The sequence below is a fragment of the Pezoporus wallicus genome, unplaced genomic scaffold (genome assembly GCF_028554395.1).
Source record: "Pezoporus wallicus isolate ANWC-B61680 ecotype Strahan unplaced genomic scaffold, APGP_CSIRO_Pwel_v1 contig_3820, whole genome shotgun sequence".
NCBI classification, from domain to species: Eukaryota; Metazoa; Chordata; class Aves; order Psittaciformes; family Psittacidae; genus Pezoporus; species Pezoporus wallicus.
In genome coordinates, this window is record NW_026643060.1 from 158,048 (window position 1) to 216,405 (window position 58,358).

Consider the following 58,358-nt stretch of genomic DNA (forward strand, 5'->3'; position numbering starts at 1 on the left):
GGAACTTGCCTTTGACAAAGAGCGTAACAGTCTAGCTAACCAGCTTCTGAACAGAAATGGATTCAACACCAGCCCACAAAACACTTGGATATCTTCCTGCTGAAAGCCTTTAAAAAAATGTCAGCTGTTTATTGTGTGCATTTTGCCCTGTTAATAATGGCATACATTTAATTTGCTGTATATCACCTTATGAATTTTCACAGAAGGCTGATTAGAACCTTAGATCCAGATATCTCTTTTTGAGACAGAAAAACAAATTTCCTCTAAGTCTGACAAAGCAACTGCATTTTCCTATTTTGGTTACAGCAAATTCCAGTCTTTGATCTGCCTATATAATCTAAAACAAATACTCAAGTGCTAGGAAAGCAAACAAGCTGCAAATGTCAATGAACAGAGGTAAACACAATGAACAGCTGCAGGAAAAATGCCAGTCCAACTCTCCAACTTCATTTAACCTCTGCTGCAACAGCAGAGGCTGTCAGCGTGTTTACATACAAAGTTGCAGGGCTTAAACCAAAGATCCAGTTTAAGTTAATGTAATTGAACTAAGGCAAAGGCCTTTCTAGTTGCTGTAACTGGATCTGAACACTACATATAAAATTGTTACTGGACATTGCTTACAAACTGGTTTGTTAAACTGAAATAGATGCTCAGTTAAGGCTCTGTACCACTGCAAAAGTAAGTTTTCTTGGGGAACTTCTTTGGGACAGCTTACAGGTGCAGGGAAGTCTTATAACTTGGTCCAAAGTGCTCATGTGTAGAAAATGAATTATATTCCTTTCCTCCCTGTCCTCCTTCCACCTTCTTCCCTCCAACAGATGAACAGGATGAGTCAACTCCTGACTGCTTCATTTAATATTCCACTATACTCATGTGAAATGAATCAAAATGATGGTTTGCATTACCATGTTGCTGTTCACTACCTGGAGTGAGGGGCTGAAATTTTGCAAAAATCATAGAATCATAGAATAGTTAGGGTTGGAAAGGACAGAAGATAATCAAGTTCCAACCCCCCTGCCGAGGGCAGGGACACCTCACACTAAACCATGTCACCTAAGGCTCTCTACAACCCAGCCTTGAACACTGCCAGGGATGGAGCATTCACAACTTCCCTGGGCAAGCAAAAATGTAAATACAAAATTCAAATGTAATGCAAGTAATGGTACAAATGGAACATAAGAGGAATAAACAATTTCCGCCTTACAGCCATGCAAACTGAGAATATTTATGTTAAACTCAGTCAGGTTTCATCAGTATACAGTAATTCCTTCAGGGTGAGGAAAAAACTTGAGACCCCCTCTTACAGACAGCATAGAGCAAGATGTTTCCATACACAGTATCTTTACTAAATGGTCACTTTTGCATGAAGAAGGAATTCAAAGAGGAAATGGCTAAGGTATAAGGTAGCATCCCTCCTCCACTTTTTTTTTTTTCCTCTTCAGGCTTATCTTTGCTTTTTTTCTGAAATCCTTTTTTTATCTTTCTGACCTTTGAACACCACCAAAAGCATCACCTAGTGACAAGACACCTTGCAACACTTTTTCTCTGATGCTTATATTTGGGTTAATTTGCACTCATCGTGAAATATATCATTATAAATCACTGTTACATCATATCAACTATATCACTGAAACTGCCTAAAAATCTTTCTGTTTGCAGAGGATGTCAAAAAAAAAAAAAAACACAAAAAACACCAAAACCCAAGCCAGCTAAACTCAAAACCCCAAACTAAGTTGGACCTTAACTATAGCTATTAAAGTTAAGATAATGTGCAGTTTACCAGGCAGATGGTATCTTCACTCTATCAGTGAAGAGAGGAATAAAAAATTGAAATTAATTTATTGAATTCCTTTTGTAAGATTGATTTTTATCTAATAAGGGCATTTTAATGACTACATATGCAGAGCCAGGACAGGGATTTCAATTACACTCACCTATACCTTTAAAACTGATTGCTGTCAAAGTTAATTTGCTCATCTGTTGTGTTTTCACTGAATTGGCCTTAAAAATTGTTCTAAGCGCTGTGGTAAACAGACAGCCACTAGATGGCATTTCAAGTTTAGCATTTACAGCTGTGCAATTTCCGTCACTGCTAAATAACAAGGCCTTGTGTTCTCTTAGTCGTAACAACTGTGATCCTATTACAAGTTGAGCTAAGTCTTGCTGGAATAGTTAAAGTCAACTGCTGTTTTTCCTTTAACGTAGCTGGTAGAAGATGGATGACCAAGGTTTCAAGAAACTAAGAATCTAAAGGGCTTCCTTTTATATTTTGCTTCACCAGGGTAAAAATAAATCATGTTCTTTGATTCAAACGGAAAAGAAAACAAACCACCAAAAAAAACCAAACCACACACACACACAAAATACCTCACCCTGTAAATAAGATAAAATTTATTTCTGAAGGAAGGTATAATCCAGTTTCTCCCAGGAACTGAACACCTTGAGAGGATTCAGCATTTAAAGCTCCTTACAGTAGCTAAGCTTTTACAGTAACTTTGGGAGCTAACCATTATACACTTCTCTTATACATGATTAAGCCACCCTTAAAGAAGCTTAAGTACTGTGTTCAAGGTCACAGAATGGACACATTCTGTGGATAAATAAGATCTTTACTTTATTAGACTGCTTGTAGCTGGGAAATAAACAGACAATGTGTTGGTATAAAAACTCTCTTTACCTTTCATGAAAGGGTGAGTGGGCAGAAATCTCCTAATACACCTAGAATGAGAAAATTGAAAATATTGACCAGTGACTTCTCCTGCGAAAGTGTGTACTCATACTAATGCAGCAGTACTCAATTAAGCTATCCATGGTAAATAATATTAGTTACACTTTAATGAGGAAAGTATTTTAATTTACCCCTAATAAAATGTATTTGGACTACCCAATATGTAGATATTCTTTTAAAAGACCTTTTACATTTTACAGTTTGTCTCTTTGTGAGGTTTTAATTTTAACAGGGACATAAAAGTCATTAAAATAATAATCTAACTGACCAGGCAAGAAGTCATAATCTCTTGAGTAAAAGCTTTAAGCTGAAAAAAAAATACCCTGTTTAGTCTCAGAAGATGAGAACACTTGCGATGTAGATGAAAAATAGCTTTTAAACAGAGGTAGACTTTATGGAAATTAAAAAAGCCCTGAAGTTTCGGGCCATAACTTATCTGTCCTTGGATCATTCTACTGTAGCACAATCAAGGTTTCCATGAAACTGAAGGTAAACAATCAAAGCACTTGATCAAAGTTAGATGCACCAGTTGAAGATACCAAACAGCATTTCTGTTAATGAAAGTCTGAGAAAAACAGTGCTGTAAGTGGGGAGAGGTAGGTTTAATCAAAATAAAGAACAGAGATGCACATTCATTTCTTTCATTTGTAAAAGAAATTAAATTGATTTTCTGCAATATCAGTTTGCATTACTAGCAAATTTACATTCATAATAGCTAAACACATTGCATTTTGTAATGATTTTCTATTTCCCTTGCATCTGCTATGTAAGAATCTCACATCTAAAACAATGCTGAATTAGCCCTCACAATATCTTTGTAAGGTAGGTCAATGTTACCCTCCTTTTCACAGAATGATTTAGGTTGGAAACGGCCTTGAGATCATCTACTTCCAACACCCCTGCCATGGGCAGGGACACCTCACCCTAGACCATGTCACCCAAGGCTCTGTCCAGCCTGGCCTTGAACACTGCCAGGGATGGAGCATTTACCACTTCTTTGGGCAACCTGTTCCAGAGCCTCATTACTCTCACAGTAAAGAACTTCTTCGTGATACCTAACCTGAATATCCCCTGTGTATGTTTGAACCCATTCATTAGCCCTTGTCCTGTCACTATAGTCCCTGAGGATGAGTCCATCTCTGCACCTTGTATGTCCCCTTCAGATACTGGAAGGCTGCTATAAGGTCTTTTATGTAAGAGGAAACCGAGGAACAGGATGATTTAAGTCAGTGTACCAGAGAAACTGTAGAAGAGTTAGGTCTAGAATTCTAGTTTTCCATTCCTTGTACTGTGCTTCACATCTAGCGTCTTTCTTTCTTTTTGAGAAAGAGGAACAGCCCACAGTAGCTCTTGCTCTCATCTCTCTCCCTTTCCCCTTGCTTTGCATTGTACATCTTTGATGATTTCTCCATCTAAGCTGATAAGAATTGATAAATATCATCAATTTCTATCTGAACTATACAAATGAAGTAGAACATTTAAAGCTCAAAATTAAAGTGTCTGAAGTTACTGTGGGTAGTAACATTACTGTATTTAGTACACAAGTCTGAATTTGTCTCACAGTTGCAGAAGCAGCAACGTTAACACTTAGCTTTTCTAAAGCAACTTTCTTTCTAAGAGGTAAAAGGATGAAGCCGCATATGTGCAGGGAGTATCCCTGACAGGACAGGCAGCCATAGTGAAGGGGGGATTGTGCAGCAATGTACATTCAGTGCAGTCCTTACAGTAAACAAAATTTCTACTTTTCTAGGGCAGACAGTGAAGGAGGTCATATTGCAGAGCAAATCACATAACTGAGGTAGAATATGAACAACTGAGAACCACAAAACATACCTGAATTGCTAGAGATGTTATTTGAAACAAAACTGACAAGGGCATTATAGATACATATGCTGCATGGCTGAAAGAAGTATCTGAGCAACACTGTGCAATAAAGTGGGCTGCTTTTAAACACAGCATTCATATTATTTTAAATTAGTTGTAAATATATATAATTAAACGTATATGTGGCTTTCATACCAGCAGCTACTTGAGGTGAGTAAAAACCATTTTGCTAGTGCTATTCACGTGCACGCTATAGGTTGACAGACAGCAAGAATACAGTGAAAGCAATCCTGAAATTAAACAGAGCTCAGGAAATGCTAACAATCAGTAAGGAAAACTTCATTGCAATTTGCCCAAGATTGTTGACTATTTCATCATGTATTAAAAGAGACAATTAGAAGTTGTGACCACTGGTACTACATCACTACATAATTTCCCATTTTATATAAAGTGGGATTTGAATTTCACCTTAATTTTTAGAGTTTCAGGTCTTGGAGACATGGTGGTTTGCTCAACTATTCCTTTTATTAAAAATATGCCATTTCTGAAAAGAATGAGCAATTCAAATAAAGTAGAAAGTCAGAAGATTATCCCCCTCCAGGTTGAATGTTCATGGAAATGGTTATCTTGTGTATTCCAGAAGTAATCTGAAGACCAGAGTTCCTGTTTATAGTATCTCAGATGTGGAAGCTCTTGGATATCTCAGTGCCATTATCAGTTTTCTTCAGGCCTTGAAGGAAGCTCGAACTACTCTCCCCTTAAGAGGCTGAGGGGGGCGAAAATTATTGACCATTTGGATCCTCTGGTCTTCCTCACTGGTGAAGAGGAGCATGCGAAATTTCTCCAGCTGTAAATTCAGGCAAAATAATTCACTGCTCAAGAGGGCAATCAGTACTAAAATTCTGGGGTTTGGACAAAAGGAAAGTATTCAGTACATTTTGATCTATTAATAGAACAGGTTCAAGCAAAGATCCTATAGAGTATTAACAAAAATCAAAAGCTCTGATTATTAAGCAGCCTGATTATTCACAAGTTAATGGTCTTTCAACTTAGCCCCACTGCAAATCTAATCACTCACTGCCTGTTTATCCAGCCTTGACTCATACAAGAGCTAGGGGAGTATCAGAAATTTACCTGTTTCTCAGAAATGCTGATTGCTTCTTTCAGCACTATCCATGTTACACTCTCATTAAGGGGTGGTGTTGTCAAAGAACCAAGGTATGTCCAATAATCTAGATTCAATGGCAGGAGACATTTAGGGTTGAAGCTACTAAATTGAGCTTTTGTTCCCTGGGGGAAAAAAAAACAAAACCAAAACACACAAAAAAAAAACCAAACTTGAAATTTATCTTTTTACTCTTAAGTACAGAATAAATTTAATTATTTATTTTAAAATAAGAAATGCTACAGCAGCATTAAAAGCTAGCAGAAAGGAAAAGTCTACAAAGCTTTGGTTGCCTTATAACAAGTTTTACAGGAGTAACATGGCAAGTCTGATTCCTGCTCCTGGCTTACTGGACTTTGAGTTCTTGCCCCATTGCCCCTACCAAAGTTCAGCTCTTGTCACAGAAGGTCTAAAAACAATGCAGGAAGCGTATTCAACATATAGTGTTCAGTGTGAGCTCTAGATAATATCATAACAGAATTCCTTGTCTCATTACCTGCTATTTTCTGTTCTTCCACATCTATTTTTGTGGAGAATATTCACTATGGAAGACTTGCCCTCAGTCATGTCTGCTAGGACAAATATGTGCTTTAAAAATCAAATGTTGAAGTCTAAAATTAGAGGTAGGTTGCTGAACCTAAAGACCTGTAGAAACATGAGTTTTTCCCTGAAGTCATGATTGCCTTAACTACCATAGTCTAGGGCAAGATTTTTCAGCTTGTAGGAGTATCTGAAAGGTACTTCATCACACAAAAAGCACTGTCCAATTGTCTGTAAAATCACTTATAAGGAGCAGAATATGCAGCTTATTCCCAGTGACAAACCTGCAGAACTTCCACCACTACAGCTGAGGGATAACTATTTCTTTCCTACAAATGGAAAAAATCACTTAAACATCAAAGTATCATTAGTGTGTTTGCAGCCTACACACTGCTATGTTCTTGTCCTTCACAGGCATTATATGGAGGAGCAAGAAATAATATGCCCACCCAAGCATTAGATATCATTTTGCATAATACAACATATGCATGTTATAGAATGCATTAGCCTCACGTAAATCCAGAAAGGATAACATTTGTAGTGGTCTAATCAGTCTGCACTTGAGAAAGCACAGCAGGTATCAATCTTTGAAGCTCTCAGATACATGTGGTTAAAGACCACATTTACATATCACTACAAGACTAGACTGCTCTGTCCTAGGTTCAGAAGCAGCAGTCGTTTTTTCTCCTCGTTAGTAGCTGGTGCAGTGCTGTGTTTTTGACTTTCAGCCTGGGAGCAACGCTGATAACACTGATGTTTTTAGTTGCTGCTCAGTAACGTTTACTCTGACCTAGGACTTTCTGAGTCTCATGCTCTGCCAGGGAGGAGGGGAAGCTGTGAGGAAGCAGAGACAGGACACCTGACCCAAAATAACCAAAGGGGTATTCCATACCACAGCACATCATGCCCACTATATAAACTGGGGGCAGTTACCCGGAAGGGTTAGATCACTGCTTGGTCAGGTTGGGTATCGGTTGGCAGGTGGTGAGTGGCTGTATTCTCTTCCCTTGTTATTTCCCTTATCTTTATTATTACTGGTGGTAGCAGCAGTGGTTTGTGTTAAATCTTAGTGGGCTGTTCTTACGTCAACTCATGGGAGTGACATTCTTTCAATTCTTCTCCCCATCCTTCCAAGAGCAGGGGCAGTGAGTAAGCAGCTGCATGGTTCCGAGTTACTGGCTGAGCTTAAACCCTGACAACCCCAACAGAGCTTTGCAGCAGAAGACAGACAGCCAACTTCAACTTGTTCAAGGTGAGGCTCAATGGAAAAGGATTATTTGGCCAAGTCTAAAAGCTGAGCCTGAAGGGTCATGGAGCTTTTGATTTTTAGATGCTCTGGGAAAGGTACAACCTCTGAATGACCAGTGTGGCCAGCACAGATTTGTGAAGCACCTGAGATTAGGCAAGTGAGATGAACTTTGCAGGGGAAAAGGAGAATATAACTACAGTGATATTCTAATGATGGGAAATTTGTGGTGGGTGTTTTTCCATTTTTGTCTCAAACATGTACATGAGCCTGATTTTTAAAGGCTATCCCAAAAACAAATATAAAGAGCTTAAGACTTACTTTAAATTTTACCATGTAAAAAGCATCAGTGAGTCTGTTCATACTGGCATGTTCTTGCCCAATCTAAAATAATGGAATAGACAAATTAAATAAGAATGACTATAATTATGCTTCGAATAGGTGTTGTTTTCTTATCTGAATCTCAACATTCCTACTAATGTAAGTTTAACAGCAATTTGCAATGAGTTACTGCCTCCAATAAGTCATCTGTTTTCCTTAAGCACTTCTTAAATATGCAGCTTGGTTCTCAAACACTTGACAGCATAATGCTTTTCATCATCTAAACATGCTATTTTTGCAGTTCTTACCTCCAAGAAAACAGCAACTACTGCCAAGCCATCTGGAGCTGCTGCTGCTTCTCCAAATGTTGCATATTTTCTGGCATTCCAGTGAACTAAGTGGAGCTTTAAAGAAAAATAACAAACAGGAATTAAACAAATTAGTAATAGAAGTTGCTAAAATAGTTTGTCTCATGCGAACAGGCACTAATATAACAGACATTTATAACATAATGTTGTTTTTACTCCAAAGGCATCTTTGGAAGGATTAACAAGTTCAAACTTTTGGACCAGTCCATCAACAGGGACAGACACTGGACAAAGTTACTGTATATACACCTATATTGGGCTTGCATGGCACAGTCTTTGTAGCAGGTGGGCTACAGGGGTGCCGCCTGTGAGAAGCTACTGGAAGCTCTGCCTATATGCAATAGAGCCAATGCCAGCCAACTCCAAGACAGACTCCACCACCGGCCAAGGCTGAGGCATCAGTGATGGTAGCACCTCTGGGACAACGTATTTAAGGGGAAAAAAACCCACACAGCTTCAGCTGGAGAGAGGAGTGAGAATATGTTAGAGGAACAGCTCTGCAGACACCAAGGTCAGTGCAGGAGGCAAGGAGGCGTTCCAGGCACTGGAGCAGAGATTCTCCTGCAGCCTATGGTGGGGCAGGCTGTTCCCCTGCAACCCATGGAGGTCCATGGTGGAACAGATATCCACCTGCAGCCCAGAGAGGAACCCACACCAGAGCAGGGGGATGTCCAAAGGCAGCTGTGACCCTGAGGGAAGCCCAGGCTGGAGCAGGTTTGCTGCAGGACTAGTGACCCCATGGGGGACCCATGCTGGAGCAATCTGTGCCTGAAGGACTGCACCCCGTGGAGGGGACCCACGCTGGAGCCGTTCATGAAGAACTGCAGCCCGTGCGAAGGGCTCATGTTGTAGAAGTTCATGGAGGACTGTCTTCCATGGGAGAGACCCCACACTGAAGCAGGGGAAGAGCATAAGAGACCTCCCCTGAGGAGGAAGGAGCAGAAGAGAACTTGTAAGGTTGTGACCACAACCCTTATTCCCCATACCTCTGTGCCAGGGGTGGAAGGAGGCAGAGAAAAATCAGTAAATTTAAGCCTGGGAGGAAGGTGTTTATCAAAGATTTGGTTTTATTTCTCATTATCCTATCAATTTGTTTGGTAATGAATTAAACAGATTTTCCTCAAGTCAAGTTCTGTTTTGCCCATGACTAATTGGTAAGTGATCACTTCCTGTCCTGATCCTGATCACCTTCTTTCACCTGCCCAGCTAAGGAGGGGAATGATAGAGCAGCTTGGCTGGACACCAGGTGCCAAGACTCACCCCACCACACAGCTTTAATTGAAACAAATCAGGCATTAACCTGTGACCTATCCCATGAAGCACTATGCTCTGCTGCTCACTGGTAGACTCCAGGATGCCATGCTGCCATATTTGGGATAGACTGAGCTGGGAAGGGTCTGTGCCTTGTCCTTGCTTTGCAGAACTTCTTCAAGAGCCCCCAAACAAAGACATTTCTAAGCTATGTATAGCACCAGCTCATTAAAGTCTGTGCTGACCTAACCATGGTGAGTAAGCAATCAGAATCCTAAAGGACATTCAGTCCCCACTGCAGACAAAGTCATTTGTCAACAGTATTTGCATGAATTAATCCAACTGTAAAAAATACATTGTTACCTCACAGGGAAAAGGCTTGCCATCAATTGTGTGCTCCGATCCCTGGCTGGGATTTGTCCCCCAGTGAAAGTGAAACTGCTTTAGCCGAAATGGATTCTCAAGGGGACCACTGCTGATAGCTAGGCAAAAAAAAAAAAAAAAACAAACAAACAAAAAAGGAAAAAGCTTAAGCATTCTGCCTTTTTAGCTCCTGTTAGTAAAGACTAACTGTTGTTGGCACAATAGTGGGGAAAAAAAAAAAAGAGTAACATTCCCTAATTGCCACATTAAAAAGATGCATCATCCGGACATTTAGAAGGGTTGCATTCCTTCCTGGAAAGCACCTGAATTCATGTAAAATTTTAAATTAAAAAGATTGAGTGGCTATTTGTACAGAATTTTGTGGCTTTTTTTCAAAGGTGATATGTGAACATGTGACAGCCATAGTTATGGTTATGCCTTGCCTGTTAAACATAATAAATACAAGTTGAAAATTAAAAAAAAACAAAAAAAAAACAAACCCAAACCAAAAAAAAGCAATTTGAAATTTTTGTAGCTAAAGTATTTTTGACAGAGCTACTTGGGAGTTTGTGCAAAAGACTGTAGATACCTTCACATCAGGTAGGCAATTCAGCTAAGACTTTCCTTTTTAGAGTATCTTTACTTCCAGTGGAGGTTATCTATATTCTGTTTCCTTTAAAAACCTGATCCCATAAAAGAGGTAATATAATAGGCTGTACTTCACACAACACCATTCAGAATCTCAAATTGCCTTGTAAAAGGGAGGAAATGTTACAGAGAAACTTCATACATCATTTAGAAATAACACTTAAGAACTGATGAATGTTTAAGATGCCACCTATAGAAGATACTTTACCAACAGCATCAGTTTTCCTCCTGTAATTTTATATGGCACTAAATCAAATGAATTTTGCTCAACACACATGAAAACCTGATCAAAGTCTTATTTCAAGAAAATTAGAAGGACATTTAGTTTCTATAAACCACTCATCTTTGGTGTAGTCAGTAATATTTCATTTAAAAAATTAAATCTGCGGCTTGCACAGAGCTGCCACATGTTAATAGTTCCAGCTGGCCTTTATGCAGGAAACTGGTGTTGTCAAATCAAAGGATTTAGTATTAATTAGGAATCTAAGTCTCTCCTTGTACATTTTTCTGAACTTAGTAATAAAATGTATCACCTGTCTTAAATATTATTTTAAGAAATCTAGCTATGATGGCTTACTGTCAAAATGCTGTTGTGCCATTTATACAGAGCTGTGAGTCACCAGATCTATTTCAACACAACTAAAACCACTTTAAATCATGTCTTCCACTCCTAGCAGCCTTCTTCCTTAAAAGCATTATTGAAACAAGGCATGGGCTTAGCGTAGCAAGGGCAGAGGTCTTAATTCCCACGTGCTCTGAGTCTGTATCATTTAATCCAGCTTAATAGATGTTCTCAAGCTGCATAAAGTTCACTGTTATGTAGATAAAGTTCAGGTTTGAATTGCATTAATGTAGTTAGCAAGCTAAGATAATACTTCCACACATATTTTACAAATTCTCTTTCATAGGGTGGCATGCTTAATGGATCTGTGTAGTAAGATTTTTGGGAAAAATCGACATCCAGTCTTCTTTTCAAAGTCAGTAATGACGCTTGAAAACCTGATCATTTGACTGGGTGGATTCATTCATGATGAGAAATTTTAAACCAGAATGGCTGGAATTTTAACCCCCAGCCCTTATTTCAAAGGGTTACCAGCACAGACAAGTCACTTAAAGCACGTTACTTTCTGTTATCTAGGGTATCCTACTTAGCTAGAATCACTAAACATGCCCAAATGAAATCAGCTTATAGGTTTAAAAGTTATCATCTCCACTTGAATGCCCCTCTTCTACACCACAGATGCAAAACCAAGTTCTACCATGGAAGCAGGATTAACAGAAGCAATCAATCACTTAAGCATTTATAATCTCTGGCAAGAGCTAAGGGACAAGAATAATACACAACTGCAGATAGTCCAACATCCACAAGCTGCTGCCAACTCAGAATTGGCTGAAGGTTTTATAATTTCTGAAGAAATTGAATTGCTATGAGGCAGGGAAGAAAGAAGAAAACAAACACAAGGTAACAGTGATTGGTCCAGATACAACTTGGTGTAGTGACTATGATTATAATGACCCCATCTCTGCTAATGCTTTTCTCTTCCCTACCCCTGTCAATGGAAACTGGGCAGACAGCCAGACAGGACTGGCATGTCTGTTAGCATCTTTGATTTGGATGATCATGGAAGGATGATAGTGAGGAGCTTAGATATTGCTCTGCATGCTGATGTGGTCTAGGAGCAATGGAAAGATGCATGGATTCCTTGCCTAGCAAACTGACAACCCCCATTTAAAAGGTAAGTGCTGCAAACAATCTTCTGATTTCCCGGGTGCAAGAGCTTTTCCAAAGACAGAGTTCTGATGTGCGATATTGCATTGCTAGCATCTCAAGTGAAGGCAAGAAACATGGGGCTCAAGAAGCCAAAATATAAAGGGTTCTGGTCATATGCCCTGTTCTAAATTAAAACTATGTATCATAAATACACCACATAGAATGTACTTACTTGTTTCCCTTCACTAAGTCACAAAACAGTATTCCAAGTTAGTTGGCTGTGTATTAGTCTCACCTGTCTTGTCATCGGTATCTTCAAACTCAACCATAACTGAATGGCCATTGTTGGAGATGTTAAGAGATGTACACGATTCATAGGAGAAAATGAGTGGCTTCAGATTAGGGTCATAAACTGCTCTTGCAGAAACTATATCAATAGGTGACTGGCGGTTTCCTTGGGCAATAGGATAAGATCTGTGCCACTCTGAAGGTCCTTCAAAAAGGAAAGAAAGGAAAACACCATTATTTTCTTCCTACTATACACAAAATAAGGATTACCGATTTTCATGAGGTTTGAAGTAAAGCTTGGTGAGCAGGAGTGACTCAAAAGTTTGGTCTCTAAGGAGTTAATTTGAATTTTAAGCTGGTGTGTTTTTATTAGCACAAACAGGCTGCAGCAAGACGGGGGATTCAACTCTCTTGTACAAAACACACTAAGGGAGTCAGAACATCCACAGACTGCTGCATCTTCAGTTACTTGTGCCACTCATTCTCTGTGGAGTTTGTAATTACATTGCTGAGGTATCTGAAGACCATCCAAGGCAGTGCAAGTGTAAACTCACTTGCACACACACATGCACTCCTCAAAGAAATAGCATTTAATTCTTCCTGGGAAAGATAGTGTAAAAGCTTCGGTGATTCAAATTAGATGCAGATGACTCAATCTCTTAGCTACTGACTATGCAGTTATTTTTAAAGTAATTTTATGACTGCAGTAAATCTTTGAGGCAGCTTCATTCTTTACTCATGCCCATTATGGTATCTCTCTACCCTGAGTGAAGGGTACAGTGTGATAATTAACATTTTTGGACTTCCTGACCTCAATAGAGTTGTGAGAAGGACCAATTTAATAACAGCTCTCTGCCACCAGAGCTGGAACATTCTTATGCTGTTTGAGATAATAAAAACCTTATCTGTATCAAAGAATTAGTTATGATTTTTTCTACTTCAGTATGGTAATGCAGGAAGCAATTGAGATCTTCTACTGCTATGTTCATAAAGTATTAAGAGTAATAACTGTAAGACTCCCACATACCTTCATGAGCAGAAACTTTTTTAAGAAAAGCACATGTATGTACCCTCCTTGAGTTTACATAACAAAACAAGTAATCTACTATGCTTTTATTTGTCTTCAGCATTTTCCAAAAAGCTAAGCTTATAAAATAGCATCTTTTCTCAGCCTGACTATACAGCAGATTCAGATTTAAATGCTGTTACACAAGCTTAGGCAATATAATTTGTCTCTTATAAGCTTTGTAAGACTGGCTTTGTCACTATAACCTACATGCCCAAACACATAGAACTGTCTAATAGCTCTAACCAGCTTCACTTAGCATTCAAACTTGCTTTTGGACCCACAGAAACTAAAATAATGGCTGTTAAGAGAGACTGGTTCCTGAACGTTATGCAAAAGACTGCCTTACTGGACATCAGCCACTCATCCATCCTTCTCTGTAAAGGACACAGGTGCTATAAAACACTGCTGTAGGAATCGCTCAGTAGCTTCATGTATCCTCTCACCGTGACATACGTTCTTGGAGGTGGGAAGCAAAGGAGGATGACTAAATTAAAAGCTGTCAAATCAGAAAGTATAAACTGTTCTGTAGAGATCTCTGAAACTCATCTGTTCAATTTACTCATGTTCTAGAAATATAACACGTACCTTACTTTGTTCACATCTGTGGAAGCATAGATACCACATTGCAACTGCTGTACTTGATCAGCAGATCTATTACTGCTCTACTAAATCTTCTTTAGTTAAAAGAGTTGCTTTTAGAGACATAGACACAGTTAATCCTTTCCCTAACAGCTTTTTGGAAAGGTACCCATCTGTAATAACTGCAGCCTGAAAAAAACCCACTCAGCACTGCTTCCCTCAGTTTAGGGACATTGATTCCAACAACGAAAGGCAGCAGTCACACATTTGTGCCTCTTTCGGGGCCACTTTCTGGGTGCTATTTATTATCGAGAAAGTAATTAATTACCTCCTGTACATACTTGGTGCTTGCAGACATCAAAATGCAGAGGAGCTCTGCAGGGCTTAGGCAACAGCTCTAGAAAGAAAACGAATGGGGGAAGAGAGAGAGATGCAGCACGGAAATGCTAAGACCTACCGTCATCCTTCCCATATCCCCAAATGCGGTGGCCAGTCATTATAGAGGAGCTGCGCCCCGCTCTGCTGCCAGCTCTCTGCTCGGGGCACCGCTTCTCTACCTGCCCTTATAACAGCTCACCGTGGGATAGGGTCAGCCCCTTAAAGGTACAGAGCACCAAAGCAGCTCCTGCCCGATGGGGGAAGCACCTGCGCTCCTCCTGCTCACTCTGGTAACTCAGCACAGGAGAAGGACAACGTAAAACTGAGGTAACTGAAGTCTCAGGACGTAGAGAAGGAGACTGTCCAGCTGGCATTTAGGGAAAAGTGGTAGTATTTTCCCATTCTGCAAAACGTGAGAGCAAGAGCCATAACCTGCTCTGAGCATGAGGGCACAGTAATGTGCTTTTATGTTCTGCAAGGAGAAACATCGCTGCCTCTCTTTTCTTCAACACTCCTTCCAGCTGCAAAAAAAACTAACGATGCTTCCACCTGATTTGTAATTAAAACTTCAGAATCGGTGCTTAGGTGAAAAGAATATTCTCATCTCAGAAAGATTACTTGTGATACTTTTAAACAAGGTAAATCACACCCATTAAGGACAAATCTGCAAATTATTTTTTTCCTTGTAACTAAAGAAACTTTTCAAAAAGACAAAAATAAAACCAGTTACATTAGAGAACAGAACACAGCAGACTCTAGGATAAGGAGCTGATCTGTGAAACCTCAGTTATCTGTATGACCCAGTAGCTGCCTGCGTCCTGCTAAACCCATGAAGAGGCTACAATGCAATACTCAATCTGTAGCTATAAAATGTCTTAAGACATCTTTGTGGCAAGAAAACATCTCCTTGGTAGGGATTTTGTTAGATCTGAGGAAAAGCTGCCAGTTAAGGTTAGGTTTTATAAACATATTGATTTTCATAAAAACAGCAGTGCAGAGAAATAAGGATCCTTCCATTATGCAATCAATGAAATAGAAGGAGGAAAAAAAAAAATCGATGAAAGCATTTTATGCAACTTTTACATTGTGGTACCGCATTGTAAGAATTAACTTCCTTTTCCATAGAAGCTTTCCATAGGAGTCAGCTATAAAACTTTTGAGATTTACTAATGTAAGCTAAATCACTCAGAGATGTAAACAGCTGTAAAAGTGTACACAGGATAATTCTAGAGTGACTCATTGAGGTCAACTTCTTCATTTACTTCTGTTTAACTCCTGTGATCGACTCAGGTCCCTGTGGGCCTGGCACATGCACCAGGCACTGACACTGCAGGTATGCCTGTGGCTAAATAGTCTGCACACGCCTCAGGGTGACTCAGGAATAGGAAGGAGTACAGCAGTACTGCCATCAGGTTACCTTGCTGCTCAGCAGGACAAATGAGCTGGGAGAAGCTTTGGCTCTTACTCTTGTGTGGCTCTGTGATTGTAGACAGGGAAGCATGATGTAGACAGAGCCAGCCAGATGCAAATAGTCAAGAAAGCTGTTCTAGATCATGGGAAAAGATCAACTTGCCAGTGAAAAGATGAAATGGAAGGGGAATTTTGTAAGGAAAAAAACCCAAAGTATACTTTGGGAAAAAACATACGCAAGATAGAGAATACTGAGCAACTGTTTTCAAGACAAACTTGAAAACTGAGGCGCAGCTCTGGCTCACAGGGCACAGTTCCACTGAAGAGGCCCTACATGCATTTGATACCATACACCACTTCAGCTAAACATTCAAAACCATACAGATGCCTACATATGACATACTATATGCTAAGGCAGACCATAGGAAGAACTCTAAGACAAGGGAAAACATGCTGAATATATGGCAGAAAGTAGACTTCACAAAATAGATGTTTGATTGGTTTGATTTAGAAAAGTGAAAAAGGGGGAATGACAATACTGGAGAGGGAAAAAATAGCTTGAACAGAATTTTAGCCACGTAGCCACGAATGATAGCCAGTGTATACATGACAGTTTAATGTACTCCCCCACCCACTCACCCTTCTTTGTTTTTAAGGAAAATATTAAGTTTTCCTTAAAGTGAGAGTAAAATGTCTGCTTATACAAGTATCTCATTATTTTGTAACCCTGACGCCTCTTGACAGTGACTGCCTCTAAGAAAGGATTTTCACTGATTCTGTCCTCAAACTGTCATTTATCACTTGTGGTAGCAACCTAATTCTGATTTCAGTTTTATTAGCTTGAATCAAGGATAATTACATCACATTCATGTTCTTCTGGAAGTGAGAAGAATAGAGTGGTAAGTGCTTAAAGGCTGGATTTCTCCAGTGCTGAGCTAAAAGTGAAGTACTCCCGATATCCACAGATTTCTCACAGGCTTTGACTACACCTCGAAAGTGTCTGCTTGGCAGTGAATCACAGGAAGATGTAATTCCACCCATTACAGTGTAGTGTTTCAATCCATCTTAAAGAATAATTCTGTCTTCCCCCATCTTCATAATTACAGTTTAATTCCTCTTTGACAGTAATAATGAGTGGAGAGAACAGCAGCCTAGGACAAATACCTAGGTTCTTCTGGACCTGTCACAGTGTTATGATATGAACTAACAACAAATGCTCCAGTTCTCCCATCCCTATATATGGAATACTTTTATGATTTAATTTGGGCTCTCTTTATTAAAAATGTTGTATAGAAGTGAGCATTTTAGTGACACAGCTCCAAGTAAGATTGGAATGCGTAACAGAAGTTGAACGTATTAATAAGCTTCGCAGGTTTCAGGAAATTGGATTTTTGAATTTTTAAGGTAAGTTATCTCTATAATGCAGATCTGGAGTCATTGAGAGGCATTCACACAAAGACATGATGTCTCTTGAGGACAATGCTGTTGGTATGTAATTGCATCACTATAGAGGGGCAGAGCATTTTAGGAGATGCAAACTGAAGGAATAGTTGTTTGGTTTCAAGGTGAATGGCTAAATTGCTTTCAAAGTGTATTTGCTTAGGTAACTTGGTAATTATCTTTGATGAGCATTTGTATGTAACGGCAACATACATTTGAAAGAGGTGTCATGTGCCTTCTTTAATGCATATGAGTGTGTCTGATCTGTCATTGCCTATTAACAAAAATATGGCAGAAACACCATCAGTACCATCAGGCTGCTCACTCTGGAGCCTTTGAAGTACAGTAAGTAGGAGCAGATTAAATGTTAAAACATTCATCACTCCAGAGCTTGCCTACACCTGGGGTTCTTGAAAGAGTATCTTGTTTATCCAGGCAGCTTGTCTCTCTCCTTACATCGCTGTTATGAGTGCTGGCAGTTTCCAACTGGGAGTTACAGTAAGGTGACATCTTTCTTTATGTTTGTGTTAAAATAACATCTAAAAAACCCACAAATGGCACAAAAAAATACTGCACAAGGTAAATACAAACAGGAGGATGAACTGCCAACGTGGAACAGTAAAAAGCCGTATTGTTCCAGGTTTTTCTTATAACTTTTTTAGTATTTAAAAAGTGACTGCCTACATTTAGTGATTGATAATAGAAATTTCCACGTTATAGTCTTGTTTTTCTTTCCAAACACAAAACCACCAGAAATGGGGACTTATATTCTGGAACTAAGTCTGAAATACTAATTCTTACAATTTATGGCTTATCCATTTGAAACTGTAATTGTAGCAGATAGTGAGGACTGAATGAGACAACTTTTGACTTAGGTAAACAGAACATTCCCACAAATATTGCACGAGGGGCTGAGATTTCAAGAGAAGGAAGGATTTACTATGAGAAAAAGGAACGTTGGAGAAGATATCGTGTATGGGAAAGCAGAAGAGGAAGTGCTCTTTTTGTATTACAATGTCATCTGCAAATTAGATTGCAATTCGGTGCAATCTGCACTGAATTGCACTGTTTTGTAAAGTTGGGGCTGTTCAGCCTGGAGAAGAGAAGGCTGCGTGGAGACCTCATGGCAGCCTTCCAGTATCTGAAGTGGGGCTATAGGGATGCTGGGGATCATTAGGGACTGTAGTGATAGGACAAGGGGTAATGGGTTCAAAATTAAACAGGGGAAGTTTAGATTGAATAGAAGGAAGTTCTTTACTGTGAGGTTGGTGAGGCACTGGAACGGGTTGCCCAAGGAAGCCGTGAATGCTCCATCCCTGGCAGTATTCAAGGCCAGGCTGGACAGAGCTTTGGGCGACATGGTTTAGTGTAAGGTGTCCCTGCCCATGGCAGAGGAGTTAGAACTGGATGATCTTAAGGTCCTTTCCAACCCTAACTATTCTATGATTCTGTTATTATATATATAACAAATCAAATCTATACTAAAGAGAAGCAGATTACAAAGATGATTGAACATCATCTCCCAGGCTGGAACCATAACCATGCACATATTTCTCCTTTGCTGTTGCAACTTTGTGCTAGAGAGATTGGTTGTGATTTTTAACGGCATGATTTCTCTGTTTTTTTTGTTTTAGTTGTTTTTTTTTTGTACACTTTGATAGGACAACCTGCATTGATCCTGTACGGGAAGCACACACCATCTGCGACACGCATCTAAGCCGATGTATCTGAGCACAGGTATCTGCAGGGCTTCTGTGAAATGGTTGAAAACTCCGCACCAGCGATGTGAAGCGTACAGGGATGTGAAGCGAAACGCCACCCGAACACGAACTCTCGGAGCGGCACACGCTTCAGAAGCACCCTCCTGAAGGGCACGGCATCCCGCACCCACAGCCCCCGGGCCCGCCTGCTCAGCACCGGGCCTTTCTGCCGCCTTCCAAGCCGCCGTCTCACATCGCAGCAGCACGATAGCGGCAGCTCCCGCCCCGTCCCAGTCCCGACCGGTGCTGGCGCCAGATCCGTGCCAGCACCGAGCTCCGCACCGCAGGAGCCACAGCGCCCGGACCCGCCGCGACACCGCACGCCAGCTATCAGGCGCCTCCGCGCATGCGTCGTCCCTCTCGCGCATGAGCAGCGCGTACGGTGAAGAGCGTGCGGCAATGGCGGAGCCTGGCAAGGCCAGCATGAAGGAGCAGCGGTACGACCGGCAGCTGAGGTAGTACCATGGGTCGCGACCTGCTGCGGATTGCCCGGGCTTTGCGGGGCTGCCGACGGGGCGGCCAGCGGGCTGCTGTGGTGGCGGGGTCCGTGTCTCGCCGCAGGCCGGGCCGCTACTGCCGGCTCTGGGTGCTGGTTCTAGCACGGGCCTCTTCTGAGCCCGGTTGAGAGGAGAGGTGCCGCGCCCCGCTGCGCGGGCAGGGCCGCTGAGCCTCCGCGACGGCGGCTGTGTCCCAGGCGGGCCGGGCCCTCTCGGGTTCGCCGAGCGGCTCTGTGAATGGCTGTGCTGTCAGAGGGGAGAAAGGCAGAAAGGAGACAAGTTAAATGGGAGAAGGGCTGCAGTGGAGAGCCCGGTGTGCCGAGTAAATCTCATAGGCTTGTATACGTGTGAAAGTCTTGGTAGTGGTCATGCTTTTTTGCATATTCAGTAACTTTCTTTTCTGCAGCTGAAGAGACTAAAGTTGCTGTCCGTATGAAATTAGTGGGGTGTTTGTGACAGAGTACTGTCAAGTCCTGATTTCAGCCTGAATATTATGTTATAGGTGTCTTCAACACATTGCCAAACTCATCGAGACTGATTTCCATCTGCTTGTGCTGTTCGGTGTCTCATAATACAAATTATATAAAACCAAAAATTGTTTGCAGTAAAACTCACGAAAAAGAAAGCATTCAGTTTCCATGCCACAATTTGTGTAAGGAATGTTTTGATCCATGCTGGTTTTGAAGAAGTTAAATGTTAAAACAAAAAAAAGGCGTGAATGTTCACAGGATGTAACAGTGGGAAAATGAAATGACCGATATATTGGGCTGCTCTTTAGAAAGCTTCAGGTTTGTCACAGTGAGTTTTCTTAAGGAAAGCTTATTCTAGTTACTGTGTTTAGCTTCTGTCATCAGTGAATGGAACGTAGTATGCTAGCCTCCATTGGTGGCTGTTGTCTTTTATTTCTTTATGTTGGCTTTACAATCAGAAATGAAATCATTTCATCGTGTTTTGGTTTCCATCCCAATATAGGCTGTGGGGTGACCATGGACAAGAAGCATTAGAATCTGCGCATGTTTGTGTGATAAATGCAACAGCAACAGGGACTGAAATACTCAAAAACTTGGTGCTACCAGGTAACTAGATAGCTTTTCTGTATCTTCTTTGTAATGCCTCTAGTAGCTTCATCATACCTAAATATTAATGATAGTTATTTTTCCCCCCCCCCAAGGTATTGGTTCTTTTACAATTGTCGATGGGAATCGGGTCTCTGGAGAAGATGTTGGAAATAAGTAAGTTTGTTACTGATTTCTATTACAAGTAGAAAAGTAACAGGCTTTCATAAGTAGTTGCATCTCTATACTTGTTAATCCTATAAAATTATTTTAAAAGCCTCTATATTTCTCCAAGTCTTATGTGGTTTTAGATGTTGGTGACATACGAAGCCTGCACAGTTGCTTTGCTATTGTTAGCTGCTGAATTTGACATATATTTTTAGTTGCTGGTTTTATACTTTACAGGTCTATTTGCTTCACTCAAAAATATTTTTAAAAAACATGCTCGCTGCAGTCTTGAGAGGTGACAGTGCAAGATTTGCTTGTTTCAGCATGGCTAAATGTATTCTCTTTTATTTTGGTGATGAAGATAACTTACTCTTCTTTAGTTTACCATTGTGAAACTGTGACTGAAAGCCATTTATTGACTTTCATAGCTTTGAGAGAGTGTGTGCAGCAGGGGGAAGGATGAGAAGCTCTTTAGACATCCTGTAAAAATAATTTGTTTACTAAGTCTAGATCACTTTCTGTTATGGCTCAGGTAGATACCTACAAAAGTATCTGTGGTTACAGGGGTTGTATGAGATGGAAGAATATTCCATTACATGATGAAATTAGTACTTACAAGTCTGCAGTATGATTCTGGCTTTCAGAGGAGTTTGGCAGGCCTTATTTGCCAGATTTGTGGCTTGGGTACCAAAAAGTTTTCTTAAGGAGATTTTCTTAGGAAAATATAACAGTGGTGGGGAGCAGAAAAGAAGATTTAAGGAACAGCTTGGTTTGTTGTGTATGAGTTGACAACATGTTCTGCGCTACAAAATGTAGCTTTAATGTTGTTGATGTGCAGAATAAAAATTCACATATAACTCTTTTTTTCCTTTTCAGTTTCTTTCTACAAAAAAAACATGTTGGTAAGGTAAGGAGATAATAGATGTCACTTCAGGTGTATTGAAAGCACAGAAGTATTGAGTAAATACTCAAATGTAGTATTATGAGTAGTGCTTAAAAACATGTATGTGTAGGTTAAAGTCTACTTGTTTTTTTGACAAAATTCCCCATGCTTACTTTTTAGTTGCTTATAAGTGAAAAGATAAATTTAGTTATGGCTAGACTGAATGGAAAAAATAACTGGGTATGGTTAAGAAAGTCTTTGTAAGGATAAGGTGGAAGAGCATTGTGGTTTAAAGAGTGAAGCTAAGAGACATAAATGTGGGGAAAAAAATCACAGAAACTGTAGGGTACAAGAAACAAATTTTGGGGTTTTTTTTTAGTTGTTTTGGTTTTTTTTAGCATGTAACATAGGTATTACTGATGTACTGGATAAATCACATTTGAAGAGGCTAAACATTGTTTTTATTCTTGTGAAACAGAATCGTGGCCAGAGTGCCACTGAGCTCTTGCAAGAATTGAATAATGATGTTTCTGGAAACTATGTCGAAGAGGTTTGTTTTCCTAAATTAGTTGCATGTATCGTTGTTACACAATGTGATAAAAGTATGAAATAATAGCTGTATATTGTCTTTGTAACATTGCAGTTTAAGTAGCTTCATGATAAAACATCATTTGAGGAAGAACATCTTAATTTATTTGCAAAAAGTCAATATATTTATTTTAAACATTATTTTGTAACTTCATCATCATTTTGTAACTTTAACTTTTTATATTCACTGTTGAACAGACTTGCTATGTATTCAGAAATTCTCACAGTGGCATACTTTTTCTCTATTTTCTTCCTGGCATATTTTTTCTCTATTTTTTAGAGTCCAGAAGTACTTTTAGACAATAACCCTTCCTTTTTCAATTGTTTTAACTTGGTGGTTGCAACACAACTCTCAGAAAGGTATGTTTGTTTTCCTTCAGTTGTAAAAGCAGGTTTTAACTGTAGGCAAATTCTTGCAGGAAAACTGATGCAAAACAGAACTGTGCCATTGTGAAGGAATGTTGCAGTAAATGATGGCATTTCCCATGGGCTTTTTTACAGTTTAAAATCCTCTTCAGATGCTGACTACTAGATGCTGTCTCCAGGTGTATTTTCCTATGTCAAGTACTCCTCTGAAGTGAAAGATATTTCTGGTTTAAAATTACTATAACAAGTAGTATTCTTATGTAAAACCTAACAGATCATAGGGTCTGTGATACCTTTAGATTTTTGCAAATGCATTTTATCGTTTGTATAAGCCTTTCCAGTTTACCCAAGAATGTAATTATATGTCCCGTATATATGTCTCTGTTAATTCCAGAAGTTATTTTATTTTTTGTGTTTTTTTCTTTAACTGGCTAACCATGCTGAGAGGCCTTTTGCATGCTGCCTTCTGGTAGAAGGTGCAAATAGAAAATGACAGCTCTCAGGGAGAGAAGAGCATGTATCTCTTTCAGTAGTCCAGCTGCCTCCACACAGGCAAGAGGCTGCTAGATAAATGAATAGTTAGAACTTGCTCTGTAAGGAAGTGGCCGTTGTTCGTACTTTATAAATTTTCTCCTTCCACCTACTTACAGAGGAGTTAGAAGTACTCTCTCTTATAGCAATAAGAGCCAACTTGACTTTCTGAAGAGGTGATTCCCTAGTGAATAGCATGAATTTCTTATGTGCTATTCAGAAGCCTCTGATAAGAGCTGCCTCTGCTGGAACTTACCTTTGGGCAACACATGGATCTAATTCTTCTCTTTCTTTCACAATTCATTGAAGGTTTTAGTTAGATATATGAAGCATTTGGGAGGGTGGAGTGAAATCTGAGTAAGCTAATGGATAAACATATTCCTAACCTAGTAAATTTACATATAAAATTACCTTATATGTGTTTAGAATCATAATATTAGAGTTCTCTGAGGAGACCTTTCTTAACTAACCTGTGTAAGAGTTGATTTTATAGGTAATTATTGTCCTGAAAAAAACCCAAATCAAAAAATGTTTTTCTTTACAGTATGTTGCTGCGCTTGGCTGAACTTCTCTGGAATTCTAACATTCCTCTGCTGGTCTGCAGGACTTATGGGCTGGTTGGTTATATGAGAATTGTTATTAAAGAACATACAGGTTAGAGGATCTTCTGAGATAAACTTTTCTAAAATGTTTAAAGCTTCAATGTGTAAATGTCCCTTTGATTGTTTTTTATCTTGTTTGTTTTTTTTTTTTTTGTCTTGTGATGTATTTAGTATTTGTTAAGTTTTATGTAGTTTGCATTTCATCACCAGGACCATTCTTTGAGAAATGTATAGAAATTACGGACTGCAACAAATAGTAAAATTAGAGATTATCCTGACATAAAACATAACTTACAGAAAACACTCATATTGAGAATCAAGTAGTTGAACCAGCAGATAATGCACTGTATTTGATGTATAGCTCTGTTCTGAAGCTGGACATAAAACTGAAGTGTTGTGTAATTTATTTTTTTTTTCACAGTTGTGGAATCTCATCCTGACAATAAGTTAGAAGATCTGAGACTGGACAAACAGTTTCCGGAGCTGAGGGAACACATTCAGTCTTACGACTTGGATCATATGGACAGAAAGGTTGATATGTGGTTTGCACTATGTTTTTGAGGACAGAACAGGGATTCTGTGAAAATGACTCTTGGCAGATGACTTTTTTTGGTGCCTGAACATAGGCAACTGTAGAATCACTTGTGAAGTACTGTTTTTGGCCTGTGCCTGAAGTGTTACAGTCTGCATTTAAATCTTAAGCAAATGGGGGTCTTGGGAAGTAAGGAACGTTCTTGAACAACTTGATTTTTTAAGATTGATTCCCCTTAAATCCCCTATCTTTTTTGTTTGGTTGGTTGTTTTTTTTCCTTTTAATTTTTATGATTACCTACTGCTGCCGAACTTTGCAGTGTGGATATTTGTGCATAGCAGAAGTTCCACTCCAAAGAAAAATACTGGGGAGCTTGGTGCAGACACCCTTATTTGAAGTAAAGGAATAGTAATTTGATGAGAACATTATTTCTGAATTGAACCTGGAACATGTCCTGTGTCTTTAGAGTAGTGGAAGGGATGTTAGTTTACATTTCAAATAGGTTTTTAATTTGTTTCTTTTTTTTTATCTTTTCTCTTGACAAAGATTTCTCTGCTGTTCAATTACAGGACCATAGCCACACTCCATGGATTGTGATTATAGCCAAGTATCTAACAAAATGGCTCAATGAGGTATATTGCAAAATTGGATAAGTCATCAGTCTTATCTTTATTGTTATTATTATTACTTTAGATATGTCTTTCCTAAAGTAGGTTGTTGTTTTGGCAAATACAGAAAATAAGGTGGAATCATTAAAAAAACGTTACTAATTGAAATACAAGTGAATGTATATGAACAGTGGCGGACTTCTAGAGTTCATCAGCCTGGATGCTCATGAGGCCAGAAGTAGATATTTTAAAGACAAAATCTGTTTAGTGTGGTTTTCTTTTTTTTTTTTTTTTTTAATTTAGAAAAATGAACAGTTTCCTAAGAGTTACAAAGAAAAAGAAGCCTTCAGACAACTGATTCGGCAAGGTAAATATATGTCCTAGAATTCACTTACTCATACTGGCAGAAATGTGTAAGGCAGTATGTGGAAATAATCAGAAATTCTGTCAGGGTTAAGTTATTAAAATTCTGATGGCATATGCAAAATGACTGATCCACTAAATTACTGTTTTATACAGGTGGGTCTTAAGATCTGAGACTAGCTTGTAAATGCAGTTTGGCAGTGTTTCATACTGCTTGCTTTTTAACATCAAGAGTATGTTTTCATTCGGGTGGGCAGGCATTAAGAGCAAATCTTGTGGAAAATGTTGATGTTTAATATGGAAAATGTGATAGAGAGGAAAGCAGATGGCTTTTGACACTGTAATTGTTAACAGCTGCAGGTAGATGATTGGTCAGTTGACAAGAAGACATGCTGATTGTTGCATCTCAAAATGACCAGTTCAGAGGGAGAGAAGGATGGTGTAGCTATTGAAATAGACTGTAATCAGTATGTGAACAGACATAATTTTTGCAGATGCTTCAATCTAATTCCTTTTGGGGGTGCTAAAATTAGTGAGGCATTTTTAAGATCTAGAAATACATTAAGTGATCGTAGAATAAAAACATGAACTGAAAGTTTGGTATTTGCTCTCTTAATGCTGGCCTTTGTGCAAATTGCCAAGAATTCATCTCCAGGTTGGACTAGGGAACTCACCCTAGCTGTAGTAATTACCTCTGGTTAGATTAGGTTTTTAGTGGAGTCCGCTTCTTGGTCTGGCTTGCTGTGTGGTTTCATATGTGTTTGCCAAAATTGAGCAAAAAACCCCAACAAAACACAAGTAGGGATGGGAAAGAAACTTGAATTACCTCTTTACCCCCATCTATGCTAATTTAGTGATTATTAAGCTTTTTCTCACGCAAACTGGTATTTTTACGGTAAGTAGCTTCTATTTAACATCATAGAAAAATTAATCATATGCAGAATGTACATGTAGGTAGTTTTATCAGTACATCTTATCGGTAATTCAGTTCTATGCTGATTAGCTGTTATGCCACAAATACATTCAAAGCCAGTCTGCTCTGTTGGTAAGACCTAAAGAAGGTGTAAGTCAGGGGATTGCGTATTTTTAATTATATTTTTTTCAATAAGGTATCTTAAAGAATGAAAATGGGGCCCCAGAAAATGAGGAAAACTTTGAAGAAGCTATAAAAAATGTGAACACAGCATTAAATACTACAGAGGTAACAAACATATGATAAGATAGAACTGCTTTTGTGTTTTTTCAGGACATACTATGCACATATAGGGCAGGAATTCCATTTGCAACATTTGTATTTAGGTAAAACAGGATTAGTGCAATTTTTAGAATTGAAATAATGTAAACCAGCTCTAGACTAGGTGGCACTGTAGTTTATGGAAATTCTTCTGTTTCCTTCTCATGCAGGGAAGCTACGTTTCCTTCCTGAAGGCTTGAATTCAAGTATAGAACGAGTCAATAACCAGAGTCCATTAGTAGTGTGTTCCTGTTGTAGACTTTTACAGCTTACTTCTTAAAAGACCTGTGAAGTGCTTGGTACAATTGTGAAGAATTACCAGTCACTGGTGTGGGTGATGTCTGATGTAAATACGTGGCTAGGAAAGAGACTTGAAAAGCATTTGTTGAAATTGTGCTATGTTGAAGCAGGTTGCTATAGTATTTACTCTGTGTAGAAATGAAGGGCTTTAAGGGATGTCTGACTCAGCAAACTCAGTACCTTCCTCTTGAAGAAACATGTTATGAAATTCCTTCCTAAACTGATCAAGCTTAGAAACATTCAAAGTGAAGTCTTCATTGTTTTTCATTAATCCTGAAGTAGTAACTCATGGTTTAGAATTGTGCTCTGATTTTTGTAATCTCTCAGCCATGGTAAATTGCTAAAGCTACATGGAATAAAAGCATGTTACGTGGTTCTTTTTAATTTACATTCCGTTTTTATTTGAACTGTGCTGATCCTTGCTTGGACAGTCATGTTAAGTCTCCCAAGAAAGCAGCAGGTAAAGCTTAGTGCTGTCACCTGGGCCACTACAAACCGTGTCCCAGGATATTAATGGTTTATTTCAATTTATGTGGCAGACTGAACTGCAGCAGTTAAGGAGTCAAAACATTCTTACTTTTACAGCCTCTTTTTACTTCTCCAGCCTTTTTGCTGCTCTGTCTCTAACAAGTAGGATGGCAGCTGGCACTGGTACTACCTTTTGCTGATGCTGCTACTGTTTTTTTTTTTAAATCTTCCCAATAAAAGGTAGAAATAAGGTGAGATTTTGTTTGTGGTAATCTTGATCAGAAGTATGTGCCTTCTTCTCAGGCACTGCTACTATTTAAAATATTAAAAGCAGTGACTATGTAAGATCCATAGGAAATTTTGGTATGAAACTGAAGTCATTTAGAGTTGGTTCACCTATATAATGAGTGTTGAGATAATTCAAGAAATCAGAAGTGAAGTACATATAACCTCTCTTTTTTGTAATTCTTCATAGATTCCAAAAGGCATTGAAGAGATTTTTAATGATGATTGCTGCATAAAACTCACAGAGCAGGTAATGAGTAGCTAAGGGTAAACAGTAGGACTTAAATACAGACAAAGCATCATAAGTAACATCTCTGTACATGATTGTCTCTTGCGCATTTGCAGTCACCTTCCTTCTGGATATTGGCTCGAGCTATAAAGGAATTTGTGGCAAATGAGGGGCAAGGAAGCTTGCCTGTCCGGGGCAGTATTCCTGATATGATAGCAGACTCCAGTAAATTTATCGAATTGCAAAATGTGTAAGTATACTGTTTTCTTTTTAATAGTTACTAGTGATAATAAATGGTGATGACTTCAGACCTCACAAAATGTGTGAATTGCTGTATTTGAAATAAGAATGTATGTGGGCCTGGGGTGAGGAGGGGTGTGGGAAGCATGACAGCCTGGAACTATGCTCCCTGTATAGATTGTCTGCTGTTTGGAACGAGGACAGAAGTCTTCAGTGTATCCTTGTTTCCTAAGGTTGTGTAGCAAGTGACCAATTCCCTTACTTACAGATCTAGTAAAGACCTTGCTGTAGGTAGTAGATACCATAGCCCAGCTACTGCTGTCCAAAGCAAACTGTTGCTTAAACACAGCCTTTGTTTTTTGTCTTCAATGTGTATATTTACCTGGCTGCAGAAATTCTGTTTTCCTCAATACTGATTCAGAGAAAACTCCAGGAACTTGCCAACAAAGTTTTAAGTTGACAAGCAGTTATTCTTTATTGCGGCGCCAGGAGACACGGGTGATAGCTCCTCCAAGCGTGTCTCTCTCAGGCATCAACCAGGCTGTGATTATGTTGTCCTTAAACATACCTATTCATTAGATCATATACATTACATCGTACTTCTTAGACAATGCCTCCTGTATGCATACAAGGATGTGGTAGTGGGCTTTCGGACCCCCGGTGGTTATTTCTTCATCACTTTGTTTTAGGATCATTGTCATATCAGTAACCACCAGGTGGTTCTGGCAAAGTTTATCTTAGTAATTTTCATTTTCTCTATAGTTGCTAGCAAAGCCCAAGGTTCTTGAGGTTACTTATTTACGAACCTTCAATAAACCCCATTCTTCAATCCACCCTATTCTTCAATCAACCCCACTCTTCAATACTTAATTCTAAATACTAATGAATGCCCTTTGAAGGGACTGCCAGGTAGATCAGGAAGGGCAGAGACTTTGTGGAAGAACATTAACTACGAATTCTAAACAGCATCAGTGTGGATCAATATTTTAGGAAGGTCATCTTTGAACGCAGGTATCCTCAACATGAACTTAGGATTCCTGTGCATCCTGGACATGATGCAAATAGTTGGGCCTAAAAGTGTTTTTTACAGTATTACCACATTTTCTTGGCAGCTTCTTCCTCCTTTTTTTTTAATCTCTAAAATGAAGCAGTATTGTGCAGAAGACTTACATTTACTGTCTGTGCAATTGTGCTGTTGAGTTATTAAGACTTCTTTATTATTAACAGATACCGTGAAAAAGCAAAGAAGGATATTGCGGCTGTGGGTAACCATGCTGCTAAATTGCTACAGTCCCTAGGCAAGGTAATTACAAATGCGTGGCTGTTCACACAGGATACAAATATTTTTTCCCTGACATTCTGTAGATAAATAAGTCACAGGAGACAGAGATGAGAAGGCTAAATTACATCATTCTCTTTAAAAGGCTTAAGTAAGTTGTAATGAAATTTAGTATTTTTGGCCTGTTTTCCCACTTTTGGTTTGGTCATGTAAAAAGCATACAGTGATAGATTATTTACAATGTAAAAAGTCCTTTTTTTACAAGAATTAGTTATTTTACAATAAACATATTAGTAACTTTGAAAACATAAATTCTCTCGTCATTGTATGTACTGCAATTAAACATATGCTCTCTTTTAGGCACCTGAATCCATTTCAGAGAGAGAATTAAAATTGCTCTGTGAGTATACTTGAATTCTGTTGCTGTGTTTATGCAAATAATAAAATAATTAGAAAATTTTGAATGATCCTGTAGCTATTAATCAGTAATTTAATATCTGAATTTTTCAAATAAGTTCTTAGCACTTGCATCCATCATCTTGAAGTAGCGAATGTTCAGCACCTTTCAGTAGTGAGTCTGTAAAGGTTAGCTTTTAATGATACTTTTTCAGGTCTAAACAAGAGGTAGCAGGTATCCTCTGCTTTCTGTGATTAGTACCCAATCACTATTGCCCATTCTGTGTTACTGACTTTGGAGTGTGGGCCTTGTAAAGTGGTAGTCTGAAAAGGTAAAACAGTGATGCAGTGAGTAGTCCTGTTGGTGGCATTTTAGGTTATGTCTGTTCTGGGTGTGTGTACATGTCTGAAGTGCAGCCTGGCTAAGTCTACTTGCAACTGGAAAACTTCTCTATAAGCATATAGAGAAGAGCATGTTGCCCCTGTGTTCATAGATCATTTGCTGGGGGTTTGAGAACCTTGCTGTTCATCTTTTTTGAGCGGTAAGGCAGTGGCTGCACTTCAGGTTGTTTCACAGCCATGACACTGGAGAAGAGCGTTTTCTTGCTCAAAGCTGCGCTGTTAGAATATTCATTGAGAGTATGTGAGGCAGCAGTAGGTATTTCAGGAGATCAAAAGAACCCGTGTTCAGTTGCAGCATGGAAGGGGAAAACGTGAAGTTGCTGGCTGTGGCTAATGAATTGCTGTAGAAGAGCTACGCACTTTGTGAGCTGTTACATTAATGTGGCAGATATGTGTAGATTCTAGACCTAAATCAGCACAACGTATTTCACTAACATATTTGTGATCATAGACCTAAATGTAGCTTAACAGATTTTATTACTGCAAGCTACTGGAAGAAACAGAAAAGTGTTAAATAGAATTATCATGAGTTTGCCTTTCATGTTTAGCATATCAGAGATACAGAGTTAAAAAGAGCTAGTAATTGGTGATGCTTTCAAGTGGGTAAAATTCTCCTTTCTGCACTCTGCTTAGGCACTAATGCTGCTTTCCTCCGGGTAGTGCGATGTAGATCTCTGGCTGAGGAATACAGCTTAAACACTTTTAATAAGGATGAAATCAGTAAGTACACCTTTTTGGTGCATACTTTTAATTGAATTTTCAACTTGAAATGCTTTTGTGATCAGAAAGACTTGTATGTTAAACTTTATTTCATCATGCCGTTTCAGAACTTGGCATCAACTAGAAGTATGGGGTTTTTAAGTCTAGAGTGTTGAATTCAATTTGATTTTGAAAGACTTTATTTTTGATAGAATATGAGTAAAACATTGCTTTCTGCAAACTTTTCTGTACCTCAGTTATTTCTGACAGAGCTGGAAAGGTGTTTTCACCTGACTGAAGATATGAGAATAATTCTCTTGCCCACTCTCAGCTTACCTTTTCAGTATGTGAACTAGCAAACTAGTTACTTAATGCTACATTTTATTTTTTAACCGTCATAAATTAATAAATAATACTAATAAAGCTGGAAATACTTTTAATCAAAGTTTAAATTAAGCATATATAAGTTCCCTGAATATTTTGGACAAAATGCATATGCAGAGTGTATACATTTTGTGCTTACATACCTTTTAGAATATTTATAATTTAAAGTGAAAGCTTCTTGAATAAGTTGTTAATACACAATGTGATTTAAGTAATAGTGTTCAGAAAGACTACTGAGCTATATGTATGTTAAGGGAGTTAAGACCTTCTTTGTAGTTATAGTCATTGCAGTTAAATGTATGAAAGATGCATTTCAAATCCCCAAATTATGACTAAGCATTATCCTATTTAATTTTATAGCAGCTGTCAGAGTTGAAACATGCGTATCTTCAAAGAACAGTATGTCAGATACATACAGTATGGTTTGTCCTATGCTATGGAGTCAAAATCATGTATCTGAGAGTTGACATACTGAGATTCTTAGTTGCAGGGTTTTTTTTCATTAAAACTTCTTTTTACTGTGGCTGTCACAGTTTAAGCATATGGGAAATACTTGATTTAAAGTAATTAAAATAGTTTTCTTTTTCCCCTTCCGTTTTGTCTGTACCAGCTAATCCATTCTCTTGCTGTTTTCAGTTTCCCATATGGATAACCCAGACAGTGAAATAGTTCTGTACTTGATGCTGCGAGCTGTAGATAGATTTTATAAGCAGTATGGCAGATACCCAGGTATGTAAATACCAGAGTTACTTAACATCATCAAAAGAAATATAAACATCAAATGCTTACTGTAATACTAGTTATAAACTATATTATTAGCTGAGGGTTTGTTTATATATTAACGTAACTTTAAGAATGTGAAAATTAAAGTGAGAATTTTGTGTCAGGGAATTTAAAGGATGTATCTGAATTGATACTACTGAAATGGGTTGCATGGATTATGAATTGGTTCAGCTGTGCAGTGATTTGTCATTGTCATGAGTCACATCAACAGAATATCCAATTATTATTAGTCTCATATTAATATATTAATTGGCTAAGAAACTTTTCAGAAAAATACTGTGGTGCCATTTAAATCCATTAACTTTGAATATGGCATTGCAATTGTGTTGAACCAGTTAACTTATTGTTGTGAACCAGTTAACTTATTTTCTAGGTGTCTGCAACTATCAGGTAGAAGATGATACTGGAAAACTGAAATCATGCCTTGCTGGTTTCTTGCAAGAACATGGGCTGTCTGTAGTGGTGAAAGATGACTATTTTCAAGAGTTGTAAGTATTCTATCTGAAGTGTCACTTTGTTGGTAAAACTGACCCCAAAATACTAACTGTTACTTTGCTATCCAGTTGTCGCTATGGAGCTGCTGAGCCACATGCTATTGCTGCCCTTGTGGGAGGTAAGAATGCCATGGTATTTCTAAGGTACATAGAAACAAACCAGCCTGTTGCAGTACATGCTTGAGTCCAAATCTTCACTGTTTTAATTACTTTGTAACTGTTATAATCACAGACTGTTGTCAAGATAATATTTTACAGCAAAATGCTCCCTCTGGGTTCTCAGGATGTGACCTCCTTTGATATACAGAAAAAGTGGAAACAGTGAAGGTTTAAAGTCACCAAAATAAACCAAATAAATAATCTTAGTATAGCAATTCTAGTAACTTAAAACTGTCTTTAAAAATAAAATGTTTGAAAAAGCCTTTGAGTTAATACTACTGGAGTTATTACTTTAACAGAGTACACATTTTTCTTTAACATAATACACTTATTTAAGTGTCTGTTAAATGTAAATAGACTTGGTTGCTTACCTGCAGGTATTATCAAAACAAAATGTTTAAATTCATGCTCAAAATTGATATATCTTAGCGTCTTTATTTCATTTCATGTGGTGCTGAAGATAATTATATGTTAAATACTCAGTGGATGTAGGTAGGATTCTTCTGATAAAGTGAACTTGGTATTTGCAGTGCTTTAGAAAACATGTAAAGATAACTTCTGAAGAAATTGCAGAGTATTTCATGCTACAGGAGAACACAGATCACAATTTATTTTACAGTTTCAAGTGTACATGTTTTTTTGATTGAACCTCTTAATTTGATGTAGCGAGGTCACAACTCACACATTTGTACTCTGTGTGTATGCACATGGAGAGAAAGTATATACAGCAAAGTATATGTAAAGCTGACTTCTGAAGTGAATTGTCTGAGCCTCTTCTATATGGGAAGTACTGAAAGGCATTTCCACCCCCCCCAGGAGTTGTGTCAGGTGCTGCTGAAATAATTCCAGTGTAGCAAGTTGTAGATAACATCCTTTTACTGGCTTTTAAACGTAAAGTGCTAACCACCTTTTATCTGTTTTTCTTGTTTTCCTTTCGTTTCTTTTACAGGAGCTGCTGCACAGGAGGTTATCAAAGTCATTACAGGGCAGTTTGTAATTTTTAATAACACTTACATTTACAGTGGTGTGTCACAGACTTCAGCGACTTTCCAGCTGTAAGATGAGGATGCTCCACTCTTTGCCACCAAGCAATGCTGCTGCAATGTTCTGTAAATACTGTGGTGTACTACCACTGACTGTTCCATATTACCCACCAATCAAAGGTCCTTTATTTGTAACGATTCCCCCCCCCCCAGCTCCCCTGGGGACAAAAAAAAAAATCATACCAAAACCTAATTTAATAATGTTTTTGTCTTTAATCTGGACTTTTCAGATCCACCTTTGAAAGAAAACAGCAGAAGCTGTTCTCTGTTATGGTACATGGATTTACAAATTGGCTGACCTGATTTGCAGCAGGGCTGCTTTTTACAGGTTAATTTTCTTCTTGTAAAAGCTGTTCTTCAGGTTGAGGGGAGAGGACTCCCAAAAGGTTGAAAAATGCCACTGTAACTATTACAGAGTGAGGATCCAGCTGTGAGAAGAGCTAGGGAAAGGTGCACCACCTTTTACAGAGTCCAGGGAGGCTGTGGAGAGGGACTGCATTCCAGACAGCTTGGTTTGCAGCTCTGTTCACCTGCTAAAAGGTTCTTTGTCCTACGCCATTGGTGTCCGGCAAATGTCAGATGATGGCTCACTGCGGTTTGCGGTGTTGCTGTAGTTTCCAACACTGCACTGAACCCTGCACGGAAACCGAGTGATTGCGCCCCGGCCTGGGCCTGAAGCCGCGCTCCAGTTCGGGTGGCGGAAGAGGAGCCTGGAAGGGGCCGCGGTGCCCGCGAGGAGCCGCCCGACCGCACCCCGGCTCAGAGCGCTCCTGAGGGGCCGCGCGGCGGGGCGGGAAAGGCGCGCGGGCGGGTGGTCTCCTCAGGGGGGCGGCGGGAACGGCCCGGAGCGCCTTGGTGTGTGAGCAGAGTCGCTGCTATTGCGGATCGACAGGTAGATGTGCCCTGTTTCACATCCTCGTGATACTCCCCACGCTTCCCGAAAGCTGGCAGAAAAATGATTCCTCTGTAGACAGTTGGCTCTTCTTTTGAAAAAAAAGTTAAATATTTTTTCCTTTTTGTATTTGGGGTGATCTGGAGTACTTGTTAAGACTTCAGCGTGGAGCTCTGATAGTGAGTTCTGAATTGTGTAAGGGGATGGGGGTGGAAACATTGCTAAAATAGCAGTGGAGGACTTCAGAGGTCTGCCGTGCTGAGGCGTTTCACCAAAGGTAGCAGCGCAGCCTCAGCTGCTGGCATACTTTTGGGTTTCAGCGGGACACCAACTATCCCGACTTCCTTCACTGCAGTGACTTTGACCATAGGATTTTAAAAGGAAAAGTCCCCCTGAGACTGGGTGTTCTTAGCCTGGTGTGGCTGTGCAGGGGCTTGAATTTATCTGTGCTGCTATAAGAGTGGAATTTTTTTAGTTCTCATGGGATGGTATGGGTTATTTTTCGTAATTGATAGGTAATTATTTTCTTTTACACACAGCATTTACCAGAAGTCTGCTGCAGCAGATTGTGTTACTTATATTTTCATCTTTGGCCTGTGATGCAACAACAGATATTAGCTATTTGTATTTTAGTGTAGACTGGCTTATACTTTATGTACCTTCCATATGTTGCAAAAGATCCAGCTGAGGTCAAGACATCTTTCTATAGTGTTTAAAAAACTATTTGTTTTTCTCATATTAAAGGCTCTTTAATTGTATGCATGTGTATTTAATTAAATTTTGTGGAAATGAAATTAGCTGCAAAGTGAGCTTGGTTTTGCAGCCTTTCTTTTGTTGAGGAGTATGTGAATAGTTTTTGTTTTAGGCCAGCAGTAGGGGCAAAAGAGGTGAGGAAGACTTGCAAGCTTTCTGCTGTTGTGGCAGGGTTAGATTTGCAAGAAAATTAAATTATGTGTATTATCACTTCTGAAAGGGCAAAGAAAGATGAACTCTAAACATTCCCTCTCAAAACACACACTTCATCAATGCCATTGTAAGGATGAATGCAGAGTATTTGAACTAATGGAAGCAGGAAAAGAATGGGAACAATCTGACTAAAGCAGACCTCTCTGTCTTCATTAAGATGGCAGTGATATTTTCTTATGGCCTTTGCTTTACTTGGAGAAGGATAACCAGTCCATTACTAAGCTGGATTTATCACTCATACAAAGTTTCTAACTGGAGATAGATAATTTTTGAGAGATTGAAATAGGTTACTGTGGTGCTTGCATCAATCTTTTGTGTCTGGGTCCTGGGGGATGCTTAAGGGACCATCTTTCTGTTCCCAGACCTCAGTTTCACTCTGCTGTTCAAGTCTTTCAGATGCTGGCATGTTAGGTTTATGTAGAATCCCTGTTGGGTTTTCTGGTTTGCATACTTAATGTAATGTGATAATTTCTTTGGTGAATTAAAATAAATCTTTAGTTTAAGAAATAACAGTTCATGTTTCTTGTCTTTGGTTTTGATCAGTACTGTTGAAACAACACAATTATGGTTTAGTGGCTCACTGAGTAGCAGTAGGAGGCTGCAGGTTCTGTAGTGGATATCGAACACAACTGACTGTCTCCATAACATTACTTGGTGGTCTTACTGCTAGTTGTTGGCTGATGACAAAGTTGGCAACCTATTGCAAGGAAAATTGGATCACACTTATTGTGGTAATGACATAGAACTAGGTATATTTTTAATGACAGGGACATATTTGGTGCCCACATGGAATCAACTTGATCTCTGCAAAATGCTGACTTTCAAAAGATAGTAACGTGATAGTTACAAATGCAGTGTTACTGTAAAATACTGTATTTCCAAAGGAAATCTTTGCCATGCAAAAGCATATTAAACTGTGTGTCAGATGACCGAGTAAAACCATAAAACTGGAAAGAGTGTATTGAAGAAAAAAAATTTTGTTTATACTGCATATGGTGTTACAAATGGTGCTAATCTGAACAGAAAACACTTTTTCCTTGCTGTTGTAGAGCAAGAACAGAGATACAACCAAAAATGGAAACTCAAAAGAGGCAGAAAAAACAGTGTGGTAAGATGCTCAACATAATTTGTCGTTTATTACCTGCATCAATTTTACAAAGGTTTACTGGGCTGTGATAGATTTGTCATGGGTGATGAGGTATTGGGGAAATTTTTTTTTTCCGTGTCAAATTTTGTGTTGGAAAATGTAATGACAAACTTGCAGATAGTAGACAATACCACAACAGTCACTTCTTGTTTTCCTAATAATAACCTACATTTTTATTGTATTTAAACTTCTTTAAGAAACCCCAAGTCTTAAAAAGGTTTACAAATCTGTGGTTGCTATCACAAATAAGTATCAAATAAGTCTTTTTATTATACCCATACAACTAAGAAACAGATTCTCAAAAGTGTCTACCTACCTAGGCTTGTGTGTAGTTGCCCAGAAAATGTTTTGTCTTCACTTACTAATATAACAATTTAAGATTCTAGCTGCTGTGGTAAGGGATTAAGTTTTCTGTAAGTAAATACCATATAGTGAGCCTTGCTTTGTTGGATTCCTGCAATTCTATTTTCACTCTGAATATTTTCATGGTTCTGTTTTACTCATTTAAATACCCTTAATGCACCTTGCTGTTGCATCTCATTTACTAAGACTGTTACTAGTAATTAAAGGCCAGAAATATGAAAAGGGGGCTGTAACTTTAGCAAAGGACACCTGTTGCAGAATGGCTCCAACAGCAAGGCCATGGATCCTTAGAGGCCTTGTGCAAGCAAAGCAAGGTGTAGGCCTCACAGGTAACCGGATACCAGATGTGGGAGGAGAATGTGAAGGAAGCTGTGTAGAACTAACCAATACTGTTCTGACTAGTAGGTGTGCTAAACACCATGCGGATATAAGCGAAGTGCGCCACAAATAAAGTAGAAGTTTGCTTATCACCCATATTGGGTTGGCGTGTCTTGCTTCTCGCCGCTTACAGACACCATGCTTGAATAACAAACTACGGAAAGGAATATTTTCATATGTATGTTTGTTACTTGTGGATAGAGAGAAATGGTGTAGGTCCATATTTGCTCACATTTTTTTACTTCAAAAACACATACTACGTTTTTGGGCAGGTTTATTGTAATACTAGTAAAGATCATAAAGAAGAGCTGACAATTTTCATGAAGTTTTTTGTGTTTGCTCATAGATGTGAAAACAGATCTGAACTTATTGCTTGAATGCCTTAAATACCAGATGGACTGCCCTCTATCTCAGAAAGACACTTTGATCACTATTTACTCAATTTGTCAACAAAACAGTAAGAAGAGTTTTTCCTTAGAAAAAATACAGTCATTATGTTAATATATGTTAAGTTGATTGTCACTGTAAAAAAAAAAAACCACAAAACCTAAAGGATCTTGAAAGGTTTTAATTTTAAAGAGAAATAAAAGCAAAACTTTAATTTTGTTCTTTTTTTTAATGTTATAGGTGAAGCAAGTGAATATTTTCGAGAAATTGGTGGTTTGATGTTTGTAAATGATCTTGCAAAGTCAAGTATTCATGGCATAGTAAAGGAAGCAGCTTTGTTTACATTAGGAATTACAATGGAGAGTAATGGTAATAAGTAATATTATTTGTATTTCTGGGTAACCATTACCTCTGCTGTGCTTAGTTTCTGTTACATTTTTGTCGCAGAAAATCTCATAATAAGATTCTCAGATCAAGCAAGGGGGAGTAGGAATGCCACTGTGTCACAGTCTATCCCCAGATTTGGAGTAATACCTTGCTGAATTGTGTAGGCAGCATGCCTTGATGATACCAGACGGCTGTGCTACTTATCTTCCTTAGCAGCAAGTGTTAAATGACTTGTGAATTGTTCCAGAGTTTGCCTAGGTCCTGGCTGGTTTAGCACTGACTACAGGAGAAGCCCTCAGCCACCTTGTTGTCCTGGTTTGTCTCCACTCATCACATAATGGGATGCAACTGAGACTCTAGTAAATATATTACAAATATAAGTTAGGTTTATGAATGGCTTGTTTTAGGACTTAATGATTTTTATTTTTGGTTTCAGTTTATTGTCAACAAACTTTGTGTACTGCTGCATTGTTTGAAGACCTCATTTCATTTTTAATTAATAAGAATTCTGGTGTGAACTTGAAAAGAATGTCTGTTTATGTCATCTTAGCACTGGTTTCCAATAATAGTAAGTTCATTTTATTTTGTTTTTTTTTTTTCTGTGTTACACCATTTTTTTTTTCTATTTGACAATCTGCAATACAGAAACTTGAAACTTTCAATAAGTAATGTTTTGGTAAAGTTAATTTCTAAAGATGAATGATTGCAGGTAACTGAACCTGAATTGTGTAAATAGATCATCATTCACTGGGATTTCCTTAAATAGCAGAAAGTGGTTTAGTACTAAAAATGAAATTATAGTTAAAAAATAATGCAAACCAGTCGTTACTGACAATATATAATAAAAAACAGACACAGAAATTGAACATTTTTGCCAATGCATTGGCATTTGTTGTGATTTCGGTTTTTTTTTTTTTTTGGGGGTGGGATATATGCTTAGGAAATGGGAAAAGAATGTATATATGTAAATTAAACTTGACATTAAGATTTTGTCTCAAGTTGCATATGTCTTAGGAGTCTTGCATGTGTTCTTTTTTAGTAAGTGGGCAAACCTATGTCAGAGATACAGGCTGCATTGGCCTACTGCTACAGTTATTCAGGTGGGCAGTTGCAATTTAAACATAAAATGATAGACTATTCAACAGTTAGGTTTGCTTGACTATTTGGGACTTGTTTGCATTGTTCTTAACAGAACAACGCTTTCCGCATCTGAGATCAATCTGTCAGATGAAGATACTAATCAGTGCTATCAGCTGTGGTCCTCAGTCTGCAGTACTCTCTGTGCCTGTGTTAACAATCCCCAGAATGGTAAGAATGTTGCTGTTAAAATTGTGACAAAAGTTTAAAGTATTTCTCCAAAGTGGTAACAGTTTGTTTTAGTTTTTGTCAATGATTGTTGGGTTTAATTTTTTAATATTCAACTGAAATTTAATAATACATTTTGATTGGGAATTATTTGTTTTCACTTTTCTAGAATATAATCAAAACATTTGCTCTTCAGTTTTCCCATATGCCAAAGAGTGGCTGGAAAGTTGCACAAAGCCTGAGATAGTTCGTCCTATTTGTTCATTTGTTGGTCTCACAGTTGCAAATAACTGTAAGTGCAGCTCGAGCTCTAAATAATTTTTTGTTTTTGGAAAAATAAGTTTAATTAGATAGTTAAATGTTTGATTTTTTTGTTGTTGTTGTTGTTGCTGTTCTTCCAACTTTAACTGTGAAAACTGTATTCCACCATCTTCATTTACAGTGTATTCATTGTGCTTAAGTCCACAAATAGCTACAAACTGACTACATTTAGTGAGGTTAGTAAAGAAATTTTGGAAGCTGTTTTGATTAAAAGTATTTTACAAATACAAGATGTTACATCTCTGAAAACAGTGACGTTGGTAGAACTTGGGCATAAGGTTTGCTATTTGCATGCAAGCATTAAGGCCATGTGTTCCTTGTAACTATTTTGTATGACAATTACTACATTCCTTGAGACTAGCATATATTTAACTTCAGTTACATGGGTGGAAATGTAATGGTTAATACAGTCACAGAAAAAATTGTGATGAGCCTAATTGCTAAAATGCTAAAACAGTTTGCAACACGTATTATTTAAGACATTTTCACTTTGTTTCTTGTTTTTTTTTTTTTACTCAGCATATGTGCAGAAATATTTTGTTTCTGTTGGGGGACTGGATACATTAGCTAGAGTTCTCACCAGGCTTACGCATGATTCCAATATGAGTCACTCCAGCATTAAACTTGCAATAGCAGTAACAAAGACTCTGGATGCCTGCGTTGCTAATGACTGTGAGTGAAAAGAGCATTACCATTTTTTATATATGCTAATTTTAAAATGAAATTTTTCAGGTCTGTTTTTCATTGAAAAGTGATAAGAATGGATGCTGGAGGGCATTAAATCACATACATTGATATTGCAGATTTTTTTTTAAATTCAAACAAGTATATGGGGAGCAGTTCAGTTCATCTGAGGTGGGTTACTTTCCCATTATTGCTGAAATAATGTAATTTAAACAAGACTGAAAATTAAAAATAAGATGCTAGTTTTGTGTAAGTAAAGCTGAGAACTGTGTGTGTGGCAGTCAGCTTGGATCCTGAAGTTAGAGATCTGTTTCTATAGACCTGTGCCTAAACTAATAACCTTTGTAAGCTTTGGGAGGCTTTAGTAACTCAGGTGTGGAACTGAACAGATGTGGCATTTTTGCATAACACATCTTCACTTTGATCTACTGTCTGGAGAGTGCTATCCTAATGAGGTCTTTGCGTATTGCATCAGATTTTGAGAACCCTGTGAGCCTGATCAATCTGTGCTGTTGGCCGTGGCTATTAAATTTGACACTTGTGCTCTTAAATGCTTGTGAATGGAAGTTAAAAAAAAGTTTAAAAGCATATACCTGCACTAGTTTTGAGCTTATTTCAGAGAAGTTTATCTGGGACAGGATTAGGTGTCAGCATGTATGTACTAGCAGTGGTGTTCCTGGTTTCAGGAAGAGGTTGCCCTGTATCAGAAACATTCTTAGCATTTTTCTGGCAGATAATCCATGTGTCAAACCTTATTCTACTCTTTTGCTGTATTCTGGAGCTGATAAAAGATGTGGACTGAGCAGAGGTCTACAAAACCTGCACATTGCAAAGCCCTTGTTAGTCAGGTATTTTGCCACATCTCTATACCACACAATCTGGGAGAAAGTGCTGCGTCGGCTATGGGGCAGAACTGCTGCTCCAGGAGGGATGTGATGACTTAAAGTATTAAAATGAAAGAGAAGGACTGTGCAGACCCAAGGCTTTTAGAGGGCTGCAGAGTTCCCTTGAAAAACAGCATTTTATGTTTGGATGATGCCTATATCCTTATTATTGTGTTTATTTTTCTTCATATTATTTTTTACATAATAGCTACCATAGGTATTGTCTTGACAAAGTACCACACTGTGTCAGAGCTACTAAAGCTGCTGTCCAATGACACTCTGGATACAAGAGAAAAAATTAGTATTATTCTAACCATTGGACACTGTACTGAAGTTTGTGGTAAGATACATTTTTTTTCTTTCTATCAGTCTCAATTGAATTGTTACAAACTAACAACTTCAATGGTATCATTTATCAAGACTGGAAAATGAAGGGAAATTCTTTTAAATAATGTAATATTAATATATAGAAAAAGCAAACTATTATGCAGGAATTCAGAGCTGGTCTTAGGTATTACAGGATAAAATTCATCCAGACATGAAAGCTACTACAAGACATCACGCCACACAAGTCTTTTTGAGCTTTGTTTTAATGGTCCTTGATACATACAGCTTCTGTCCACTGCTTACATAGCTGTTAATTTCTTTTAAAAGCTATGTAAAGGTATTAGTGTTGAAGTAATGTAAGCACTAGGTAATCCTGAAGTATTTTTGCCAGGCTCCTCAGGGCTTTCCCAAGGATGGAAACTTTTAACACTTCAGTTGGTATTTTATGGCAGTAAAAGCAACAGAATGGGAACTTGTGAAATACTGATCATTATTTATACTACTGTTTTTTCACGTGTATTTCAGAGATGCAAGAAAAAAGGATTATGTTCAAAATCCTCATTGATTATCATCCTTTGTCAATAACAAGTCCAATAGTAAGCTCAGTAGGTCATAAATCAGATTTAAAGATGCTTTTTCATGAAGAATTAACTAAAATAGCTTAATGGAAAATGTCTTTCAAATAGAAATATGATAAAACCAACAGAATGAAAGTTTCTCTTAAAATGTCACCAGTAACAAAATAACCATATTTCATTTGTTTTTCTTATTCCCTTGTTTTATTTAGACAACAAAGAATTAGTTTTTAGGAAGTTGGCAGGTGTATGAATATATACAACAAATGACATCACAGTAAAAAATATAGCTAATTACATAGTTAATGAGGAGGAACAGATTAGCTAGATTGGGGTTAAACTACTAATTTTATTTGACTTTTGCCAGTTACAAACTTCTGATATTTCTGCATCTCAAGATCTACATAAATATAGTGTATATACTTTAGGAGTATATACCAGAGGAAAAGAAATACAGAAGCCAGAATTCAGATTTTTTAGGCAACAGTTAAATGAGTTTGTATCTCTATCACAATTCATCTCAGTCCTCCTTCAATTTTCTTACAATAGCTTTGAGCTATGGTCAAATTATCCTGTGTGATTGAAAGTGCTTTTGCTGCAACCCAGGTAAGAGGTCATTACAGCATGCTTGGATCCACAATGAAACTGTGTATGAAACTAAAAACAATCTATTTTCCTTTACAATATCCTGTTTTAGAAGAAAACCAGTGTGAGCTGCTCCAGAATAATGGTCTTCCACTTATGATTCAGTTATTAACTGAGTCTCAGGATGAGGAACTAAACAAAGTGGCTACTTTTGTGCTTAAAAACTGCAAACAAATGAGTAAGCTTTCTGTTACTGCTTTAAAAAATACAGATATTATTTCTGTTTTTAAGTTCTGTTGACTTTCTAAGTGATTTTCACTGTAGCAACTTTGTAATTCTCTGTACTTCAAGTGATGTTCGTTTTCTGCAGAAAAGTTGCACGTTTACTACCATGGACTGATAACAGCATTTAGGCACAAGAAAGAAAAGTAAAAATTCCAACAGTGTTGCAATGGTGCATTTGTGAAATCTATGTATGTAGGGCCAGTTCTTGAAAGCTTTCCCATCTATAAATTCTGTGCAAATATTAGCATTGTCATCTAACACACAGTTGGTACTCTATTCCTTGGTACGTACCCTTATTTATAAAGGCTAAGCTGGTCGATAATCAAGCCCAAAATCACCATGACTACAGTTATTTCGCAACATGAAAAAAATACTTTGTTGTTGTTTTTTTTTAAATAAGGTGTATTTTGAAGTATCCTTTTAAATGTTTTTTTATGCTTTTTTTTTGTTTTTAATTAGCTGTAGAATACAGAAAGACATGTCCTTTAATCTCTAAAGCGTGGAAGTATTATGCAGTTGATAATTAGTAAAAAAGCATGTATCTACATTTTTGTGCTACAAACATAACTAAGAGTTTTGTATAAGATTGAGGGGGTGTAGTGATTTTCAGTGCCCATTAATATGGAGCTGTTTCTTAAAAAAAGCAGAGACATATATAGGTAACAGACCTATAGAATGAGGATTAAGTCCATGACAAGAGTTTCTTAAAGCAGAGCATTATTGTGTAAAAAGCTTATAGCAACTATAATTGCAACCTCACCTCTTGTAACTGCACTTTATATTTTAATTTTATTAACATTTACATGTACATTCAATTATATTAAAATTATTATTCAGGGTTATATTTTGCATTAAATTATTGGGGCTGTCCCTCAGCATACTAAAATATAATGCTTATTGAAATGTTCATTTAAAAAAGCTTGTAATATTAATAGTTTTATTTTTTATGATTTATAAAGCTAAACAATTGTTCCTGAAAATAAATTATAATTCATTAAATGCAACCAATACAGAGGAGTTGGACATGCAAGTCAGAAAAAGAAGTCTAGAAGACTACTGGAAGGAAGCAAAAGAAATTTTATACAGAACAAACTTGCTTGAAAAAGAGTGTAATGAGGTTGGCCCATTTACCAAAGTAGATAAAACTAAGCAATTTTTTCCAGGGTTTGGGTTAAATAAAATGTAAACACTTAAGGTTATTTCAGTGTCAGCTAGAAAAGTAGGGAAAACATGGGATGTGTGTGAAAATGCAACCTGCAACTTCTACCATTATATCATACAGATTTAGAAGCATGCAGGGCAATTGGAGAATATAGGCATCTGTGTTTTTATGAAGCATTTCAATTTATTGTAAAACCAGATTTTCTACAAATTTGAAATCATTTAGATTGGAGAAAAAAGAGTTGGATTTATTTTTAATTGCCAAATATTTGAAGCAATAATTTTAATATTTGCAACCATGACATGCCCATGGTTGTACAGCTGTGAGATAGATGATAATGGAAAATGAGGGCATAAACTAAAATAAAGTTGTTGCATATTTTCCTTGTGCTATATAACTGCATGTTATCTCTGGGTGTGGAACTGCAAGTTTTTTAGTTATTCAGCTGGATCTTAAATACTTTCATTTCTAGAAGTGCCTCATATTAGTAGCAAATCCAGTGCTTCAGCCTGGAATTACCACTTAGTAACTACCCTTTCAACACCTTCAGCAGCACTGTCTTGTGGGCTCTTAACTCAGGGGTTTCTGAAGCTTCTCTGAAATTTCTGTTACCTCCAGAGTTAGACTTGTCTATCTTACTTAATCTTGTTAATAGAATTATTTAATATTTTTATGGAGCTTCTATAGTCACTGACTAGTGTTTTTCAATACAGGAAAGTGCGAAAGGAGGAGTATTTGTAGAAAGATCCTCAGAAGCCAGTGCTGAAGCATCCAAATACTGTGAGGTGAATCCTGCTGATCCAGAAACTTACATACCAAGAACACATAAAGAAATACATTGTCCACAGTCAGATGATCAGGTTCTTTCTCCATCTGTAAATTCTTCTGCACTGAAAAATGAAATAGTTAACCCTATGAATCTAGTAAATGCTTCTGTGAGACAAAGTGAACAGAGGAATAGTCTGTGTTCAGTTAATGAACTGCAAACAGATAGTGTACTACAAAGTCATAGTATAAATGAAAGAACTACTTGTGTAAAAAATCAATCTATTCAAGTAAGGTAAGTGTCTTAAACCTAAGCAGAAATACTAACTTGTTTTTCTTTAATAATTTTTAAATTGAATGTTAGCCTTTTACATTAGCTTTTACTAAGTAGTTTTTTTTTTTTTTCTGCTAGTGGAAAGGCATAGGCTTTTGGTGGCTCATTAGAGAGTATTTTGTGGAAGTGTTTTTGAAGTCACAGATTGAAGATGATAGGCATGGTAGTAATAAAGTACCATCTTTTTCTCTAAATAATAGCTTCTGACATTGTAGAGGAAGCCAGTACAGGCCTAATGTCTTCAACATATTGATGAAAAATCATCCATTGTTTTTGCCTCAAAATTCTCGCTGATTTAGTAGATCAAAATTTCAACCATTGATTTGGATGAAGCCACAAAGAATTCTTTTATGTGCATTTCCTAGGAAAACAGGAGTTACAGATCTGCTCTGCAAAAAAAATGGAGTGCTTACGAGCTACAGAAAAAAGCCTTCACTCCCTGCTTTTCTCCCCTCATATTCAATTGCTTCCCTCCATGGGAAGAGAAAGATAGAGCCTTGTTTAGTCATTCATTGTTCTCTTGCTCGTTACTCTCACACAAATGTGGCTGGCTGAACCCTGCTCATGTGCAGCTTCCTTGCATGCATTATATTGTACCTTTGCAACAACCACCGAAATTACTTTCCCTGGTACATTCAGATAAATTTTGCTTTGCTACTGATTAGCATAATTTGACACAGATTATTTGTTCTTCTGGACTCTGAAGCACAAAACTATTAAGACTTTTTTTGGGAGGAGGGGGGAGGAGGAAAGCTTTCTCCTTGCATGTGTATTTGTGACACAAAAGGAGTTAACCAAGGATAACCATGGATCAGGCTCCCTGCTCCTGCAGCATTTGGAGGTAGTCAATGACATAGAAAAATGTATGATCACCATATCACAGGAGTACATAGGTAGCATAGGAGTTAGTCAGTGTAAGAAAAAATATCAATTGCCTTTTAGAGCAATTGCTACCTCTATTGAAGGCTACAGTATTTGGAAGAGATTGTGAAAGTTTTGTGTGCACTAAGCAATCCTTACGTTAATCAGGATTGCAAATGAGTCAGCTTCCCTTGAAAGCACTGCACTCCCAGTGCTAAACAGCACTGCAAGGAGTGTTTATCACAGGGCTCTGGTAAACCGAGTTCCAACACACAGTGATTACATCCTGGATACTACAACCCCAGTAACATGGAATAATTAGAATTTTTTAAGTTTAATCTTTTATATGTTTAATATGTGTTTTGTTTTGCCTTTGGAATGTATGTATTGATTTACAAGTAAATATATGTTTGAAAATGTGATATTTTATTTTTCCCACTGTTTACATTCTGATCTTCCCAGTGAACAATTATTTAAGAAACCAGCAGAGATCATTAAAAACGTGAAACAGACATGCACATCAGGTATAAATAGACATATTCCTTTCTTAAATAATCTTGTTCTTGATGAGATTTTATTAGGTGTGTGTGTTTTTATCACTTTTTTTTAATCAAAATTTATGTATCGTTAGATGATGGAGTACATTGTGTAATGTATCACTTAACTGTTTGCATAGTTTGGGAATTTTATAGTGTGTGCAATTTTACTAGGAGAATATTTATTTTCCTTTTCTTCTAATACATATTTTAGCTTCTTTTTTTTTTTTAGTTGATTTTAACTATTCACATAAATGTATCACAGATAAATGTTTTCATTTTAGTCTGAATGCAGTCTATACTGAACAATGAAAGCCAGTAATAGAAAATGTGTAAGGCTCTGTCATTGTAAGACCGGGGATAGAACCTGCCTGTGAGCATGACTTGCTTAAAGCTTTTCCTACATGTTGAAGATGTGCTTAAGATAGATGTTTTTCAGATTTGTATTGATCTTTTTAGTCTGATACATTTATTTCAAAACTGGGACGTGTTTGATCAAATCTTTATTCATAATTTAGTTTCCTGTTAATTTATAGAATTTATAATTATTCATTAGATTAGTATTTGCCAGAATGGTAGCTTTACAAGCCACCAAGGTTATCTCCAGGTTATACCTATTAAAATTGAGAATAAGTATTATTCCAGCACATCACATTTTTCAGCATCTGATTCCATATAGAAATAAAGTTTATAGAGCTTAGTTAAGCAATGTAAGTTTGCAGGATTGTTTTGCTCTGTTCAAGTACAAGCAATATGCTTTGGGAGAATGATGAAAAAAGCACTGAATTAAATGTAATTATTCTGGATTTGCAAAAACATAAATGTGATCCATTTAAATTGAGGAATTTCATTTGGAGTTTTTGCTGTTATGTAAATTAAACTTTAATAACCTAGAGATAGTAAATACAGTTGAATATAGGTGTGCTGATGCATGATTGCCATGGGAAAAGATCAGTTGCGTTTTCTTGGTGTTTTTTTTTCCTTCCTAATTTAGATCAACACTCGGAGATAACCAAAGGAGAAAAAAGTACTTCAGCTACATCTACATCCCAGAAAATGGCAGATTTCAGGTGTTCAGGTAAATACTATCCTAGGTCTTTCTTTCTTGAGTTCATAAAAGGAGGCTTACAGAGATTTTAACACATCTACAGGATTATCCATTATGCAATTCTTAACAGCTTCCTTTCCTTTTCCTGTCCCACTAATAAAAACTAAATATTGAAATAAAGCTTACATATGCCAGTTTCAGTCTAGTTACCTTTTAATGTGGGTTTACTAACATAGTATACAACAGCTTAAAAGATGACATGCTATTACAAGAGCACTTACGAGTGCGTGCTTTCCTCCTTTCTCTGATTGGAAAGAGCGAGGAAAATCTTGGAGCCCTGCTCAGTTCCCTCATGTATTCCTCTTCTAAGCCTCCTAAATACTCTGCAGCCCTTCTGTTTTCTCTGCGTTACTGCTATTAAGTACAGTCTGTCAGTTTTACAGTAATCCCTGATTGCAGCCTTCAGTTATCCCATCTTCTAATTCCTAAACACAGTTTATCAGTATGTTCTAAGAATGCTGCTGGCACTCAGGGTTTGTAAGTGTATTTTGTAATTAAGCCTGTGTATCTTGATTTAAAAAGAAAAAAAAAAGGGGGGGGGGGGGAGTGTGAAGCACCGTAAGCCACCTTTGAACGTCATGTAGGCATACAGCTGTCAAACTAAATTCAACTTGATCTTTAGCACTGCTTTATTTTAGGCTAGAATATTGTAGTTATGTTCCAGTGATGTTCTTGTAACTCCACACAGTGCAGAAGTTCACCTTCAGCTGATGTAACTAACTATGAGAACATCCAAGAATAACTAAACCATACATTACCCTAGGAATGTCCCCAAAACCAAACAGGAAGGCTTCCTGTGAGGAAATTTGTAAGATAGACATTGTTTATTCAGGTTAATACAGGTAACTGTTATAACACAGAAAGTTTAAAAAAATAGCAAAGACATCTTTTATATTTTGGCTCCTGGATAAATCTGCAAAGGGAACTGAAGCACCTTTCTTCCAGTCCCACTAATATTTTCACTTCCCTAGAGGATCCATGCCTCATTTAGTCCTTCTGGAGTTGAAGTGCAGTGTAAAAGAGCAAGTACAAAACAAGAAGGCACACAAAAGTATTATGTCTTTTGAGATGTGTATATGGAAAATGGAGGTTAAGTTATAGATCATGGTGTCAAAATAACACTGGATTTTGTGATGGCTTCTATAGCATTCATGCTTGCTGTTTCTACAATATCCTGGTGTTTTTCCAGGTTGTAAAGCAGGAGAACTGTCCTTCAATAGTAAAACCTTTACCAAGGTGTTGCAAAGTTGTCCATACCAGTGTGACCATCACAAAGTCATTCTGGAAGCAGAAGAAAGACGTAAAAAGGAGCTTCTCAAATTGACTGTTTGTAACAATAGGAGATATGCAGCTTCTGAGAGTAATTATGATTGTATTTTTTAGTAATTGTAACTATTGTTGTAAATAGTATTTAAAATACTGAACTTATTTTAGTTTGATTCTGATTGTCCTGCTCCTGTAAACTCACTCATTTAATTTGATTTACCAATGATTTGTACTATGCAAGATGAGAACTAGGAACTTCTGTTTGAGGATCTTGTGTCTTTCTTATATTATATTGTTATATCTTATATTGTTATATAATATATGTTATGTTATAACAAAGTGATTTCATTCTAATATTACATATTTATGCATGTGAGAGGCTTATAATTCTTAATAAAATAAAAGTGCATCCTGTATTTATTTGGTTTAAAAGAGGCATTTTGAAAATTAAACAGTTATTAATGGTATTTGTACTGGTGTCCATCTTATATTTTGCAGAAATACTGCTGACCCCTGAGAAGAAACAAAGACTGCATACAGAAACACCAACTTTTAGGAGCAGACTGGATAGTTCTCAAAGTAAGGGCTTATTCGGGTACTAATAAAGAGAATATATTAAGTTGAAGTAAGTGTGAATGAATGTATGACATTATAACAAGGTAATTTCATTCTAATATTATATATTTATGGACATGAGAGGCTTATAGTTCTTAATGAATGAAATTAAAGCGTATCCTGTATTTTTTTTTGTTGTTGTTGTTTAAAGGAGCACTTTGAAAATTAAACAGTTATTACTTACTGGCATTTTTACTGGTATCCATCTTATATTTTGCAGAAATACTACTGACCCCAAAGAAGAAAAAAAGAGTACATGCAGAAATACCAACTTTTAGGAGTGAAATGGATGATTTTCAAAGTAAGGGCTTGGTTTAGAAATTAATGCAAAAAGCCTTTACCAAATAATTCTTTTGCAGAAGTTTAGCATGAGAAGCTGTGGATAGGAAATTATGTTGTGGGTTTTTCTGTAGATTCTGTGAAAAAATCTGTATATCTACAGGCCAGAAAAATGCGATTTTGTAATCCTGATATTGCGTTATGCACATTAGTTCAGAACGAATTTGGCACTTTGAAGATACTTCTTCAAATCCTGCCAGGGCTGCTTCCTTGCCATCTGCTATTCTTCAGCTTTGTGGCATTAGTTTTTTTTTTATTTTAATTTTAAATTGAGAGGTATAGTCAGGACCAGAGCACAGTACAGTTCCTGTTTCTGGATTCAGCATCACTCTATTATACATTTATAGCCATGTTATCCTGTCATACCTGTTTCTGTTCCAGCTTGGAGCTCTGATAAGGACTTGGGCCTCTGTGTCCTGAATAGCTAAAAGGGTAAACCTTAACATATACATCAACACTAGAGCAAGTAACTGAAAACAACCTGTCAGAAAATTAAGTACTGGAGTTACATTTACCTGTCCTGTATTATGAGGTGTTGAATAAGATACTACTAACAAGGTAGAGTTGTGAATATCATTATTTTACTTAATTAATTTCTGGTAAAAGCGAGTAGATTTTTTTCCCCTCCAGATTCAGAAATTAATTAATTAAATTAAACTTGGCTAGGGATGTGAAAGATAACAGGAAGGGATTCTATAGGTACATTGCAAATGAAAGACAGACTAGAGACAATGTGGGCCCTCTCTGGAAGCCATCAGGAGAACTGGCTAAACTGGATTTGGAGAAGGCTCAGGTTCTTAATGACTTATTTGTCTTCACTGGCAAATGCTCTGACCACACCACCGAAGTCCTGGAATGCAGATGCAGGGACTGTGAGAATGACGACCTTGGGCCCACTGTAGGGGAGAGGATCTGGTTCGAGACCATCTTAAGAACCTGAATGTACACAAGTCCATGGAACGTGATGAAATCCATCCGTGGGTCGTGAAGGAGCTGGCGAATGAAGTTGCTAAGCCACTGTCCATCATATTTGAAAAATCATGGCAGTCAGGTGAAGTTCCCGACAACTGGAAAAAGGGAAATATAACCCCCATTTTCAAGAAGGGGAAAATGGATGACCTGGGGAATTACAGACCAGTCAGTCTCACCTCTGTGTCTGGCAAAATCTTGGAGCAGATTCTCCTGGAAGGAATGCTAAGGCACATGAAAAACAACAAGGTGCTTGCTGACAGCCAGCATGGCTTCACTAAGGGGAAATCCTGCCTGACCAATCTGGTGGCCTTCTATGATGGGGCTACAGAACTGATGGACAGGGGCAGAGCAGTTGATGTCATCTACCTGGACTTGTGCAGTGTTCAACACTGTCCCACACGACATCCTTGTCTCTAAATTGGAGAGACATCAATTTGATGGATGGACCACTCGGTGGATGAAGAACTGGCTGGATGGCTGCACACAAACAGCTGTGGTCAATGGCTCGATGTCTGGCTGGAGACCAGTATCGAGTGGTGTCTCTCAGGGATCAGCGTTGGGACTGGTCTTGTTCAACATCTTTGTTGGTGACATGGACAGTGGGATTGAGTGCGCCCTCAGCAAGTTTGCCGACGACACCAAGCTGTGTGGTTCGGTTGATACGCTGGAGGGAAGGAATGCCATCCAGAGGGACCTTGACACGCTTGTGAGGTGGGCTGATGCCAACCTTATGAAGTTTAAGCATGAGAAGTGCAAGGTCCTACACCTGGGTCAGAGCAATCCCAGGCACAGCTGCAGGTTGGGCAGAGAAGAGATTCAGAGCAGCCCTGTGGAGAAAGACTTGGGGGTGTTGGTCAATGAGAAACTTAACATGAGCCGGCTTCAGTGTGCGCTCACAGCAGAAAGCCAACCATATGCTGGGCTGCATCAAAAACAGCGTGACCAGCAGGTTGAAGGAGGTGATCATACCCTTCTACTCTGCTCTCGTGAGACCTCACTTGGAGTATTGTGTAGAGTTCTGGTGTCCTCAACATAAAAAGGACATGGAACTGTTGGAACAAGTCCAGAAGAGGGCCACAAGGATGATCAGGGGACTGGAGCACCTCCTATATGAAGATAGGCTGAGAAAGTTGGTGCTGTTCAGCCTGGAGAAGAGAAGGCTGCGTGGAGACCTCAGAGCAGCCTTCCAGTATCTGAAAGGGGCTTGTAAGGATGCTGGGGAGGGACTCTTCATTAGGGAGGGTAGTGATAGGACAAGGGGTAATGGGTTCAAACTTAAAGAGGGGAAGTTTAGATTGGATATGAGGAAGAAGTTCTTTACTGTAAGTGTGGTGAGGCACTGGAATGGGTTGTCCAGGGAAGTTGTGAATGCTCCATCCCTGGTGGTGTTCAAGGCCAGGTTGGACAGAGCCTTCGGTGTCATGGTTTAGTGTGAGGTGTCCCTGTCCATGACAGTGGGTTTGGATCTAGATGATCTTAAGGTCCTTTCCAACCCTAACTATTCTATGATTCTATGATAGCTATGGAGGTCTGTTAAAAGAAATAAATAAATTCTAACTGTATTCAATTTCAAGAGCCTAATACGCTAATATGTTATCTTTAGCAAGTAAATATTTTCTGAAGTAAACTGATTTTTCCAGTCTCTCTTCAAAGACCAGATAGCAGTTTGGCTCAGAAAAATGGTTCTCGTACATTTTAATTCCTACAACACTACCCATGTTTTGGGGTTTTTTTTCTTTTTTTTTAAGAAAGATGCATGTTGTGTTTTAAACTCAGTCAGGATGTTGGGATGACGGTTGGAGGGAAGTCAGGGCCAGTCGCTGGTGACCTGAAGACATCTAGTTGGTGGGCTATAAAAGTGCTACATAGCACACAACAGCATACAATTGAGTTCATTGGCTGTTTTCCCCTAAAATCAAATCCCCTTGAGGTCCCATATGGAGAACAAGTCTAGATAGGTTTTCCATCCCACTTTGTCATGTCTTCTCCATGATCCTGCAGGTAAAACCACAGGGTGGCCTGTGGCGTATACCTTCTGTGTCTTCTCTCTCAAGCAGCAGACGCCTTTTGTTAATAGCATAGATGTGTGTTGGTACACGTGGGGAGCTGAATAGATCTGATAGATTGTCTCTCAATTGTTTGAACTCCTGGGACAGTTTTTCCACAGCTGAGATGATGGAAGGGGTGAGATTGTCTTTAAACTCTCAGAGTTTATGAATCATGTCATCCACTGTTAGCGGTACTATGTTATTCCAGATTACTGTTGCCAATGAATGGGCATATGATGATGGTGCATTCTGTGTAAATTTCTGCCACATGGGTTGTGTACATTTGACTTCATCTGGATCTATGAGTACATCCCCGTTATTTGGCATCCCCGTTATGAGGGATCTATGCCAATCTATGAGTACATCCCTGTTATGATCTATATGATAGATCATCTCTACAATGGCTGATTCCCTCCGAGATTGGATGCCTTTCTCTAGAGTAATCCACTTGGCCAAACGACTCATAACATCGTCCTTGTATGGAAACCTTTCACAGCTGCCAAGAGCCACCTCCAAAGGCTGAGGGACTTTTTCTCTCTTGCAATTGCTTTGTCAATTCCTCCTTCCCTAGCAAGTGATCCCAGCTGCTTGGCTTCCCTACCTTCTAGTTCGCAACTGTTGGCCCCATTGTCCCAGCATTGGAGCAGCCAGGTGATGATGTGCTCCTCTGGTTTACGGGTAAAATCTTTTCGCATATTCTGTAGCTTGGTTGAGGTCCAGGGTTGAGACATCACCTATTCTTCCTCTTATTCACATACTAATAAACTCCTGGTCAGATGCTGTCCCGGGTGGTGAGGACATTGTTTCTTCATCTTGCTTCATCTTTCTTGCCTCTTTTTGACTTTTCCTCTTGTGTACAGGGGCAAACAATGTTGGCACGAATTGATCCTATGGTATAGCTGCTGTACTTGGAGTTGGATTAGCTGCGCTGTTTGTTGTTGTCGAAGTTTGGGTAGCTACTGTACTTGTTGCTGGGGCTGGTAAGCTGGTGTGCTTGGAGCTGGAGTAGCAGCACTGTCTGTTTCAGTCAGGGTTTGAGTAGCTGCTGTACTTATCACTGGGGCTGGTGTAGCTGCTGTGCTTGGAGCTGGAGTAGCTGCGCTGTCTGTTGCTTTGCCCTCAGATCTAGGGACATTTTTTTCCTTTTGAAGGTGCTGGATAGTGTTGAACAGGGCTCTGTAAGCATAGGCCAAGCCCCAGCACGTTGCCATGATTTGTCCCTCTCTGGTATGAACAGAATGACAACACCAGAATAGCCCAAGGCCCCCAGCCAATAAACACTAAAACAGCAAATACCGGCTCTAAGTAAGGTACAACATGCTGAAATTGTGAGATCAAGAGCAACAACTCTGAGAGCCAATAAATCAGCATTGTGACGAGTGACTATTAATCCGAAACAATGAATGCTTATCACACATGCAATTAGACACACTCTGGTCAGATCTGTCGTTATCTCAACCCTTCGTGCCCTACGCTGGACGCCAAAAAGAACTGTCATGGTTTAAACTCAGTCAGCCGCGCAGTCTTTCTCTCACTCCCCCCTTTTTGTCCCCCCAGCTCTCGGAGGGATAAGGAGAAGAATCAAAAGAATGTAACTCCCACGGGTTGAGATAAGAACAGTCCAGTAACTAAGGTGTAACACAAACCACTGCTGCTACCACCAATAATAATAATGATAACGAAAATAACAACGGAAGAGATTACAACCGCTCACCACCTGCTGACTGATAGCCAGCTTGATGAAGCAGTGATCTAGCCCTTCTGGGTAACTGCCCCCAGTTTATATGCTGGGCATGATGTGCTGTGGTGTGGATTACCTTTTTGGTTAGTTTGGATCAGGTGTCCTGTTTCTGCTTCCTCCCATCTTCCCCTCTTCCCTAGCAGAGCATGAGACTAAGAAAGTCCTTGGTCAGAGTAAACATTACTGAGCAGCAACTGAAAACATCGGTGTTATCAGCATTGTTCCCAGGCCAAAAGTCTAAACCACAGCACTGCACCAGCTACTAAGAAGGAGAAAAAACGACTGCTACTGCTGAACCCAGGACAATGCATAATGTTTTATTGTTTGTTTTTTTTTTTTTAAAAGGTATTATTTTGACTCCAGATAGAAAAAAACAATCTAATACTTCAAATAGAGATGGACATAGTAAAAATGCGAGTTTGGCCAATGACTGTAACTTGATACCTACGTATAAAAAGTGTGAGTATTACCAGAAAATTAATTCTGTAATAAGTGTAACTTACAGATCAGACTTCGCATTTAGGCCAGGGCTTTGAGAAATGCACCTGTGCTTGCTACTGGAGACAAAATGGCTAATAATTAAAATAGGTATGTTCTGGTACCTTCAGTCATAGTATTAATGATGTTGGAGTTAGTTCCTATAATTTGATAGTTGCTAATGCATAAACAATCCTCATGTGTTAATGTCAATGATGAGAAAAAGAGCTAAACAAAATGAGATATTCCTAATAAAACAGTATGTACATATTCAAGTTCATTAGAGTAAACATTCCTTTGCAACACTGTGTTCAGTTTAGCAGTAGATTTCAGTTAGTTTAATGTAACTAAGAGCTGGCCTTGTTCACAATTTCATAGCTTTACAAAAAAGCCAAGATGCTAACTCGAACAGGCAGAGAGTCAAAGAAATGCGCAACCTGGAATGTCAGTGCTTAAAAGAAAATCACCAGTATTCAGTGGAAAGAGATGAGGTTAGTTATGCAAAGCCTAATAAAACACTCACATATTTATAAATGTCCAAAGAAAATCTCTGTGAATTGCATGAATTCTTTTTAAGTCAACTTTAACAGGAGTCCTTTACCAAAGTGGACTTCATTAGAGATATTCCTCTGTTGATTCTACTCCAGTCATATTGATTTATCTCTGAAATGAATTAAGCATTTTCAACTGACAGTCCTTTCTGAATAATAGATATGGAGGTATGCTTTTTCCTGCATTAGTGAAAATGTGCATGGAAATAACAGAAATATACTAAAGATTTAAACTATGTAGGCATGACAGAAATGAAGGTGTGAAAAAAATTGAAATGTAATACTTACTGTATTTCAGGAAATGGGTGACAGTGGAGAAACCTTGAAGAGCCATCGTTATCTTGGCGAAGTGATAATTTCTTTAGAACTACTTCAGATTGTATTGCCAGTAATAATGTGTTATTTCCGAATGCAAAACAGTATGCAAATTTACATAATTTTTAATTTCACCAAAATAAATATTCGCAGAACAATGAAAAATGTTCCCTGGAGACAAACACAAAAACTTTAAACAACAGAAGAACCCGAAAAGATTTCACAGCTGAAGAAATAAACTATCTTTTGAGTGGAGTGAAAAAAAATAGGTAACCACTGAAATGTAATTTTGTTGTTTTATCCGTTTCAGAAAGGACGGACAAATGTTGACCCTTCCAAGAAGTACTACAGGTTACAGTTGCAAGTAATCATATTTTTTTCTACTATTGTATGTGCATGTTGTCAGTTCTGTTTTCAGCCTTTGCCCCTGAACTGACTGGGGGAAAAAAAGAGAGGCCATCAGAATTTGCAACCCACTGGATTGTGCTTGGTGTCAGTTCAGTGCTGTTCAGGCTGGAGCACTGGAACAGTATCCAATGTAATCCAACCAGGGCTGGTGCTTGGAGAGGGAGAACTGAACTAGGGAAATACTAGAGAGCATTTGAACCCTCCAGTGCCACCTGGCAGGATATAAAGGGTAAGATTTTCAGTTAATGACTCTAAATTAATCCCTATGTTTATTAGGAAGTTGATCTCTCTGTTCAGTCCCTTTTCTGAAGGGGAAAAAATCTCTGGCAATTTTGTGAAAATCTCTCTGGCAATTTTCACCATCTTTGACGTGCACACTCTGTACAGGGAGATGCTGCATATGGGTTGGGTGGGCATCATTTCTTCTGTGATTCAGATGTGTGGGGCAGTGTTCATTGGGATGTCTTTCCGTACTGCAGTGTTTTGTGAAATTGTGCAGTGCTTTGTGTCAACATTTGCACTGATATTTTCACAGAATCATAGAATTCCAGGATGGTTTGAGTTGGAAGATATCTCAAAGACCATCCAGCTCCAACCCCCTGCCACAGGCAGCAACACTTTCCACTAGAGCAGGTTGCTTCAAGCCCCGTCCAGCCCGGCCTTGAACACTGCCAGGGATGGGGCAGCCACAGCTTCTCTGGGCACCCTGTGCCAGTGCTTCATAGGGAAGAACTTCTTCCTAATACCTACTCTAAATCTCCCATCTGTCAGTTTAAAGTCGTTCCTCCTTGTCCTATCACTACTCGCTCTTATAAAAAATTTATAAAAATTTTCTTGTATCTCCATTTTATAGAGGTGAGAAAAAACCAAAGATCAATAACACCTTTCAAGAGTATTTTGGATCTTGTTGCAGAATGCTGAAGAATGGCATTTTTAACAGTGGTGTACTGTTGCAGCAATACAAACCCTCGGAGAATTTAGATTGGCTTGGACTCCTGTTCTCAGTGATAACATTCATTGACAGAGTTGTTCTACTTTGTAAATTGAAATTATATGTAATTGCCTAAGTTTGTTATTTTGGTGCTTGGGGGGGTTTGCTTTTTTTTTTTTTTTTTAAATAATGCTAAAGTAGCTAACAAAATACCAGTAGAATAATTTATGAGGTTCTCTGAACCTTCTTGAATGTTTTATTTATGTAATATTTGATCTGCCTTTTTGTTTGAAGCTCTCTATAGTTTGCTTTACACCATTTGTAAGAAAAGGCTCTATCGCTAAAATTAATATTTATGTCAGAAACTGGTGTCAAATGTTTTGTCTTGTTTCCTCTTAATCAGTGAAATGTTTAAAGTAGGTAAAATATTTTGTCGTGAGTTTAATGTGCTGTATGTACAGAAAAGTGTATCTATGACAGAAAACACCACATGTATGTAGTAGCATGTAGCAGACATCTTTTTGTGTATTACTCAAGTAAATAGGCAGAACTGCCATTTCTGCTAATTGCACAGTTTTCAGAGAAAGCTTTATTGAAACCCTTAAGCACGTGATTTTTCAGTGGTAGCCTTACTATTTCATTTGCATATTTTATCTATTCTGATAAAGGTGTGATTAATCGATAACTAATTTGTTATGGAAAAAGTTTAGTTACCTTATTAGCACTAGGTTTTTACCTTTCAGGGAGCTGTAGAGAAGAGATTGAC

The 58,358-nt window shown here is 38.2% G+C and overlaps 3 protein-coding genes and 1 long non-coding RNA gene across 6 annotated transcripts; 3 read left to right on the top strand and 1 right to left on the bottom strand.

The window, feature by feature from the left end:
- Positions 1-4,911: 4,911 nt before the first annotated feature.
- Positions 4,912-14,744, bottom strand: CA7 (carbonic anhydrase 7). 2 transcript variants are annotated; one of them, XM_057396585.1, is made up of 7 exons: positions 14,559-14,738; positions 12,461-12,658; positions 9,807-9,925; positions 8,133-8,228; positions 7,825-7,887; positions 5,687-5,842; positions 4,912-5,399 (listed from the first exon to the last, which is right to left on the bottom strand). In XM_057396585.1, the coding sequence occupies exons 1-7, from the start codon at positions 14,596-14,598 to the stop codon at positions 5,277-5,279; spliced, it is 795 nt and encodes a 264-aa protein (XP_057252568.1). In that variant the 5' UTR covers positions 14,599-14,738; the 3' UTR covers positions 4,912-5,276. The 2 variants fall into 2 exon arrangements, with proteins under 2 accessions (XP_057252568.1, XP_057252569.1); XM_057396586.1 differs by lacking the exon at positions 7,825-7,887 and having other exon boundaries at positions 14,559-14,744.
- On the top strand, positions 9,508-14,127 carry LOC130592341 (uncharacterized). The gene is made up of 3 exons (XR_008970529.1): positions 9,508-9,697; positions 11,695-12,190; positions 13,806-14,127. It is a non-coding gene; the product is annotated as an uncharacterized LOC130592341 (long non-coding RNA).
- Positions 14,745-19,428: 4,684 nt separating the features above from the next.
- On the top strand, positions 19,429-33,787 carry NAE1 (NEDD8 activating enzyme E1 subunit 1). 2 transcript variants are annotated; one of them, XM_057396580.1, is made up of 20 exons: positions 19,429-19,544; positions 20,559-20,662; positions 20,758-20,818; positions 21,686-21,716; positions 22,171-22,242; positions 22,561-22,640; positions 23,722-23,831; positions 24,201-24,310; positions 24,881-24,943; positions 25,223-25,286; positions 26,392-26,483; positions 27,760-27,819; positions 27,915-28,048; positions 29,266-29,341; positions 29,678-29,717; positions 30,749-30,835; positions 31,835-31,927; positions 32,355-32,469; positions 32,545-32,594; positions 33,584-33,780. In XM_057396580.1, exons 1-20 carry the CDS (start codon positions 19,456-19,458, stop codon positions 33,691-33,693), a joined length of 1,641 nt encoding a protein of 546 aa, XP_057252563.1. In that variant the 5' UTR covers positions 19,429-19,455; the 3' UTR covers positions 33,694-33,780. The 2 variants fall into 2 exon arrangements, with proteins under 2 accessions (XP_057252563.1, XP_057252564.1); XM_057396581.1 differs by lacking the exon at positions 30,749-30,835 and having other exon boundaries at positions 19,455-19,544; positions 33,584-33,787.
- On the top strand, positions 33,632-57,808 carry TERB1 (telomere repeat binding bouquet formation protein 1). The gene is given in 23 exon segments (XM_057396587.1): positions 33,632-33,743; positions 36,585-36,643; positions 37,770-37,880; positions 38,051-38,179; positions 38,634-38,765; positions 39,237-39,297; positions 39,390-39,505; positions 39,672-39,794; positions 40,343-40,495; positions 41,600-41,731; positions 42,991-43,116; positions 44,123-44,280; positions 45,039-45,385; positions 46,748-46,809; positions 47,816-47,899; positions 49,119-49,289; positions 49,694-49,774; positions 50,031-50,111; positions 55,256-55,369; positions 55,766-55,878; positions 56,389-56,511; positions 56,513-56,617; positions 57,515-57,808. Coding segments are annotated over 22 exon segments (2,562 nt in total). The 5' UTR covers positions 33,632-33,743; positions 36,585-36,609; the 3' UTR covers positions 57,521-57,808.
- Positions 57,809-58,358: the final 550 nt, after the last annotated feature.

Excerpts from the sequence above, each read along its gene's own strand:
- CA7 (XM_057396585.1), bottom strand. The coding sequence starts at position 14,598 with ATGACTGGCCACCGCATTTGGGGATATGGGAAGGATGACG. Across the intron at positions 7,888-8,132 it reads TAGTTGCTGTTTTCTTGGAG|ATTGGGCAAGAACATGCCAG; the intron begins GTAAGAACTGCA and ends CCATTATTTTAG. Across the intron at positions 5,400-5,686 it reads TCAGCATTTCTGAGAAACAG|CTGGAGAAATTTCGCATGCT; the intron begins GTAAATTTCTGA and ends CTGAATTTACAG.
- NAE1 (XM_057396580.1), top strand. The coding sequence starts at position 19,456 with ATGAGCAGCGCGTACGGTGAAGAGCGTGCGGCAATGGCGGAGCCTGGC. Across the intron at positions 23,832-24,200 it reads TGTTATTAAAGAACATACAG|TTGTGGAATCTCATCCTGAC; the intron begins GTTAGAGGATCT and ends TTTTTTTCACAG. Across the intron at positions 25,287-26,391 it reads CAGACAACTGATTCGGCAAG|GTATCTTAAAGAATGAAAAT; the intron begins GTAAATATATGT and ends TTTTTCAATAAG.